We start from the raw sequence: 57,611 nt of genomic DNA, 5'->3' as shown, positions 1-57,611 counted from the left end.
GTTTTTTGGTTTGGTTTGGTTTTTTTCAGCATAAATTGTCTTGTATCCATAGATAAGTTTTTATTTTATTTTAATCCAGCATTTTATCCTGCTCTAATTAATCCACTTTGGAAGCAACAGTTCTATTAGAGAACGAGTGATATTCATATGAGGTTTATATGTACATTTCTCTTTTTCAGATTAGCCATACAGCTTCAAGTAGTCTTCCCAATACTATCCAATTCTGCATTGCTGCCCCTGGACCAGCCTGTCTGCTTACCTGTGTGCCCTCTACTGCTCCATGGTCACATTGAGCAGATGTCATCTCCCTGTTTAAATCCTGGAACCCAGTCAGGTGCACTACTTTGTGTTTCCAGCTCGTGGCAAGTTCACCCTCACAGAGTCCATTGTAGCAGCCAGGCCCCATGATTCCATGTGGTAGCATCCAGATGTCCTGGACTTCCTTATCCTCTGGGGAGAGGAACCTGACCAGTTCTATTGTGAAGCTCTATGATCAGCTAGCAGAGAAAATGCAGGTAAATGGCTACTCTCAGCAGCCCAGTACCACACCAAAGCAAAAGGGCTCTGGCAACATTACAAGAAAACAGCCCAAAAACAAGGCCTCCTGTAATGTTCCTAGTATCTGCCCTTACTATGAGGAGCTGGACTGGAGTTTTGCCAAGGAGGCCACCACCAAACCCCAGTATAGAGGGGATAGTTTCACCACAGGACTGTCAGGCACCCAAGTGACCACGGACCCCGGCCAGGAAGAGATTCTCCCAAACAACCAAGATCTCCTCACCAAGCACAGTCCTGAGCCAGAAACCCAAGCAAAGATGGCATCCGAGATTGACCACTGAAACCCAGGCCAACAGCTAACCTGATAGTTCTGCAGAGGGGACTTTACTAGTAAGTATTAAAATACAACTGTATAAGAACAGTTCAACAACTTTGTCCTGGATATTGTTTGGATGCCATGTTGGGTGGATATGTGCAGTGAGCCTCTCTCCACCTGCTTAGTTTTTATTGCCTCCTTCACACCACCCAAACACCCACACTTCAGCATGCTCAAGACAGCATCCACACAAACGTTAAACTCAAAATGGTTAATTCCCCGAAATATCAAATCCCATAATCAGGACCAAATATTGCTCCCTAGCCATTCCCATGCCGCTTGATGCTCCCTCCTAGTGGACTATGCCTCTCCCTCACACCCCTCCTGCTTTGCCGCATTCCTTCCTGTGCTGCTTGATGCTCCCTATCCATCCTGGTGGACTGCTCAAGATGGTGGCACTGTGGGTTTACAAAAACTGTGCACCTTGCATGGCAGATATTGCCCTGATTATTTTAGCTCCCTTTACGCTTTCAAACACGTACTGGAATAGGAGGTAAGCTGTCCAAAGGAGGCTACACAGACATTTCAGTGCATGGAAAGAAGGCATTCAGGGCTACACAGATTAGAAGACCACACCTATTTTCAATCAAACCCTAAACACTATTAAACCCCCTACAGATAGAGTTCAGACCAATTACTCTGTCTATTTTGAAGTGCACTTTGTGCTGATCATCAAGTATTATAACAGAATTTAAGGCAAAGATAGTCCTTTATTTTGGCATACACATAAGGCACTGCAGCCCTCTGGGGACTAAAGAGGTAGAACAAAATATAAAGATGAGAGGGACAAAAATTCCACAAATTGAAAATTGAATTATTTTTGGTTTTCAAAAACCAAAACAAACCATTGTTTCATTTCAACATTCCAAACCTACATTAAAATTTTCATTTCAAAGTATTGTGTTGAAATTCACATTGTTTAGTTTCTATACAAATTTCTATGGACTAACTAAACAGACACTGGATTTATGGTTTATTACCACCATCCCCTAACCTGTTAACCTCCTCTTTGTCCTATGACTGCAAAGGTGTTAATGGACCACTTTACTTTGAATGGTCCCTTACAATATGTATTTACTGCTCATGCTAAACAACTTGTTCCAGCTTACATTTTGCTGTATGCTGCTGGGAGTACCTTTCCCAGACCTGAAGAACAGTTCTGCGTGGATCGAAAGCTTCTCTCTCTCACCCACACAAGTTGGTTCAATAATGATATTACCTCACTCACCTTGTATCTCTGATATCCTGGGACTGACACTGTTACAACTACATGGCATGCATGGAAAACCTGACATTTTTTGGTTTAAAGATTTTTTTCCCCAGAAAACTGTGTTTTCCAACCACTGTCCTCAGAACACAGGGATGTAGGCTTTAAACCTGAAAGCTCAGTTTTCAGCTGTTCTATTGTTTTTTTAGCCTGTCCTGATATCGCCCTCAGTAAAAGTAAACTTTCATTTTTGCCCTTGGGAACTATATCTCTGCCTTCTGACTTGGTTCTCTCTCTCTTCTTGCAGCATGCTAGTTTGTGACATTTTTCAGTTTCACATGAGAATGGATGTCTCTCAAGAGTGCATTGTTTTCTGAGCCTCTCAGCCCCATTTTGCTAAAAGCCAGTAGCACACTGCACCTCTCCCAGTCAGGATCAGCTCTAGGTTTTTTGCTGCCTCAAGCAAAAAATTTTTTGGCTACCCCCACCCCGTCCCAGCCCTGGGCTCCTCACCGCAACCCTCTGCTGCTCCAGCCCTGGGCTCTTCCCTCCTCCCCCGGTCCCTGCCACCCCAGCTCTGGGCTCCTTCCTTTCCCCTCACTATTGCCCCCACACACACCTCCTGCTGCCTCAGCCCTGGGCTCTCCCCCCCACACCTGCACCCTCCTTCCGCCACAGCCCTGGGACACTGGTAACTAGCTCCCAGGGTAGGTCATTCAGCAGGAATTTTAGATGTGCATAGAACACAGATAGGATTGGTTCCTATATAGTTACAGACAGGGCCGTCCTTAGGCATAGGAAACATAGGCAGCTGCGTAGGGCACCTGAAAATTTGGGGCACCACTGGGTCTTAGTGTCCACCCTCTTGTTTTCCTATCCCTGTTCTGACCCTTCCTGCAGGCTCCCACAGATGGCTGCTCTAGCCTGGTGAGTCTTCCTTGGGAGGGAATCTAGTAGTTAAAAGTGAAAAAACCTCCAGCCTGCCAGACCTATTAGCACAACATTGAAACTGTTAAAGAGACATTCAAGGGATAATAAAGCCATTTAACAGGCATTTGCCAACCCCAAGGTATATACTGACAGGTTTCAGAGTGGTAGTCCTGTTAGTCTGTATCAGCAAAAACAAGGACGAATCCTTGTGTCACCTCAAAGGTCATGTCTACATCTAAAATTTTGCAGCGCTGGTTGTTACAGCTGTATTAGTACAGCTGTATAGGGCCAGCACTGCAGAGTGGCCACACTTACAGCAACCAGCGCTGCAAGTGGTGTTAGATGTGGCCACACTGCAGCGCTGTTGGGCGGCTTGAAGGGGTTTCGGGGAACGCGAGAGCAAACCGGGAAAGGAGAGCAGCTTCGCCGCGGTTTGCTCTCGCGTTCCCCGAAGCACCCTGCAAACCGCAGGGAAGGAGACCTGCTTGTTCGGGGAACGCGAGAGCAAACCGCGGCGAAGCTGGTCTCCTTCCCCGGTTTGCTCTCGCGTTCCCGGAACCACCCAGCAAACCTCAGGGAAGGAGACCTGCTTGCTCGGGGTTCGGGGAACGCGAGAGCAAACCGGTAAAGGAGACCAGCTTCGCCGCGGTTTGCTCTCGCGTTCCCCGAACCACCCTGCAAACCGTAGGGAAGGAGACCTGCTTGTTCGGGGAACGCGAGAGCAAACCGCGGCGAAGCTGGTCTCCTTTCCCGGTTTGCTCTTGCGTTCCCGGAACCACCCTGCAAACCGCAGGGAAGGAGACCTGCTTGCTCGGGGTTCGGGGAATGCGAGAGCAAACCGGGAAAGGAGAGCAGCTTCGCCGCGGTTTGCTCTCGCGTTCCCGGAACCACCCTGCAAACCGCAGGGAAGGAGACCTGCTTGCTCGGGGTTCGGGGAACGCGAGAGCAAACCGGGAAAGGAGAGCAGCTTCGCCGTGGTTTGCTCTCGCGTTCCCCGAACCACCCTGCAAACCGCAGGGAAGGAGACCTGCTTGCTCGGGGTTCGGGGAACGAGAGAGCAAACCGGGAAATGAGACCAGCTTCGCCGCGGTTTGCTCTCGCGTTCTCCGAACCACCCTGCAAACCGTAGGGAAGGAGACCTGCTTGTTCGGGGAACGCGAGAGCAAACCGCGGCGAAGCTGGTCTCCTTCCCCGGTTTGCTCTCGCGTTCCCGGAACCACCCAGCAAACCTCAGGGAAGGAGACCTGCTTGCTCGGGGTTCGGGGAACGCGAGAGCAAGCCGGGGAAGGAGACCAGCTTGATTACCAGAGGCTTCCTCAGGTATGCTGGGATACCTGCTTATTCCACGGAGGTCAAGAAAAGCGCTGGTGAGTGTCTATACTTGATTACCAGCGCTGGATCACCAGCGCTGGATCCTCTACACCCGAGACAAAACGGGAGTACGGCCAGCGCTGCAAACAGGGAGTTGCAGCGCTGGTGGTGCCCTGCAGATGTGTACACCTCCTAAGTTGCAGCGCTGTAACTCCCTCACCAGCGCTGCAACTTTCTGATGTAGACAAGCCCAAAGACTAACAAATTATTTGGGCATAAGCTTTTGTGGACTAGAACCCATTTCATCAGATGTCCACGAAAGCTTATGTCCAAATAAATTTTTATACTGTCAGTTTCTGACTTTACTGACAAAAATAGTTGTGCATTAATGTAATATTTACACAGAACATGTCAGTCTACAGGACCTTAGTTTAAAATTTGCTTTAAAAATATTTCATTAGTGAGCTGGTGAAGATTATAAAATCACATTTCTAAAAAATGCTTGCGTAGAGTTTTAGATGCACAATCATCTTTAGCCTTAAATGTGTGGATCTTCAGACATACAGTTTTTTAAATAAATCCTTCAAAAGACCTCCCTTATCTAAAATACACATTTTAATTACTATAGTTAAAAAAAAAAGTGCTTCCAAGTCTTCCTGTGTCCTTTCTGTCCATCCCTTCACCACCTCTCCCCTCTGAAGAGAGCCCTTAAAGGGACAACAGTCCTTCCCTTCCAGATAGCTGGACAAAGAGTTTCCCTTTCTTTACTTCTGACTATCCGACGAACTAGTTTTAAAAGAACCCTCCAGCAAAATCAATACCTTAGTAAGACAAAATCCTTGTTATACCTAAAATCTTTGGAAACATATTTTTTTAAAGTTGGTGAAATTTCATAACCATGTCTCTTGTTACGGAGATCACACAATGTAAATTACTGTTCCCTTTTTCTAAAAGCAATGAACATTGTTATGAACACACTAAACCTCTCGGATTAATTTAAAAGAATGTCTTTGTTTCAGTGAGTTAAATATGTAGTAATCTGGAACGCTGGCTTAAGATTTGAGTACATTTAAAATATAAATTCAGTTTCGAAATACTGATTAAGAAAATGTAAAACAGAGAAGAGCTGCATCATGTATTCCATTATATGTAATGTTGTATTCAGCAGGACAGCTGACTCACCCTTACTATGAAGTTTTTGCAAATAAATCTCTGACAAACTTCAGGGCATATCAAAAAACCTGTGATTGACATTTTTTATTCCCAAATTTTAGTGCTTTTAATTAGGTACTTTCTTCATGTCCATTCTGCATGAGGGAGAGGGCATGGAAGTCTCTGCGGGGAACTGTGACTCTCCGCCACCATGAGGCAGGCCAGGCATCTCATTATCCTTTGCTGTCAAGTCCCTCCTCCCCTTCCCCACCAGGCTGTGAGCTTGGGCTGCCATCCGGCATAGGGGCACCAGTTTAATAATACTGCGTAGGGCCCCATAAATCCTAAGGACGGCCCTGGTTACAGAGCTGCAGTAAAGTGGAACAATTTTCAGCTTGTGTGATTGGAGGATATCTGGATGCATATTATAAGACTGTCCTACATAAATGAGGAAAAGTAGAGGTGCCTTTATTATTCTTTTGTTCCACTCTTTGTTTCTATGGGGAATTTGCCAATGCAATATCACTGTCTTCCTTTTAAATAAACAAACAAACAAAAGGCAATGGCTGTTGAAAATAGCAATTCGAGTCCTAATAACCACTGGGAAGCATTTCTTGCTCAATTTTATCCTACTTTTTCTACGATAAGTTACAGTGGATAAGTATCTTTGATTTGGGAGAAATGAGGTAACAGCTGCCCAAATTGAGCTTGAGCACAACTGAATTTTGAGGTGTTCAAATCTGGAAAGCAGGTGCTGGGGAGCGGGGCTGTGGCTCCATGGGCAAGCACGGCAGCATGTATGCAGCAGCATGTCTGGCGCTACACGGAGCCAGACACGCTGGTCTGAGTGGCACGGTAAAGGGTCTGGGGGGTTGGAGATGGGGTAGGGGGTTCCAGGGGGGCAGTCAAGAGACTGGGAGCAGGGGGGGTTGGATGGGGCGGAGGTTTGAGGGGGCAGTCAGGGGCAGAGAGAAGGGGTGGTTAAATGGGTCTGGGTTTGGGGGGGCAGTCAGGGGACAGGCAGCAGTTGGATAGGCATGGGAGTCCTGGGGGTTTGTCAGGGGACAGGCAGGGGGTGAGGTCCTGGGGGGAAGTTGGGGGGGGTTCAGGAGGGGGCAATTGAGGACAAGGAGAAGGGAGGCTTAGATAGGGGGTGGGGTCCCAAGGGGCAGTTAGGGGCAGGGGTCCCGGGAGGAGGTAATCGGGACAGGGAGCGGGGGGGGGGGGGTGGATGGGTTGGGGTTTCTCTGGAGGGTAGTCGGAGGGAGTGGATGGTGGTAGGGTGGGGCTACCCTCCCTCCCCGTGGAGTGCCCTATTTTTTGAATGTTAAAATATGGTATCCCTACCCTTCACAGTGCAGCCTTCCATTCACAGCAGGCTGCATCATGAGGTCTCAACTACCTCACTCACGCCCCCTCTTTCCTGTTGGTAGTGGCCAAGGGAATTCTGGGAAATGTAGTTCTTTCCCTGCTTCAGAGCTGGCTCTATAGGCAGGGAGCTAACCAAGGAACTACAGCTCCCAGGGCCCCCTGTTGTTTCTCAGCTCCCATTCTGGATCCCTGCCACCCCTGCAAATGGGCTGCCCCAAGCATGTGCTTGCTTTGATGGTGCCTAGAGCCACCCTGGCTGATAATGAACTTGTAAGTAGGTTCAGGCCTGGGATATAAAATGTGAAGTAATAAGCTGATAAATTTACTCCCTAAAGCTTCCTGGGCCAAGAAAGAAGTGACCATAATGATTAAAGAACAAACCCAGAGAGAAGATGTCCCTCAGGATCCATAAAACTGTGAATGCGATGATTCTTTCTAGAAGAATAATTTTAGATAAAAACCCAAACCATCTTTGTTCAATAAAGTATTACTAGGTGTTTTTCCTGTGCCTAGCATTTTTTTTTCTGTAAAATATTTATTTTCTTCTTTTTAGCCTATACTTTATAGGTGCTGGAAATTAGAAAAACTTGTCTTAATTTTCCATACCCATAATTTCTATTTATAAGGGATTATTAATGAGAGAGGGATTAGATACCCTCAAATAACTCTGCCATCAAAACCCCCACATCACAAGGTAGTCCTCTTGAGGGTCCTTTCAGGCCTTAATCTGTCTCTCTCACACTCTCTCTCTCTCTCTCTCTCTCTCTCTCGGCTTCTTTCACCCCGGCTGTGCTTTTATTATATTCTGTCAGTGGTTCACAGCTTGTAGTATTATTTAAATTCTACATGCTACTTCCCCACTTACTGCTGGGGAATGGGACTGTACTAGTAGCAACCAGTCCTGCCTATTCTACATTCCTGTCGGCTCCCTGCTTTCTCCCAGAATGTCCTTCTTGTCTGTTTATATAATCCCAACTGCTGGGGGTTGCCTCACCCTCCATTAGCCTCTCCACTGTAGCTCTAATCAGATAATTGATACCCTTTCATCCCCTGTCTTCCAGATAGGTCCAAATGAGTGTACATGCGTGAATATTAGAGTGACAGTGTGCTGAGTTAACTCCTGATTCAGCATGCCTTGTTTACACCCACTTTATCTCTACGAAATGCTCAAGCTTGTCTTTCCAACCCCTTCCTATAAATTACTGTTACACAAATATATACAGGGATTGAGGAGACAAATTTGAGCATTTAATAGAGATAAAATGGTAGCAGTGTCAACAATTCAGTGTTAGCCTTTAGAAGAGATCACCAATTGCCTTGATTATTATTGTTAGGTCCTGCAGGAGCCAGCCCTGAAATTCTAACTCTCTTTGAAGATATTTGCCTGGGATTTGGGGTAAAAGATAGTGATAAATTTAAGAAGCTCAATCTATTTGGTTTAACAAAGAGATGGTTACAGAATGACTTGATCACAGTTTATAAGTACATGCACAGGGATCAAAAATTTGAAAAGGGGCTAATCTAGTAGGCAATGGTAAAACAAGATCCAATGGCTGAAAGTTGAAGACACGCTGGAAATAAAGTGCAAATTTTTAGCAGTAACGATAAGCACTGGATCAACTTTCCAAAGGTTGTAGTGGATTCTCCATTGCTGGTCATTTTAAAATCAAGTTTGGATGTTTTTCTAGAAGAGTTGCTCTAGTTCAAACAGGAATTAATTCAGGGAAGTTCTATGATTTATGTCTGTACAATAGATCAGACTAGATTTTTGCAGCAATCCTTTCTGGCCTTGTAATCTATGAATCTACTACCAGTCAGCTCCCAAACAAGGAGACAAGAGCAGGCTTAGGTTTGAATATATCCATACTTTCATGTTCTCTTATCCTAAACAACTATGAGAATTCAATGAATAATCTGTTTCAGAGGCCAATATAGGAAGAAAAGCATCCCCTTTTGACTGACATTAGAGGATCTTCTTACTGTGACTCCTTGTGGTAATGTGTTAGATGGCAGGAATTTACTCAACCTCCAGTTTAAGATGGCATGGGATTATGTTTGGATTTGTATGTCCTTAGTGCAGAACATTCTCCTTGCTCACAACTATTTTCTAGCAGTGTTGGTATTTAAAATTGAGCTTTGAGCATGCTTGTGGACATACCATGTGTTCTGTGTGATAGACCCAAGAGGCTTTTCCCACCTTTAGTCTCTGGACCTTTAAGAAGATTGTGTGAAATATCAAACTGCATGTACAGTTTAAGTGCTAAATCTGAAATGAGTGCACTGTTAAATAGAATAATACAAATCTGTAAAGATCAAACAAAATAAGTGTTTCCAATCTTTTGGGGAATTCTCATTAGTCACAGAAAAGTTGCTATAAGAGCTGGTGTCTGGGTCTGAGAGCGTTTGTTCATTTACCACTATATATTGTAGGAGCACATGTCATAAACAGATAGTTAAGAGTTAATAGAACAGGAGTACTTCATGTCTCTTTTGCCTGTAAAGGGTTAACAAGTTCAGTGAGCCTGGCTGTCACCTGACCAGAGGACCAATCAGGGGACAGGATACTTTCAAATCTTGAGGGAGGGAAGTCTGTGTGTGTGCTGTTAGTTTTTAGTTGTTGTTCTCTCTGGGTTCTGAGAGTGACCAGACGTGCAACCAGGTTTCTCTCCAATCTCTCTGATACAGTCTCTTATATGTCCAGAATAGTAAGTACTAGGTAGATAAGGCGAGTTAGGCTTATGTTTGTTTTCTTTATTTACAAATGTGTATTTGGCTGGAAGGAGTTCAAATTTATATTTTGCTGAAAGGATTTTAATTTGTACTTGTATACTTAGGCTGGGAGGGTATTCCCAGTGTCTATAGCTGAAAGACCTTGTAACATATTCCATCTTAAATTTACAAAGATAATTTTTACTGTTTTTTCTTTCTTTAATTAAAAGCTTTTCTTGTTTAAGAACCTAATTGTTTTTTTATTCTGGTGTGAGATCCCAGGGGACGGGGTCTGGATTCACCAGGGAATTGGTGGGGAGAAAGGAGGGAAGGAGGAGAGAATACTTTCTCTCTCAGGGAGAGTCTGGGAGGGGGAGAGAGAAGGAGCGGGGAAGGTGAATTTTCCTTTCTGTTTTAAGATTCAAGGTGTTTGAATCACAATGATCTTCCAGGGTAACCCAGGGAGGGGAAGTCTGGGAGAGGCAACGGTGAGGGAAAGGGTTTACTTTCCTTGTGTTAAGATCCAGAAGGTCTGGGTCTTGGGGGTCCCTGGGCAAGGTTTTGGGGGGACTAGAGTGTACCAGGCACTGGAATTCCTGGTTGGTGGCAGCGCTACAAGTATTAAGCTGGTAATTGAGCTTAGAGGAATTCATGCTGGTACCCCATCTTTTGAACGCTAAGGTTCAGAGTGGGGAATTATACCATGACAGCACTGCATTTGCACCACTGGTTGTAAACCAGAATGAATTCTTAGGGACAGTTTTTTAAGTGGCTTGTAACTAGATGTCTCAGTTTTTTGGTACCCAACTTTACACAGAGATATTGAGGCACCCATTGATTTCAACTGAAGATGTGAGTGTGTAGCACCTCTGAAAACCAGGTGCTAGAAGTCTAAAGTCGGAGACCAAAAATTATAGGCCACTTTTAAGTAATGTCTGTGTGTGTCACTTTTTTTTCTCTTTTAAACTGTGTATATTGTAATAATTTCATCAAGCTTCTGAATTAGACAAATTCTCCAGTCTAGAAAAGCATGGTACAACACCACTACTTCTAATAAAGCAAGTAGACGCATGATTTCTAACACTTCTGATTTACATTTGGCAGCAGCATGATCAAATGCTAGAGTTAATGTAATCCTTAGACAGCTTGTGGGGTCCCTTGTAGGGAGACCATAGATGTGGATGTTCCTTGGCATAAAAGGCCAATTGCAGCAAAGTGGAAATAAAACATTTAGTGCTTTGGTTGTAGGGAATGGAATTACGATGAAATGAAATAAAAAATGGAATTTGTGTAGTGGGGGAAGGACAGAATAACAGATAAGTTGTCTGTAAGCAGATTAACATGAGATTTGGCATCAGTTAAACCTAAAACAAATGAGGGAACTGACAGAATTTGGGCAAAGAAAATTAGAAAATAGAGTCAAAAACATCTCTGGTGATTTAGGATTTGTGACTGTGTTTGAAGATTTGGTTTATAGGTCTTATCAATTTCATCCTGTACAGAAAGATGAATGTCATACAATTCCTCTCCCCAATCACTTAGATGTACTGATTTCTACACTGTAATATACAGAACAGTAGTACATAAAACCACATGGTATAAAAATCAGGCACCATTCAGGGTCCAAGATTCACAGGCTTTCTGCAGGATGGAAGCAGCTGGATTATTGAGTTATTCACCAGAAAATGTGATGGTTTTCAGGGACACAACTGGGAGAGCAGCACAGAGTGGAAAGCAGGTGTCTGTGGGTCTTTCCTCTTGCTTTAGCATTTTCCACCCCAAACAAAAAGCTAGATGGACGCCCCTTGGAGTCAGCACTCACTGAATGTCTAGGTCCTGTATGATGAAAATCTTTAGCTCATTTTCCCCTAATCCTCTGTTTTCCTTTCATGTCACCCCACCACCTGTACCCACACTTGTTTTCTCCCTATGAGAGTCTCTTTTCACTCAACAAAGGACAAAATGTGCTAGAGATATATGTTGTAATTCCCTTGGGAGACTTGGTGACTCCCAGCCTAGGAGAGCTCTCCTTCAGGTTGGGATGCTGTGACGTTCCCCTCTGGTGTTCTCTGGACCGGTGATCTGCTAAGTCACTCCATTTCTTGGCTCTGGGAGCCAGCCTTAAACCCTGCTCTGCTGTGAGAAGCCCCACTCCTGGGTTGTTCATGCACAGCCTCTGGCATGTAAGCTGCTCCCAGCTACTTGCAACCATATGACACTAGCCAACATCTCTGATCCCAGACACAACCCTAGGAAAGTCTGTCTTGTGGATGCTGCAAGCTTATATGAGTTCATCAGTTTAACAAAGAAATTGATATGTATCAGGCTTGTTATCCCAAGGGGAGACTGTCACGCTTTAAACCAAACGCACTGCTTCAGGTAGAATAAACAGATTTGTTAACTATAAAGATAGATTTAAAGTGATTATAAGTCAAAACATAAGCCAGATTTGGTCAAATGAAATAAAAGTAAAACATATTCTAAGCTGATCTTAACATTTCCAATGACCTTACAAACTTAGATGCTTCTCACCATAGGCTGGCTGGTTGCTCTTCAGTCAGGCTCTCCCCTTTGATCAGTGCTTCAGTCACTTGGTGTGGTATCTGTAGATGTAGGTGGAAGAGAGAGAGAGAGAGAGCATGGCAAATGTCTCTCCCTTTTATCATGTCCTTTCTTCCCTCTTGGCTTTGTCCCCCTCTCCCGCTCAGAATCAGGTGAGCATTACCTCATTGCAGTTCCAAACTGACCAAAGGAAGGTGAGTGACTCCCTTGAGGATCTAACAGATTCTTTTATTGCTACCTAGGCCAGCGTCTTTTGTTCCTGTGAGGCTGGGCTGGGTTTGTCCCAAACCTGCCCTGATGAGGTGTGAACTGCCTCTCTGCTCTTGGAGTGTTTTTGCCTGGGCTTAAGCTATGAGGATACGTTTTCAGCTCATAACTACATATGTGAAATTATAACCTATAACATTACTGTAATAGTTACTATAATATCACTATAACAACCATGCTCAGTGCATCATGAGCTTTCCAGAGACACTCAACATGACAAACTTTACATTGGATACCACAGAATCATTTTATAAAAATGAACATGGGAGTGTAGAGTATTCCCCCGGTGTACAGAGTGTTGCAGATGCTGAATAGCATCTTCCTTATGTAAGCAGAGTCACGATGAGCTCTACCCTGATATCTGGTGGTGAATTGTAGCAAGTTGTGCAAAAGAACTTAGGGACTGATCTTGTTTGCATAGGCACACCCACCCTGCCTAGCATGAGCCCACAGTAGCTCAAATGGTCACTTTAGCTGCTGTGGGACCCTCAGTTTCTCTGTTATTGGGACAGGAAGAATAAAGTGTTGTTAGCCTGATTATGTGAATCAAGACCAGTGGATCTGTTTGATGACCGAGGGACTCACCATCAACTAAGTAGCACTCGCTAGACAGGGGACATGGGTTCTGAAGTCCAGTGAATTGATAGAGGCTAGGGAAAGGTATTTGTACTGGGGTGCACTTTTAGGGCCTGAAACACCAATTGCACTATCTCCATTGTTGAATATCAGAGCTAATTTTGATTCCATTAGGGGTCTACTTACAGGCTGCTGAGCTAAATTTACTTTGGGCTATTAGTGCACTAACTCTGGTATAAGCTGAAATCACTGAATGCTGTGTTAACTAGTGGGGCGGGGCTAAAGATATATTGCTAAGCAGTTGGCAGAGTGGAGCAGTTTTTAGGACGGTTGGAGGGGCTCATGGGATGGCTGGTAGAGTGGAGTGAAGTGGAGCTGAGCAGTTTGTGAGATGGCTGGAGTGGCTCAAGGGACAGTTGGTGGGGTGGAGCGGAGCGGAGCGGCTGGCAGAGAGGAGCAGTTCACAGGATGGCTAGAGCAGCTCACGGGACGGCTGATGGAGTGGAGTGGCTTGCAGTGAAGCCTGCAGCAGAACCCCACAGAGAGGCAGGGCAGTTGGCCTTGGACCACGTAAGGTGCTCCTTAACACTCTGTGCTCCCCCCATTTCCACCAAGGCTGGGAGGGTAAAACTCAGCAGATAAACTTTTGAACTCTGGGGTTGCACTGACCAGGGACAGAGATTTTTGGGTTGTCGGACTTTGGGTGATTCTTGGGTTGCTGGACTCAAGAGACTTTTGGGGTGTTGGACCTTTGGGACTTTGGGTGATTTTGGGGTTGCTGGACTCAAGAACCAAGGGGAAAGGACAAGGCCCAATTTGCTGGGGTGAGTCTTTGCTTATGGTTTGGTCTATGAACCCTAGTTGTAGTGTTTTCCCAATTTAATGCTTATGTCGTTTACCTCAAGTTATTAACAATTTTCTGCTACACCAAGACTCTGTGCTTGTGAGAGAGAAAGTATTGCCTCTTCGAGGTGCCCAGGGGTGTGTGTAAGATTTTCCCAGGTCGCTGGGTGGGGGCTTGAGCTGGTTTTGCATTACGTTGTTGGGAGGGGACCCCTATGTACTGAACCTAGCCCTTACTGCTATCAACTCGGCCTGGCAGAAGGGTTACACTTACATGGCCATCAGAAAAAGGTGAATGTACAGGACTGGTGATGTGAGTGTGTGCATTGGAATAGAGAAGTGGGTTGCATGGAGTAACAGTGCAGAGAGAGCAGTTGCTGAAACATGCACCTTTGTGCCCTGATTCAGATTAGGTACAGTTGGTAGTAACTCAAGAAAAGCTAGGTGAGAACTGGAATCTCAGAGTGGGCCCTTGGGAATGCAATATTCAATGTTGCCTTAAAAATATCTTCTCATGAAGGCTTTCAGAAACATCCCATGCCATTGATTTTCATTACTAATTGCACTGAAGCTAACAGCTCCCATTAGGGTCACTCAGCAGCACTGAGTGGCTGAAAGGCCTAAGGACTATGACACTGATATTTGGCTGGCCAGTATGTACTAAGACAAAGCTCCACTAAATGGGCCTAATTCTCATTTACACTAAGGCCCCTCTCCATCATTCTGGTAGTGTAAAAGGGGCCCTAAAGTAGGAATACAGTCCAATTACACACTTTTGACACTGCCATAGTGCTGTAAGGGGGCCCTCGTATAAATGAGAATTACGCCTCGCATGTTCTTCCTGCCCAAAACGCCACAGGATAACACACAGTTTCTGAAATGTGTGGTTATTTGTCACTTTCTCCATAACCAATTTTAAAACTGAGAAGTAGAAAAGGAAGTAGAGCTCAAGGTGACTTTAATTAGTTTTAGCATGTATTTTTCCTGTTTGTTTTTAAACGCAGACTGACGGCTAATCGTAACCTATAGCTATACACAAACAGTTTTGCATTTGAGTTAATTTGATTCCTTACATTTCTGGCATAACTATATGTTTGCGTGTTCTTTAATTGCAGAGGATGAAAATTAATTCACCAACACAGTGAAGAAATTTACAACTACTATTATTCAAATCAGCTAGTAAAATCAACCTTTCCCCTACCTTCTCTTTTTCTATTCATATTAGGATAATGTGTTGCTATTATAATGCAGATTTAAATCTGTCAGAAGCAAGACGATAACATTGTTTTTAAGCGGACACCAATTTTATAATGTAATGAAATAGAGGCCTTAATTTGAATGGGGGCAAGGGCCTAACTGGGCATGTCCAGACCCTGCAGGCTTTTATATTTAAATGGAAGCTGCTGGTGCTGCTTTTTGCTGAGCTGGAGAGGGAAAAGAAGCAATCTGAGGCTCTACTGAGAAACCCTGCATTTCACATAGTTCCAGAGTAGAAAAACTGACAACCTGCTCAGTACTTAAAACCAGGGAAACTGGGGTTAGTGTTTAAAATTCAGAGCAGAGCTTTTTTGTGACATCTGTTGCTTTTGGAAATTGCTTTTATTTCATCTGATGACTATTCAATTCATTCGAAGGGGCATCTCTTGCCCCCCTCAGCACCCCAACTGCACCAGTACTGTGGAGTCCCTCAAGGGTGTCTGGAATGACACAGAAGCTAATGCCTACAAACTGGTGGACCTGCCTCCTGTAGCCCCAACAGTAAGTGTGGCACTAAATTGTTTTTCTGTAGCTAAAAGCTGTAGCAAATAGTTTTGCTGGCAAAAGTTGCCATTAAGGGACCTGCACATCTAAGGTGTGTATTGTCTGCTCACATTTAAAGGTAGCAATGCCCTAACAAACAACATAAAAAGAAACTTAGGAAATGCAATTTTTTTTTAAAAGATTCTTGTAACAATTTTAGAAGCCACTATTGTCAGCAGGGTTACATGAGCAGAAGATGAAGTAGAGTATTTAATGTAAAGTATATTGTAAAACTATCAAACATAGTCCACTCCTGAATGTGAAATGATTGGCTTACCAGTTTAAACACAATCACCTCTTCTGTAATAACTGTGGGAGGGAAACCCAGGACAGTTCTATAGTAGGCTGTTGGTACCTGAATTACAAGAGCTGCTATTTTGGTCACCTATAATGAAATCTAGTTGGAGTCTTTCCATGTACTTCATGATAAGTTCTATCAAAGCTTTTTTTTTTTTAAAACATTTGTTAAATTCTAAATAGAAGGAAACTGCTTTTTTAAAAAGTTGGAGGGTGAGGAGGCTCTGAGATTTCATTGAGGTTTATTCATTTGAAGAAATTAATAAAATGAGAATTTCCTCTGGTGTTTTAAAAATTCTAACCAACCAAAAACAAAATAAAAAGCAAGTAAAAAGCCCTTCATTAGTGCAGCACTCTGGTAAGTCACATTTTGAAAATGTGTCTGCAAACACTAGTAGGAATGGAAGTTCTGTTTGTTGTTTAAAGCAGCAGAGTATGACATTCTCTTCAGTAGCAATGAGTACGCAAATTATCTGGACCATTTAAAAAACATTAATAGACATGGGTTCATGCAAAATTCAGTTACAGATTTTGTGAGTGCTCGTTCCTGGTTCGACCCAGTATAAAAGAGGAGCTGTTTGCATAATTTGTATTCTGAATTAGGTGTTTATTTTAGTCCAATCTGTAATGGAGCAGAAAATATCTTCTTATTGATGTACTTGTGTAGGAAGAACAAAGTTTGATTATTACTTTTTTTTGTAACAAAACTGATATGCACAATGTTTTAGAGGCCAGTAAGTAGGTAACTTCCCTGTGCCAAGGAGCTTACAAGCTAAATTAGATGGATAATGTGAAAGAGGATAGCAGACCACAGCAGGGAAGGTGAAGAGAAATGAGAGAATACAAGGGGAAAAGGAAAACATACTCAAGCAAGGTCATGATTTCCCAAAAAATTTCAGACTTCCTCTGCTGAAGGACCTTTAGAAATCAAACCACTTTGCTTAGGTTAAGTTCCTTTATCGTTAAACTTTCGAACAGTTTTTAACTTATACACAGTTCTGCTTAACAGAATGCTGGAGGGACTGCATATGGTTGTCAGGGTTTAGACGGGAATCTGAGATGCAACACTAGTTGCTCAACAGGACAAAAATCATATAGCAGAGAGCCCCACGGTCCACTAGATATTGGGGCTTAGAAGTTGACATCACCCTACTGAAACCATAATTGCAGTAGGATTACTTCCTTTGCTTCTGCTCCTAACCACAAAGAAAATGCCTATGAAAGCAAGCTCTGAAAACAGATCAAGGAGATGTGAGGAGTAACAAACATATGGGGCCTATTGTGATGGCAGAACCTATAGCTGACTTTCAGAATTTCTGCTTTATATTTCTGGGATGTATAATTTGCTCCAGTATAAAATCATCACACATAATAAATCTGGATGACTAAACCACACAGGAAATTCCCCTATCTCCATTAGTATCAGCACCCAAATTTGGAGCAAGAAGTGCCGGCTATGTGATTAAAACTTATTTCCAAAATTTGAGGTGTTCTTGGAGCCAGGCTATCCTCTGTTAAAAATGGGCACTTCTCTGAACTCGTGAATTCAGTTTGAAGCTAAATTATATCAGGAGGGCAGTGAGATCTTAGTTCTTGTTTCCTTTTTTCTTTTCTTGTTTTATCTTATTATACATACTAAATTGAATGCCAAATTTCTCTATTACCTCTGAGAGGAGTACTTGCAGAATGCCCTGATTCTGCTCTGTTTACTTCACAAAGCCTTTCCAAATGCTCTGTATAATTCTAACCACTGTGGACCAAAACAGGTCACTTCCATAGAAAATCATGCTGTCATTTAAAAAATATGTATATATACTTCTCAAATAAAGCCATGTGCACATAACAAGGCTTAACACGTGTTATTGCAGAGAGGGATACTGAAATACATTCAAGTCCCAGGACAATGTCCTGAAGATTCAGTTTCCCTCTAAGTGAAAATTAGATCTTGCAACATGTCACTACTATTAGGAAAGTGTGAAATGTAGAATATCATTTCTTTACACATAGAAAATAAATTTATGAACAAACACTTGCATGTGTATGTCTGTTGCTGCAGACTTCATTCCCAACTTTATTGGGACTTTTTAATAACAAAAGTCTCCAGCATAAGACTTGTTAAATGTACGAGGGTTTGTTGTTGGTTTTTTTTTTTTTTTTGGTTTGTTGAGCTGGAAAAGTAGAACTCTCTCTTCTGAAAATAGTTTGTAATTTATTCACTACACTTTTCCTTCTGTGTCACACAGAAGAAAATGCCAGAGGAAAGAGTCAGATTTTAGAAGGGTATGTCCTTTCATTCATGCAATGAAATTAATTTATTCAAAAGTGAACTGAATTTTTAAAAGCTAACTTTAAAATAACAGCTTCAGAGTCCATCTTGTTAGAAAAATACATGTAAATGCAGCGCAGACAAGTGGTTAGAGAAGGGAACAGGCATCTAGGACTAATACTGTTTCTGCCAAAGACACTCACTGTGACGTGGGGGAACTCACTTAGGGCACAGTTGTGCCTGGTCTTCTGAAGATAAGGCTCCTTCCATCCTCTTCTCGCACACCTCGTGCCTATGTACAGGACTGGACAGGATCCTAGTATCCTCCACAGCGGCGGCTCCAGGCACCAGCGCTCCAAGCGCATGCCTGGGGCGGCAAACTGCGGGGGGGCCCTGCTGGTCCCTGCAAGGGCGGCAGTCAGGCTGCGTTTGGCGGCACGCCTGCGGGAGGTCCGCCAGTTCCGCGGATTTGGCGGCAATTTGGCGGTGGTTATACTGCAGCCGTGGGACCAATGGACCTCCCGCAGGCAAGCCGCCGAACCCATGGGACTGGGGACCTCCCACAGGTATGACGCTGAAGGCTGCCTGACTGCCGAGCTTGGGGTAGCAAAAAACTAGAGCCGTCACTGGTCCTCCATGGGTGGTAGCTACCCTGGCTGGCTGAGGTTTGCCCCTCCTCTTCCCCTGCATGGGTCAGCTGAGGTGGCCAGGTACGGAGGGATGTGCACATTGCCCCGTTTTCAGGGTAGCTGACCAGCTATTGCATTCACTCCTCAAGGGTTCCTAGAGGAATTCTGCCTTAGTTATAACCATTTAGGGCCACTGATATTTAATACAGAACAATAAAGTTCTATATCTTGGTGACTTCCAGCGTCAGGTCTAGAGGAGTGAGGATTTGGACAAACTTGTCTGGCTATCAAGCATTTCCTTTTCTCCCAACCCCCAAAAGTATCCCAAGCCTCAGAAAAGCTTACTGCATATTAACTAAAAATATATTTATTTCTGTTTTAGATGTTGTGTTAGAGGAAACTGGCAGGTATCTATTAAGTTCACCCCTCAGAAAAAAAATGCTGTTCTCCCTGGTTTTGTTCATATATATATATTTTCACTCTATGTTTTAGGTAGTATGGATTTGATCCTGTATTCTTTTCACGCTCCAAACTTCCATGGAATTCACTAGGAGTTAAGTGTCCAAGGAATATGTGATATGCATTGACATCAGGAAACTCAGACTTATTCCTTTTGTCTGGTGCTTCCACAATGACACACTTAAAACTACTGGAAAGAAAAGTCTGCTAACATGATGAAACTGTGGAATTCCCTGCTACAAGAGTCTACTGAGGCACAGAGCATAATGGAATTTAGAAAAGGATTACACATTTATACGGATAATAAAAATATTTTCCCTTAGGATTATCATGTACAAGAGATAAAACAGCCTTCCAGCTTCAGGATATAAACCAAATGTTAACTGCCTAGAGGGAGAAGAAAACTTCTTCCATAACTTACACCTTTCTCTGAAACTTCTGGTAGTGGCCACTGCTAGAGGTAGGCCAGTAGTCTTTGGCTTGATCCAGTATAGCATTCTCTATATTCCATAGCAAGCAAAAGGTACCTAACAATGCCTGCAAACCAAAGCTGAAAACCTTGAACAAATTGCTGTGTTGTTATCCAGGTTTTCATATAGTCTTGGGTATTACTGTAAAACTAACCTTCACATTCACACACATCCCTGAAATGCAGTCTACACCTAGATGATTTTATTCCAGAGCCCTTGCATTGGTATAGCCCCTGTAATGGAGTGGGCTCCCTGCAATCTATTTCATCAATGATTTTCACTATGTCAATATTTGTGTTACTGAGAGATGTATAACATTTAATTGTCTAATACAATAGGAAGGAAGCCTGCTTTTTTCCAGTGAATTGTTTCTGCAGATTTAGTACCATGCTAACCCATCCTCAGCACAAGGAGCCTGTGCATATACTGGCACCCAGTGGTACAAAGCCTCAGATGCAAGTGTCTTTATTCCCTTCACTCTTTGTCAGCTAAAGGAAAGCTGAGGGACATTTTTCACTTGGAGGAAGCTGTTAACCTTTCAGCTCACAGTTTTAGTTTCTCCACAAAACACTTGATATTCTGAGCCATGTTATATGAAACAAACAGCATTGTCTGTTTTAAAAGGTATAATATGTGGCATGCTTTGTTGTTTTTCTTGCCTCCACTATAACCAGGATAGTGAAGGAATGCTCCATAGAAGAATACATAAGGGAACAGTGCTATATAGAAACTCAATCTAAATGCCCTCACAGAGTTATGTAGAGTGCACTTCCTACTGCAGTCAAAGGGTAAGGTAGCTGTAACCTTGCTTTGATAAGGACCACAACAATAGTAACTGCATTTTTTTCTAAGTACTAATACCTTCAGATGACAATGGGGAACAGAGACTAAACAAGGCCCATGTGCTGTGGAAATAGAGAAAATCAATATGAATTGTCTTATTTCTTGATTGTCCCGCTGACCTGATTTCCTTAAGCAGTTTCTTTCCTCCTTCTCCTCCCCCGGCCACCCCACGGCTTCTTTTGACCTATAATTCTGTTTAGAAAGTCTAGAGCCAGACTCTACTCAGTGTTGCAAACATTTAGTTCCCCTACTAATGTCAATGAGATCTATATGTTAACCTAGTGCAGAATTTTGAGTGCTTAGGACCTGATCCAATGCCTTTTAAGTCAATTAGTCTTTCCACTCTCTTTTGATAAGGCCCTTACTTTTCAGGAAAAATTACGAAAGGAAAAATGTTTTAAAAGTAGGCATTATCCTCCTAAAGCATGGCAAAAATTAGATTACGGGATCTGAGCCCCAAACATTGGGAAAATTCAGACTGTAATGTAGATTCAAATTTTGTGACTTTGGCCCATCGTAAATTCGTCTCTACCAAAAAAAATTTCTTTTGCCATTTGCTACAAGGATTATAATACATATACTTGTTATTAAGCCTTGACATTTACTTTTGGTCCTTTTTCTTTTGCCTTTGCTACAAGGATTGTAATACATATACTTGTTATTAAACCTTGACATTTACTTTTGGTCCTGAGTGATTTCCTTCCTAGATGATTTGTTTCAAAACTTGTATTTTCCTTTAAATATCCTTTCTCTCTAATTGGACTTTACTTATTCATTTTATATGATTGCTTTTGTATTTAATCCTGGCTCGTAGTTATTCATTATTTTAATTCAGATTAAAGGCATTATTGCAATTTTTTCTTTTTAACTATGACAAGTTCCTTCAGTTGTTGCACTTCTATTATTGTGACCAAGGTCTATGTAAAAAGACAAGTACAGGCACACACCACAGAAAAACAGAACTGTGTTTTCATACAGAAAACCTTAATCAGGTCTGTGTATTATAACAATTAAAAATGTTCCAATCTCAGCTTTACTGTGTTAGAAAAGCAGAGCTGTTTTCTCCTGTAAAATAATTTGAATGCAGACTCCTATTATTGATACAGTATTTTGTGTTACTGTAGTGTCTGAGGGCCAAATTATGCAATCCCTACTCCGGCAAAATGCCCCTTTATATTTCAGTGTTATGTGGCTGAGTCATACTTGTAGAAACCTAAACTGAATTTCTCAACTCTTATTCAATTAAACTGTGAACCTTAATGTAATATTAATATTTTTCCCTAATGTAATCTGCCACAACCATGCCCTTCCCATCTTCCTCCTCAGACAACTTGCCATATGTTTAAATCCCATTAATGTAGAAACACCAAGGAATGTGGCTTACTGACTAGTCTAGGTGCAGGCAGGTCCTCTGTAAATGAACAGTGATAATCACATTTGAAATTCCACAGGCTGTCACTTACACCAGTTTAAATTCAAAGTATCCCCATTAACGCTAGCTGACCCAGCCAACCTCACAGGGCTAATTGAGAATAGAAGGTAGCCCCATTATCTGAGAATGTGCATGACTTTCAAAAAATTGGGATGCCACTGACACTAAAGGGTACCACTGTAGCAATGACTGCCAGGTTGTAGAAGCAAACTAGAGGGAGAGACTGTGTGATAAAGTCAGGGGTCAGGAAGGAATTTTCCTCCAGGGCAGATTGGCAGAAGCCCTGAGGGAATTTCACCTTCCTCTGCAGCGTGAAGTACGGGTCACTTGCTGGAAGATTCTCTGCACCTTGAAGTCTGTAAACCATGATTTGAAGACTTCAATGGCTCAGACACAGGTTTGATACAGGAGTGGGTGGGTGAGATTCTGTGGCCTGCATTGTGCAGGAGGTCAGACTAGATGATCATGATGGTCCCTTCTTACCTTAAAGTCTATGAGTCTATCAGGGGCTGGCCTCAGCCCAACTCCAATTAAGGTTGCCAGCTGGCCTCTTTTTAACCAGCCTGGCCAGTTTTTCTCCTGAGTTGCTGTACTAGGGTTTTTTCAAATTACTTGTAAGTTTCAAGTGAACCCCTTCTCCCAGCACATTGCAACTGGCAATCATAGCTGCATACACATGGAGGGATGCCAGCAGCTGCTTCCACTACAGCCCACAGGTCACATAGCATATGTCTACACTGAAATGTAAGACCAGGGTTAAGGGGACCCAGGCTGGAGCATCTACACTGATTGTAAACCCTAGGTTAAGAATTGTCTAGCCCAGGCTTGAACCCAGGGCTCTGGCATTCACACTACAGCACATATACCTGAGTCAAATCAACCATATCCCAGACACCCTAGTGTCCTCCCGAAATGTGGCCACTCTAGCCCTTTGACTGGGGTGCACCGTAGGAAAACTTCACAGTCCTCCCTGCACATTACAGGAGGTCTGACCAGCCCGCCAGCACACCCTGCTGAGGAGTCATTGTGGTCTGCATGCTTTCAGTTAATGGAGCCAACAACCTAGAGTAGGCATCTTTTGAAGAACTTCTGTTGTTTGTGCATTCATCTTGTGCCAAGAAACAACATTAAATCATTGACTGGCAGGCGAGCTGCCGTTACCACAGAAAAATACCAGTAACAAGGGAACCTTAAAGAAAAAAGTGCATGGACAAGTGCAAATAATGAAGCCATGTACAATACAGAACCCCCCCTACTGTTGACTGTCCTTTGCATTCTTCTTTCCCCATTTGCCATGCACTTGGCACTGGGCAGTAGAGGTGGGGACTCAACTGCAAGGGCCACCCAAGCTGTTTTCCAAACTGTTTCTGGACTGCATCATAGTACACTGAGGGGCACAGGCCATGATGTGGGTAATGCAGCAGGAGTTGATGCTCCTGTGGCCAGTAGTGATATGAGCCACTCAAGCAATGCTTTCTGCTGAGCTCTGTCCTCCTCCCTTAGCCACTGTTCCTGTTCTAGGAACTGTGAAGCAAGTGCCCACTCCTGTGCTGAATCCCTGTCCTCAAACTGTGCAGCCAGCGTGCCTTTCCTCTGGCTGTAACTCCCTTTGTCTTTGGTACTGGACCTTTGGTATGTTGGCCCTGTCCAGAACTTCAACCATAAGTTCATCATTGAAACGCTTCTTGGAACAGTCTATGAAAGTACCTCGGGACAAGCCTTCACTGAACTGTGAGTGAGCGGTGGACATGCTACATCCAGGAGGGGCCTGGAACAGGACAAGACACAGAGGATTATAGCCTTAAAATAGCCCAGAGAAGGAGCACAGACCATGTCCTTGTGAAACTTCAAGGACCTAAAATGTTACTTTTCAAGACTGAACTTTAATAGATTCTGAGAGGGATGCTTCAGACCACAGAAGCTCCCTGGACATGGCCTGATTAGTCACAGCAAAATAAGTGCAGAGACAATGGTAAATTTAAAAATTCAAAGCTGTTTTCTTTTCCTCTAAAAATTGCAGAACTACTTGGAGTTGGGTCGGGGGAAGGAGTAGGTGGCCATGTCACAAAAGCTTTTTCTATCCTTTTAGGCCTTTCACATTTTGGAGGACTTCACAGTTTTTGTGGTGCCCAGTTGTCAAAGGGAGATGTTATTCCAAGCTGCTGGTGGGAAATCTGCAATATATACAACCAAAGTATTCCAACGTAAAGTGACTGAACAGCACATCTATGGGTGGAGTGGGTCAGTCAGCTACTAAGGAGGCCTTGGAAAATAAGTCTTTCCCTGAAATGTGACTAACTATCTGGAGTTCCTGCTTCAGGACACAATTGCAGATATCCACACACAGGGTTGGGTCAGAGGGAATCAACAAGATGCTGCGTTAGCATCCACATAGCCTAGCCTGTTATGACTGCATGAAAACATGCAAAACTCCATAGCCATCCTCTTTACACCCCCTCCTCCCCGGCACATTTCTGGACAAAATTTCAACCCCGTGAAATTTGGGACAAATGATTTTGTCACCTCTAGACTACAGTTAACTATCATGAACTAGATTTGTAAATGGAACAGACTGCTCCCTCCCCCAGTTCATTGTTTCCATGTGATTCATTACACTGCTGAGTAGTTACAGAGTGGCGTACATACAGGCATGGCAATGAAAAGTTACTGTTTTTAAGAAACAGGAATGCCCTAGCAAAAGTCTGTGCCTTCCCAGTAAAAATTCACTTTCAAGGTGTGTTTACTGTTTGCACTTCCTGGTCACCGTTTTACACTCCTCAGAGTGGCGCGGAGGAAGCCAAGGCCCTGATCTACAATCCACCACTAGAGAGATATGCTGCTAGCTGGGGCTTCTAACAACTTTGGCCTTGGGTCCTTTGGGGGGCATCAAACAGCCCTCTGAGTACAGCCCCATGATGTGCTGCTACTGCTTCTGTATCAAAGCCTCCTCTGGATCCAGTTTCAACAACAGAGTCATTTTGCTGGCCTCACTCTGCACCTGCCGCTGGCTCTCATTGGTCCCCATGCTGGATTCTGGGGCCAGCAGAGTGCCGTCCCATATGGGTAGGTTAGCATGCATCAGCATTGGCTCTATGCAGTACCCAGTCAAACTCCTAAAATGGGCATGCTGTCCGCAAGTTGCCTGAGGTGCAGGTCTTGTCCCTGGTTTTCCTGTACGCAGTCTTCAGCTGCTTAATCTGCTCCTTGCACTGGTCACCATTCCGGAAAATTTCCAATGCTGCCAGCTTCTTTGCTATTTGCTGGTATGCATGATCATTCTTGGTATTCTTACTAAAGTCCACTGTTTTGCTGGCCTCGTACCAGAGATTTACCGAATTTTGGCTGTACTCTCACAAACAGGAAGCAGTGTGCTTTCCAAAAGACTTCTGTTCTGTCTCCACTGCAAACACAGATGGCTCTGAGGTGTTTGCAGCTTGGCAGTCAGAAGGGTTAAATGCTGACTCACCAAACTGCTACACCAATGGGCTGTTTCCATTTCCCTAGAGTCGACGTCCTCTCTATCCCAAGAATCGCCTAAAGAAATTGGTCCATGGGACTGTGGATATTTTTGGGGGGCACCCAGAGCATGAGTTCAGTGGGACTGCATCTACACTGAAGAGCAATAGGGCTGAAATGCTGGGTCCCAATTTGATGCAGGCTCGGACCTGCAGCCCCCACAGGATCCTGTGACCCTAGATTCAAGTGCAAGAGATTTGCATGTAGACAGAAGGAGTTTTAGGTCAAGTGTGAGTCTGGGCTTACAGTGCAATGTAGTGTATGTCTGCACTGCAGTGTACGCCCAGGGTTCGAAATGAGGCTCAAGTCTAACTCCCCCTTCTAACTATCCCAAATTGCCCTAACCCAGGGCTCAAACCCAGGGTCCCAGGACTTCGCAAGGGTGGAAAGTCGAGTCTGCATCAAGCTGGGACCCAGGATTCTAGCCCTATTGCTCGGCAATGTAGACACGGCCCAATGGGATTCATGCTCTGAATACTCCAAAAGTATCCCACAATCCCATGGGCCTATGTTTTTGTCCTCTGGACAGTCATGTTTGGTGGACGGTTAAGTTTTCCCCCACTTCACCAGGCACAAACTGAGACTTGCCTGGTTGTGGGTGGGCACTAGGAAATCTGGGATATGGGTGGTTGGACACAGGTACGCATAATGCAGTGTAGCTGGGGGTGGGAGGGGACAGGCAAGTATGGGAGTGGGTCCCATGGAGGGGAAGAAGAGAGGGTCACTTGGGTGCCTGGGAGGGATGGGAGGGGGAGTTGCCTCACAAGTGGCAACCCCATGTCCTAGCTGCCTCATCAACTGGCTGGCCTCCTTTATTAGGATGTCTGCTATCAGTTAGTTCTGGCACAGATAAGGGATGTTAGGATTAGCTGGCAATAGTAGGCCTCTTCCTACTACTCCCTACCCCACATCTCACTTGCCACGAGATGCATGTTGTGTGTTCTGCATTTCTGGGAAGCCTGCTATCCCTGCCCCCACCACACCACACAAAGCTCTAGACAACCCCACTTTCCATCTCTTCTCCCGCATTCTTGGTAGGAGATGCTCCAACTGAGCTGAAACCCTCTTCCATATCCCTCTTAGCAACATTAAACATGACAATTTAGAGACGTTTTCCAGCTGCTTCTACTAGTCTGGGCTGCTCCCGTACTGCACAGGAAATGAACACCCCTCCCTGCTCAATTTGTTGGCAATCCTGCAGATGACTGCTGACGGGGGGAACTCATACCTTCCTTCCTTTCTCCTCAAGGATTTGCTTGGATCATCTGTATTTACAGCAGGGTCAGCCTACACAGCACCCCCTTCTGTCTCACAGCACGTTCTGGTCCCTTGTCTGTACTCAGATGGAGCATTGATAAGTAAACAATGGTCCCACAATATAGAAGGATCTCTTCCACCCTTCCTGGGCTTAGTTCTTTTATGCTTTCTTACAGAGCACTGATTCTCAAGGTTCCCCACTTCCAGCAGTCTGGGTCTTCACAAGGTAGATCCTTATTTCCAGACTATTTCCTGGCCACCTGCTTGGGGTTTAACCTTGCCACATGCCTCTCTCATGCTGTCCTAGCCCTACAGGACTAGTCACAGGAGAGAATTCCCCTCCTGCAACACTCTCCCCCAGTGGGGTTCTCCTAGCCTTTTATGACTCCTTCCCACTTGGATCTGATAATTGACGCAAGTCATCTGATCCCCAGCTGATCAAGATCAGCATGAAAAGGCTTAGTAAAATCATGAAGTGGTCACTGATTGGTCACAAGAGAGGCTGTGATCTGGATAGTAGACATCCTGCGCTGGGCCTAGAAGTGGGTGGCTACATGTCAGCAAGGATCTCAACTGGGCTTTATTCAGGACCAGTGTGATTCTTGCAGTTCAGTAATCATGGCATGTGATGGCATCAGCTAACTCCATTGAGTTATGAGCTTTGATGACAGCACCCTCACCATCCCAAAGTTATTGTTCTGCATCTCAGAGTGGGAAAAGCTTGGTTATAGACAAGAGAACTGAGCTGTTAATCCAGGTGAAACAGGACTGCTCTTTGCTTTTTCCAGAGATCATATTAGTGAGGTCTGAGCTTCTACCAAGGCACATGCAGATCAGTGGCAGTAGAATAGGTGCAGAAAGATATTAACTGATTGAGTTTTAGCTCCTTCATCTGCGGGGTGGGGGTCTGATTCTGAATCACGAGGGCATTACCTATAATTATTATGGGCTCTTTTGACCAGGTGATGTGCGCCTCTTGGACTCGGAAGCCAATATTTTCAATCTGGATATACCATAATGGACTGAGAACTGGTGGCAAGGCTAGAGGCATCTTTGGTGGTTTGTCCTGGCATCAAGAGTTAAATTCCTTTTGGGGAGGATTAGAATTATTGCAGAGGAATGGATCTCTTGACCTCACATATGCTGAGATGCAAAATACCATTTCCTATTATTTAGACATTGACTTGTTTATGTCTGAAAGAGGTTAGGTCCCCATGTAGCACAATTTGGGATTTTCCTGCACATTAGCTAGCCTGGGACTGTGTCTTGCCTATGCCCCTGAATTATGCTGATCCATTAGGACCATAGAAAGTTACATGCTCAGGGTATGCATGTCAAAAGTGGGCAGGGTGGTGACAGTTTGGGCATCTGTCCCTTCCATCTTCCATTGCTATCAGGTCACCATGCCTCTTAGCTGTTATCTTATTGTCTAAGTCACAAAGTTGGGGCCATGATAAAAATGGAACTTGTATCTAACACAAATGTTTAAAAAAATGTTTTTTTTCAATCCTCCATTTAACCTGTAAGGAACAGTGTTGTTCAACACTACAAGGTCATTAGGTATTGAGGGTATTAGTAATTCAGCACTGGCTATTCAATGGGCAAAACCAGATTTCTACTGTATTAAAGGCTTGAATAAACAAGTGTTTATCAACTGGACTTACCATTTTCACTAAAGCAGTGTAATATTTATTTATTTATTAGAAAACTATCCAATGATTTAAGGAAATAATAGAAATCAAACTTTACCACATTGAAATTCTCACAGGGTGAAAATTACAAAGAACACATTGCTGTTATTTACAGCATTCCTTGAGGTCAAATGCAGTAGAGTCCCAGTGTACTTCTGTCAACTATTATGTATTTTGTTTTGGTTTTGTTTGTTCTTTTAGATTTTCCAATCTCTGAAACACTAAACTGGTAGTAAAAACAAAAAACGGCCTTTGACTCAAGCATTGCTGATACAACCATGCCTGGCATGTTTATTTGCAAAAGAGGAATAAAAATAAATGTAATTTGAAAGGGATTAGTTTACTCCAAAGTGTTCGTTTTCATCCAGCTTTTAACCTCCTTTATCCATCTCATCTCCCAGAGGAATAGCAGATGCTAGCTCATTCAGTGAAGTACCACCATGCATTTATGAATTCCTACTTGCTCTGTAGGAAATGACAGTGCAAGATGTTCCTCATGCCTTCCCTACACTGGATGTTCCAGACCATGCCCACTACACAATTGGAACTGTCATTCTGGTGGTGGGGATCACTGGAACGCTGGGTAACTTCATGGTCATCTATGCTTTCTGCAGGTACGTATACATCGTGTTTGTTCTGTGTGTCTTAAATATTTCTGTGGATAGACTTTAATACCGGTGGGATTGTGTTAAGGAAATGTGGTACAGGAACACTATCATTATGATTGTACTAATGAGCTGTGCATCAAAGTAAACCCAGATCCATGACCTTGTATTTGTTATCTTGCATATGAAATAGGCCTTAATGAAAGGTGAGATATAATTGGCTGCTGGTCGTTTTGATAGTGCAATTATCCCAAAACAATCTCTCAGAATTTTGTTACAACTCCTTGTGATAGTTAATTCTATAAGGCATAATCTGGGATATTGCATAAATTAAACCTTATTGAATTAAGCTGAATACATTTTTAAAATGCAATTGTTTGTGTTATTGTGAGATTGTATGTAACTTCTCTAGGTGGAGGGTTCATGCTAATGTAATTCCTCTGGATATCAGCCCTTTGAAGGCCTGTTACCTATTCACAGTCTCTTCAAAGGTTCAAACTGGATTCTAGAGACCAGTGGACAAAGAAAGGATGTTGGGATAAATAATCTGGTGATAAACTGACTCAGGGTTTTTTGTTCAGATCCAGCAAATGGACAGGACTTCTGGTCCACAGAGGGCCCCAATCCTTAGGGAAGGGTTGGAAGGACTTTGGCCTATTTAAGCCCCATAAGACTGCAAGTGATGAAGTAGAAACCACATGTAAACCTTTGGGTGGGACTTTCAAGGACTACTCCTGCCAGAGGCCCTGTTGAAGGGGTGCTCTCTGGTATACTTTTAGCATGCATGTAGGTTCTTTTATTGTTTTTAATGTTTTCTCTGTAATGCCTTTATCTGAAGAACAAACTGTGCTTGCTCAGAAAGAGCTATGTGATAACTTACAACAGTGGACAATTACATTGTTATTAGTCTATGAGGACAAAGCAAGTAGGTTTGCTTAGACAGCCTCTCTTCTACGGGAATAATACTTCAGCCTGGAAATACCCTGGTCAGATGGGACAGAGATGCTGATCTCTACCCAAGTGAGATGATGGCTGGGGAGCCTTAAGCCTAAGGGTGCCCTTGATGGACCATAGAAAGGGAATACAGGTGCAGTTGCCCTGAACTAAGACACCCACCCCCCGGCAACATTTTCGGTTACATTTCATAGACTGTAAGGTCAGAAGGGGCCATTTTGTGATCCTCTAGTATGTGTCCTCTGAGGACAAAACTCGGGACCTTCAGATTATGAGACTGATACGCTGCTGACTGAGTTAGGCTGAACAAGAGCGTTTATAGCAGATATTCACCCTTCTGTGGTATTTGGGACTTGGCTTGCCCACCCAGGAAGATGCTACTATACAGCCTAAACAGGGTGGGGGAAGAGTACAGCAGCAGCTGGGAGAAGACTAGAACAGTACTGTGGTGTGTCCCGCTCTGGAAGCGGCAGCTCAGCAGGAAATCTGGCAGCAACAGCTGTGTCTGTGATAGGGAACAGGTGAGGGGGCTGGCTGTTGTGTCTCTCCCTGGAGCTATCTAAAAATGTTGAGGCAGGTGGAAAGACTAGAGTAGAATTGCAGAGCTGGGGGTGCACTGATACTACACATGCCCACCATTGGTGCAGTATCAGTAGTTGCATAGCAATAACAAACCACCAACTGCCTAAAGGAGTTAGTTTGTAAACAGTTAATGAGTATTTTGCTGCCCCTAAAACGGCAATTGCAACAGTGCTTTAAAATTGGTGATTGTGGACTGGTGCAGGGAACATCTGCCAGTTTCTCTAGGAAAACAGAACCTCTTGAGACAGCCTTGTCAGGGGCTGGAGGGGAATGACTGAAATGATGTGTGCCCCTGGGACAGCTCTGAGTTATTTGCCCTACACACTCATCCTCCTGGAATGCATCTTCTATGCTACAGCTCTCAGGAGGTGCAACATATTATCTGGCCAATTGTGTCTGAGACTGAAAACTCAGGAAAGCACTGCAGCGACATTAGATAAAGTGTCACAATTTCAGGAAGAATAAAAAAATCAGAATCGGAAAGTACTGATATTAAGAACTCTCAGTAGCAAATATTTTGTACAAAAACACTACAGGACACTCTATTATGTTGGCGCGAATAATTTATGGAGGTGGGGGATGTAATAAGTCTGGCAATAGGTCCCTTCAAATTCTGTGTCTGGTGCAGTGAACTGCCTGTCATGGAGAAGAGTTCAAATAAAATAAAATGCAGCATGTAAGTCAGCCTCCTTAATCCCCATATTTGTAAATTGCTGTTAATCTCATCAGCAGTGGAAAACGTCCCCTCCGCTCTGCATGACCCAGATCCAGAAAATCCATAGAGTACATCAACTTTAATTTCCTGTTAATCATGGACACAGGGTGCAGTGGGACAGAGTATTCAGAGAACAATGTCTTCTATTTCTGTTTCTGAGCTGGTTATCAAAACCAAGCCATATCCTCTACTAAGGCACAGAGAAGTGTAAGGAGTGCGCTATTAAAATTATGGTGGCTCATTTAGCTTCTCTCTTCAGGAAAGTCAGAAGCCAATTTGATGTAGCTTGACATATTCAACACGCTGATATTTGTGAAGTTGCCAGTGCTCACAACAAAGAGTAACAGACAGCCAAGATGGTGAGATAATATATTTTATTGGACCAACTTCTGTTGGTGAGAGAGACAAGCTTTCAGGCTACACACAGTTCTTCTTTGGGTCATGATGAAGAACTGTGTAAGCTCAACAGGTTGTCCCTCTAGCCAGCAGAAGCTGGTTCAATAAAAGGTACTGTCTGACCCACCCTGTCTCTCTAATATCCTGGGACCATCATGGCTAGAATGACACTGCATACAGCAAAGAGTAATAGCATAATTACCCACAGATTAGCGCTCAGCAATGTTCCTTCTGATCTCTTATCTGTAGGAGTAGGAGCCTTCGAACTCCAGCCAACATGTTCATCATCAATCTAGCTATTAGCGACTTCCTAATGTCCATCACACAGGCTCCAATTTTCTTCACTACCAGTCTCCACAAGCACTGGATTTTTGGCAAGAAAGGTTTGTACATATATCTCCTGAAAGATCATGTAGTTTGTTGCCATGGTAATGACTTCAAGTTAATAATTGACAGTATAAGTAGCAAAGCTATGCAATACTATAGTTACTAAAGCCAAAAGCACATATAACCTGCCTGATTTCAAGTTTTGTTTAGCATTCAGGATTCAGTACAAGTTTGTCAAAAAGTTTAGAAGAAGCTTGGAGTTATTTATATTTTAGTGGTATAAATATGATACAGGCTGAAATTTGACAGTTTTCAATTAGTTTGATTTCAAATTTTGGACAGGTGTATGATGAGTTGATAACAGATGCATAAATCAGAATTTGTTTTTATCTTTGTCCTTTAAAAACCCAGAGGAAATTAGACTAAAAACTACATTAAAAGAAGGGCATTTAGGTTGTAAAGTCAAGCTTTAAAAAGTTAAGAAATGCCAAATTTATGATTGCCTGTGTGACCTTAAGTCAGCCCCTTTCTGCATGTGCATTATGATATAGTTTTTATAATATGATCACATACTTTTTTTTCTCTAGAACATTTGTCTCATTCAGTGCAAATTCGGATGCACAAGAGGGGAAATCAGGTTTGCATGGGCAATCTTAAATTTTCTAACTTCTGAATGCTTGACTTTGCAACCTAAATAACTTTCTTCTAATGTAGTTTCTGATTGTTATAAATATATTTACATCACTAAGTCTATACTATTACTGCCAGAATTGTGAGATAGAAAAAGATCTTCTCTAATGTTTGATAAACAAACATACTCTCTCGCTGCTCGCATTCACTCACAGTCATCTCGCACCTGAATTTAAAAAAGAGAGGAATCAGGCCCAGGAGCATCTGCTCCCAGCATACCACTCTGCCACTGGCACTAATTAACTTGAATGTGGAATTTTTATCTTGATATTTCTGCTGCTAGAAAGCCTGACAATAAACATAAGTTTTGACAATATACATATAAACCAAATATTCTCAGTGAACATGCTTCCTATTTCACTCATTGGGTCTAAACTACCAAACATCTCTTGTCAAACATGAGTTACTGTTGTTTGTGACAGAAGTGCCCAAAATGCGCTAGGTGAGAGAGAGGCATACAGGAGAACACAGTCGCTGCCCCCAAAGAGCTTACAATCTATAAAGACAAAGCCAGACAAAAGGTGGGTGAAGGGGATACAACATCAAGGAAAGTGATCTGGATAGGCAATGGGACATGGTTTGGTTTATTTAAATATACATATGAATTATTCACCCCTGGTCCTTCCTCCCCATTGCTTGGTTTTTAATGTGTGTCAATTACCTTTTTATTTTAAACTGTCTACTTTCAGTGTCTAATCTTTGCCTATTAAACCTTGTCAAACTATCCGTTCCAATGACCCATCTGTGATTCACCACAGGCTCAAAGCTATGTACTGCTTCACTGAGCTCTCCCTTCACCCTGCCTACCCACACCAGAGATTCAGATTTAAGGTGAAATCCTGGCTCCTTATAAGTCAATGGCTAAGCTCCCAATGAGTTCGGTGGAGCCAGGATTTCACTGTCTGGGTATGAGATAAACATACAGATCATACGGCCAGTCTGATGGGCCCACCTGTTGTAAGGCCTAAGCAAATCGGTGGAATAAAGACACTTCGTGTGGGATTCACAAAAGTATTTAAGTGCCTAACTCCCATTGAAATCAATGAGAGTTAGATGCCTAAATACCTTTTGTGGATCCCACCATTTGACTCTTAACGTGCAGGGGCTACTCTCTCTCATGCTGCAATTACATCTTGCACATATATGGTGGCGGTGGTGAACAAGAGGTATGGTTTTGAAATGTTGGTTATTTCTGACTTGTTTATTAAGTAGATAATAACAAATGCTTGTTTCTGCAGTTCTTCATGTTACAAAACTGAAAAGACTATACACAGATGTATAAACAAATTGTCTAATCTCTAGTGCTGGCTGAATAATTAAAAGCAGACTTTTGAATATATTAACGAATATGTGCTCTATGGGCATTGTGCTATTTGTATAATTGCAGATATTAATGAAAAAGTTGGTGCATCTCAAACACTTCATGAATTTGCATGTTTTAATTCCCATTCATCATTAATTATTCTCCTATTTTAAAGATTTGTCTTTCTGTCCAACAGCAGAAGACAAACTGTGACCAGTCATGTTCCACAAATAGCAAATAATTAAAGTAAACAACTGACAACCAATCCATTGTCTGAATTATTTATTGAAACTATGCTGACCTCATCTTGGGATACGAGTTGCTCCATGGTATCTGAGTGACTATAACAGTACTTTTAACTAAAATAGGTCTTTCCATGGGAGTTAGAATAAAATGAAATCTAAATGAGCTGCCATGGGATCTCTGAAATGCTCCCACTAGAAACTTCCGAAGTTGAAAAGTGAATGTTATATTAAGTCACTGTCTTGAGTAATAAAGGCAAGGAAATCTTTGACGTTTACAGCCATGGATAATATAATTAGCAAAGCCAGTCCACAGCTTGGAAAGTATATTGCTGCTCAAAAAGTAAACTTCCTGTTGCCTTAAGAGTTCTGAAAGTAATTAGGTAATGTGTTACTAGCCTAGGCCACAGGATAAATGTTCTCCCAGGAATACTGGTATAACCAGCATGGATGGTTAAATCTGTTGGTTAACCCTGTTGTACTCTCCATTGAAAGGTTGTGAGCTATATGCCTTCTGCGGAGCCCTTTTTGGCATTACATCCATGATCACATTGATGGCAATCGCCCTGGACAGATATTTTGTGATCACACGACCACTGGCCTCCATTGTGGTGATGTCCAAGAAGAAGGCTTTGATAATCCTGCTAGGAATCTGGCTGTACTCTTTGGCTTGGAGCCTCCCACCCTTCTTTGGATGGAGTAAGTGAGACAGAATACAAGTCTATTGTCTGATACCAGGAGAAAATGGGGGGGTTAAAGAATGGTCTGTTAGACACAAGGATGAATAAACAGAATTTCTATATTCGGATGAAGTTTGAAGAAATCAGTGTGAAGGAGATTGCTTATAGCTAATGAGTCTTAAAGAGTTTAATCAGCAGAAAAGATTGCACATTTAATTACATTGACACTTTTGCAGGGGATCTCATTAGCGCGCTGTATAAAAACATATAAAATAAAGGGCAAAAATAATGCAAAACAGGCTTCCGAAACAGTGCATAACCTTCTGCAATCAAGCAGAGTTGAACAATAAAAAGTAAAGGGGACAGATGAGCAGTTTTTAAGTTTTCAAAATGATTTTCATTGCTCACAAAAAGTGCCATATTGACAGCCTGAGGAACCTGCATTCCTCTATTTATACCTTAAAGCAGTACAGTATGGGCAGTAAGAGTGCAATATTCCACATCCCTATGATGTGTCTCAACCCCATTGGGAGGGACCAATTCTAGAGGTAAGAGGGTTGTTTACTCTCTATGCCCATTTAGCCCTTGACATCTTAATGACGGATGACAGTTAGTAGTAATTAGGTAGCTGATTTGCTTGCACACGTTAATTTTGTGTGTGTAAATTGGTATGTGTTCATATTTCACATCTTGACAAATTGAAAATTTGTCCCTTACTGTTGGCTGAGATAGCAGTAGTTGTTCTGTTTCTCTGTTAGAAACTAGACTAATACCATTAACTTGTTTCACTCAGGTCACCAACTTACAATCAGCATTAACCTCCAGTAGGATGCACTTGAACCTACCAGTTAATAGCCTAACCTCCAATATTACCCACCCCTGGAGCAGGCCTGGTCCCCATTGCAGGGGGAGGGGAGTGAGGTACAGTTAAATTGAGTAGCACTTTATCACTTGCCTACTAAGCTGTTGGAACAGGGTCAGATATTATTATGTTATTTTTGTTGTTAAATTCTTTCTTCCCCCAAAAGTGTAGCACGCATAGCTGGTAAATTCCAGCTGTTTAACATTATGGTTTTTAGCTTAACGAGAGAATTTCAAGCGAGCAATATGACAAATACTCTTAGATAAGAGAACCTTAATGGGATGAGGCAGAATAATTTCTTGAAGGGTATTATAACTGCTGTCTCATAATTAGATTCTAATAGTATCCATCATACTGAGTCTCATACAACAATTAGACATATCTGAGCGTAGAACCTGGTGCAATATTTTCTGGACCTGGTTCCACAGAAGCTAGCATTGAAAATGCTGGTAATTTAATTAATTATTAAAAATAGTTTGGTGTTGAGTTTGCTTTATTCTTTAACTGTCTGACACAGTTTCTCTAAGGAGAATATTTCTTATTTCAGGTAGGAATGTGTGTGTGTGTTTTACATTTATTTCATGACATTTATTTTCCAAAATTAATTGGAATTGCACAGTAAACTCCTATTGTCTGCAGAATTTAAAAGAGCAGAGGTTAGCGTAGTCAGTTTCGTTTTACTTCTGAGCAAAAGAGATGATAATTTGAGAGAAAAATTGAGACATTTGAAAGATCTTAGAAACATGGGCCTGATCCAAAGCCGAGTGAAGTTAATGGAAAAAGGCCCATTGACTAAAGTGGGCTTTGGATCAGGTCTGAAGGCTGGAATGAAAAATAATCATTATTTTATTAGTCTAAAAAGAGAATTTAATAGATCTAATGAATCAAAGCGCCTACAAGGCAGTGGACTCAGTAATGGCAAGAAATGCTTTAAAACAAGAAACAGGTACCCTTATTAACCATCTTCTCTCTACCAACAGAGCCAGGTTTGATCCTTTTCAAATCCCAGGGATATGCTGAATTCTTTCTCCATTTGCTCCTCCACCAGAATGTCCAATAAAAAACTTTTCATGGCTTATGTCTTTTTTTTTTTTTTCTTTCTCTCTTCCTAGGTGCTTACGTTCCTGAGGGTTTGTTGACTTCCTGTTCCTGGGACTACGTGACCTTTACCCCATCAGTCCGTGCCTATACAATGCTGCTCTTCTGCTTTGTCTTCTTCATTCCTCTGATTGCCATCATATACAGTTATGTCTTTATCTTCAAGGCTATCAAGAATACCAATGAGTGAGTTTGTCAATAATCTAGGTTTTTATTCCTTGCTTAGGGGAGAGCCTTTGTTTTTATGGGGTATATAATACAAAAACATGCAACTCTATTTTAACAAGTTTTTTTCTTTAATGGAAATTGGTAAGAGACAAAAAAGAATAGGAACAGACCCTGAATTTTCAACATGGCAAAAATTTTAAATGTGTATGGAGAGGAGTGGTCTCCAAGGTTAGCTACTTAGCCCGCATTGTTTAATACATTTACTAATGATTCAGGAAAGGATGTGAATAGAAAAGTGGGAAATCTAGCAGATGATACAAAACTATTTAGGTTAATCAAGTCTAGATAAAGTGTGAGGAACTTCAGAGAGGCCTAATAAAGTTAAATGACTGTTCAGCACACAGGCAAATGATATTCAGTGCCAGTTTCTTTGGTGTGCTTCAGCCACTTATGCCATGCATACATGGCACAAAGTGGCTTTGAAACAGACAGAGCTATCCAGGTGGGAATTTCCCTTGCATGTGGGAAGCAAAGCTATTTTAGTCACTGATCTGCATCGATTTGGCCAATCCTGTGTCAACAGAAGGACTGTGAAAGGATTCCCCTCCAAAATGTCGACTGTCTACAAGTGGTCAGGTGGAAGTTGGCTATGAACTCTGTGTTAAAGAAGGTGCAGTGATGCAAGGTGCAATGTGTTAAACCAGTGATTCTCAACTGGAGGTCCACAGGGGAATTTCAGGGGATTTGCCAAACAGGTCTGCTCAGAGCCCTGAGCCCTGGTGCCCAGTTCTTGGAGTCCTGAGCCCCAGTACTCTGCGAGGCAGAAGCCATGAGCCCAGATACCCCATAGGGCTGAATCCCTGAGCTCAGGCCACCTTAGCCTTGGCAGAAGCTGTCCAAAGCCCTGAGCACCAGCAGAAGCTGCTCCTTGGGGCTGAAGCACCAATCCCAGATGTACCCCTGGACTGAAGCAGTGGGGCTGAAGCCCTGAGACCCAGTGCCCTGTGAGGCAGAAGCCCAGCACAAGCCACCCCACAGGGCTGAAGCCCCAAGCCACCACCCACCCCAATGGGCAGAAGCCCCAAGCCCCCTGCCCTTTGAGCCCAAACCCTTGAGCCCTCCATCTCATGGAGTTCCCAAGCCTCTCCCCAGCAGCCTTGAGCCCCCAATCCCCATCTGAAGCCAGAGGATTCCCCTCCCCCCCAAGCTGTGGAGTTTTTATAGCATGTTGGGGAAAAAATTGAGAACCCTTGTGTTAAACAAAGTACAACAATTTGCATCAGGAATATTTGAAATAAGAACTACTGGAGTAGCAAACCAGCGCCTGATTCTGCCATATTAACTCATGGTGAGCTGTATCTTACTACAGGTTCAAACTCATTGATTTCAATGTATCTACTCATGTAACAGTGTGAGTAAAGGTGCCAAAATCTGGCCTTAAGAAGTAAAGAAATAATTTTTGCCTTCCACAGTTAGAGTTATCATGCAGATTAATCTGGGTACATGAATAATCCAAAACCTTATTTTGGAAACATATTCCTCACATAGGCCTCCATCCTGCTCCTGCTGAAGTCAATGGGTGTTTTGCCCCTGATTATTGTGAGTGGGAGACGGCCTCTACTGTGGAAAAGCAATTACACATAATCTACTTGGGTGGAGGTGGGGAGAAGAGCTGGAGAGGGTTGGCATCTGGTTAAAGAGCAGTCCTTTGTTCTATTTTATTAAGTTGTTTGCTCAATTTCTCCCATATATTTTGTATTGTAATTGTGGTTTATTTCCCTTAGGGCTGTTCAGAACATTGGTTCTGATGCTAATAAAGTATCCCAGAGACAGTATCAGAAGATGAAGAATGAATGGAAAATGGCCAAAATTGCCTTGATTGTCATCTTACTTTACGTCATTTCCTGGTCACCATATTCTGTTGTAGCTCTGGTGGCTTTTGCTGGGTAATTATGAATATATTAGCAAGAAAAAAAATCAGTGAGCCCAGAAGGTGTGAAATTCTAAAAGAAGCAAATTATGAAAGGCCAAGTAGTTGTCAACTCTAATGTTCAACAATGGGAATGGGAAACCTTCACATATTCAGGAGTAATCCTTTGTTACACATTTGGTAAATGGCGCACATGCTGGTTGTAATTTTTCTCAGTTTGGTTTTTCAGCACAGAAAAGCTAATTATTGGCAATACGTGAAATCATGCTAATTAATTCTAAAATGAAAGTTTCACAATGCTAAAATATTTGAACATGACCATATGGCTATTCCAGGTTGCAGATACATAGTTCGTTTTGGTTTATTTTCTCTGGGCCTGATTATCCACTCACTTACACTAGTCTGATGCTGGCATAAATCCACTGGCTGCAGTAGAATTACCCCTCACTTGCAACAGTGTAAGTGAGCTCAAAATCAGACCCTATATCTGGCATTACTGGCTTTAGTTCTTTTAGTGTTGCACTGAAAAGTAACAATGGATGACCTAATCTTAAATATATTTTAAAAAATCCTGGAGTATGTTGCATTTCTTCCACCTATTTAACTGTCAGCATTTTATACTATCTTTTTCAATAAAGACATAATGTCCATTTAAAAAAAATATCCATTAATATGGACTGGTTAAGAGCAAGGGATTAGAACTCAAGACTCCTGGGTTCTATTAAGGCTCTGCCCCTATTTAATGTGTGACACGGAACAAGTCACTTAATGATCCTGTCCTCCATCTGCCTACATCTAAATAGATTGAATAACTTAAAGCACTTTGACGTCCTCAGTTCAAAGACCCTATACAAGTGCAAAATAAAATTAATACTTGCACTAACCCACCACTGCCTTATTTATAATTTTCCAGTCATCTGATGAGAAATGTGCACCTGAAACTTAACAATCAGGATAAAACTGACTGTGATAGAGTTTGAGAAGCGAGGCAGGAGTTATTGGAGACATTAAGAAGCAGAAAACTGCCTTTGTCTGCTCCTTCAACCTTTTCAGTTTGGGACTGTGCTTTTTTGTTCCCCTTGGGGGCCACTTTGGCTTCTCATGGATTAATAGACCAAGTCCCAAGGCCTTATGTTGACTTTACCTTGATAGCATTGTCACATACAGCATAGATTAGGAGACAGACCTAGAAACTGTGGGTACAGTCTTGAAGTCACTGAGGATGGCTGGTCTGATAGATCAACAAAACGTGCAATGCAATAGCAAAGAATGAAACCTAATATCTACAGTACATACTGTGAGAGAGGAAGATTTAGCTGACATGATACATGCTCAGTAGGACTGTTGCACTCCAGCCACCATAACAGAGGTGCTGTTTTTCTGGCCAGCAATGACAGAAAATTTGTGTCACTGTTTACCTCATTGACTGCACTATTGACTAATCTTACCAAAGCATCCATCCCCTGAAAGGTTTCTATGACCGTGAAATGGGAGACAGCATTCCAGGACATCCTGTCTCGCCAGCAAGTACTGTGTTCTCCAAGGAATTCATCCTCCAGATCAATGCTCTAAGGGTAGGGCAGGACAAAAAACACACTGTGCTCTGGAAACTATCACCAGAAGTGAGTCTTAGGTTAGTGCTGGTAGGAATGCCTGCAGTCATCTGCCCTATGAAGACACTCCAATTCGCATTTCCATTTGGTCACAGAACACACACTTCTCTGTTGGCTGAATGTGATGGAAAACTCCATTCCAAGGATGACAATCTGCCACCTTACTCTGCAGCCCTGTTCCTTCTTGGTGCAGCAAAGCATTGAGGCACAACATAAAGCCACAGGCAACTTTCCCTGGGAGAGAGGGAAATGATTCTATATAGTGTGTTGCTATTCCCACGGCTGAAGGAAAGACTCACTGAGGGCCTGGTTGATGCAAGCTGACCCTGCAATATTACTGCTATTTAAGTGTAGATTCCACTACTTTATTTTTATCAAGACAACCTGAACAGGGTATGACCTAGGCTGTTAAAGGAATGGTACCAGCTAGCAGCACCACAGTCAGAACTTCCACCATCTCCTCTAAACATACAAGTCACATGATGAAGACCCTGCAAATGCTCAATAAAACATAAACCCACCCTCCACTATATGAGGATTCTTTGCCTTTGGTTCCTAGCTTTGGGTAGGTAAAGTTGAAGTGTGAGTGGGAAGCTGATTTATCAGGCACTCTCGTGTTAGCTGCTTTTCATGCAACAGCCTCTTCCCTTATTCAGCACACCTGTTAGAAGCCTTACAGCTCTTTTCTGACCAATTTACACCACTATCTGGGTCATTTAATGCAAAGCAGCACTTGTAAAGAGGAGCACCAAAGAAACTGTGACCCCCTGAAGCACAGTCTGGCACTGATTCTTGAATAAAATGGGTATGAAATCCCATATGCTAGGCAGAAAAAGAATGTTCCTTGATGGTATGTCGGTTCTGGTCCTTGCCCCTCTTATTTCATCTTGCTCTCCTGGGGGAGGAGGAAGGGAGGGAGAGCAGCAGCAGTAAAAAGCAGTCCCTGCACTCTAACTAATTTTTGTTTTTTTTACTGTGTGCTGACTGTGCAGTAAAAAACAACAACTTTGCATTTCTTTAGGTATTCCCATCTCCTGACACCCTTTATGAACACCGTACCAGCTGTGATTGCCAAAGCTTCTGCCATCCACAACCCCATCATTTATGCCATAACTCATCCCAAATACAGGTAAGGTTGCTCTCTTCAAACACAAATAACATAGCGAAGAAAACCAAATCTATCTCTGATAAAACTTTCACTAATTCATTGAAATATGCTAGTGCCTGAGCTCTGCCTCATCTGCTTGTTTTACCTTTATGCTGTTTTTTTACCTCTGCAAGGTGCATGAAGCCAAAAAAGAAAACAGAAAAAGCAGTTTTGAATGCCCTATAAATGTCAGTGAAGTTTGTACTCAGAACAAATTACCGTGCAGATGGGAGCTAGAGACATTTATGGAAGGGTGATAGCTGTACTCATTGATCTGATAAAGGGTAGGGACCTTCCCTGGCTAAAAAACCAAGTTTTATGGTATGTTTCTCGCAATATTTCCTTGGGAGATATACCTATTTGTCAATGTTGCAAATAGCAGTTTGTCAAGTTACCCAAACCAATGAGAGATGGAGTTTGGTAAATGGCTCCATTTCTTGCATGTGTTGTGGGCTTCCTGTTCCTCCTTCATGCTTCCATTGTTCAGGCATCGAATAATTGGTTATTAGTTGTAACATCCAAGTCAACCCCAGGTCAAGTTCAGATGAGGGATATGTGATGTGAACAAGCATGGCTAAGCCATGCAATATTACTTCTCCCCTTTCAAAAGCATTCTGGGAACTATGGGGTGGGGAAAAGAGCAGTGTGGTAAAAATGATCCCTCCCACCCCAATCCAGAAAGAACAGTTTGCTTTAGAGTTTATACCACCACACCGATAATACGTGAGCAGATACCCAGGAGGAAGTTAGAATAGCTGCTTAAGGAGAGATTAAAATAATTCTCTATGCGGTAATTCTACTTTCAGTTTAAAGGGCCAGGAGCTTTATTATCCCAGTTAGACTTTAATCAGATAAAACATTTCAGTAGCTGGTTTCAGTGAAAAAATTACATTTTAATATTCTTATCCCTGCCCAGCAATGTTGGTAGTAAATTTTGACTCAACAGAATACTGTAAAGCACTTATGTCTCATTTATTTAAAACTATCTTGTAGAGCAGTTGCACACAAAGCAGTATTTGAAATCTGGGAAACTTTAACTACTGTACCCAGTAACTTTTCAGTCTGTGCATCATGTGTCCGTCTGAATAAATTTAATGTTTATGGTGAGCGGCTTTTTGTGCTGGCAGCTTTATTTAGGCAGAGGGAATTGATTGGTTCTATTTTTTATCCACTAGAATGGCCATTGCAAAGTATGTGCCGTGCCTTCGACCCCTGCTAAGAGTTTCTCGTAAAGACTCCAGGTCTTGCAGCAGGTATCTCTCAACCAGACGATCCACTATTACCAGCCAGTCTGAGATAAGTGGACTGCAGAAAGGAAAGAGACGGCAATCCTCTCTCTCAGACAGTGAATCAGTAAGGAAAACCCTTCAGATATGTTTATTTTTTAAAAGCAAGTAAATAATTTTCACATAGCATCCTTCAAAGTGGTAGGTAGATTAGATGAAAAGATGCATTATGGTGCTAGGTACAAAGGCTCTCTTAGAGGGGGATAATTGTTTGGGGATAAAGCAATTAAAAAGGAAGATAAAGTTTAAAAGCAGGATGCAAATAACATAGATATTCTTACAGATTTGTGACACTCATGGGAGAATGGAAAGATGCACTACTAGAAAGACAAAAAGTGAATGGGACTTAGCCTGTGCTGGTTCAGTGACCACAGATCTGGAACTTGGACACTTAAAAGTGAGACTGCAGTCCCCAAGTAGTGCTTGGAAGGAGGCAAGGTTGTAAAGAAAGAGCCAATGTGCTTTCTGAACATGAAATGAGCTGCATTTAGAAACAGATTATTTGGCAGATATAGACAGATCAACAAAATCCATCACAGAATAATTTTTCCAGAAGACCTCAAAAGCTCACTGCTGCCAAACTAAGTATTGCCAAAGGTTGTTTCTGCATGGTAGCCAGAAGCAGGTCAGATTTCTGGAGTCCACATCTCTTTCTAGGTTATTAATGGCACATTAGTGTTCTATTTTCAACCATTTTTATACGATTCCTAAAATGGAAAAATGTCATTATGTTCTATGTGAGTGTTCATGTTTTCAAGCTAATATCCTTTCAGTTGATATAGTTAAGTTTTGAATTCTGACAGTTACTTTTAACTGTGATTTTTTTTTTTCAATTTTTTTTTAATGTTGTACTTCTGACTTATCAAGCCAATCAAAATTAAACCCATCAGGCTAAAAGACATTGTTCAACTTGAATATTTTGAAATCCACTAACAGTTTCTGGCAAAACACACTTTAAATGATGTATCTTGAATTTTTTAAAAAGAAATACTCTTTCAAAACTATTAGTATGCTTTCCTGCTCCCCTTCTCTACTACCTTGCTGATATAAGGGGTTTTCAGCAAGGGAGAAATGTAAGGCCCACATTCTGCAACCAGATTTGCCCAGTCAGACACTTGCAGTCATGTAGATTGAAGCCTGGTTAGGCAGGGAAAACAGTGAAACTGACAAACTGCTGTCAGATTCTCAAAGTATATAAATTTCAAAGCATCAATAACCTTAGGTCTGCTTTGGAACTATAGTAGATACAAAATTTTCAAACAGAAATGTTATCTCCCTCCAGGCTGGGTCCTTTAAATTGTTAAGTTGAACACATCATACCCCGATTTCATTAGGAATTCTGACTCATCACTAATTTAGTAGGAAGTTGAAGCTTGTCACACATACCTTTCTCTAAATACTGACATTCAAGGGGAAAGTAGGATATGACTTTAAGACAGAATTTGGCCAAATATTGTCTTTGACAACTTTTTCCTTAATTAATATGTTTGATCATCACATGCAAAACCAGGAAACCAGGAGTTTCCTTTCCCCAGACATGTACAATGCAAAAAGACAGAGCAAAAACATATTTTGTGCCCAGGTTGGTCAATCAAGTTATAACTGGCTCTAATTTAGCACCCCCACAAACAGTTAAATTCTCTATCTACAACTTACTTGCACTCAAAAGGGTGCAATTTTTTTTCATGCCTTTTAAAAATCTCAAGGAAAATAATTTCCAAACAGATCTTTACAGTAGAAAGTGGCAAACTACAGCAGTACAAGTAAAGACTGGCTTTACAAAACAAAACTAACTCATTTTATAGCCAACTGATCCGATGCAGGTGGTGATCATTACATCCATTGTATATGTAAAATGTGAAGTATAGAATGTGTGATGTTTCACTATTCGGGTAAAAACAGAACAAAACTGGTGACAGAACCAAAAAGACATTGAAGCAAATTCAGCTCCATCGGAAGCAGATACAAATTCTGTTGAAGTCAACAGAATCATTTCAGGGCTGACCTTCCTCTAGATGAGTCTGTATCCTTTTGATAAAAACATATATCAAGGTTTTTAGGCAATTTTGAACAATGGTGCTATGAAAAGGTCTCTTATGTGTCTACTCGTTTTCACTCTAATATGTACCCATTTAAAAGGACATTGTCAAGGTATTTTTAAAACCTATTTTCTCACAATTGCTTATAACAACTTCCTAGAGCTTGAGAGTGAAATCTGTGTTCTAACTAGTGTTACCCTGTATTAATATTTGCTTTGTTGTTGTAGGCTACTCACTGCTTCTGAGTGCTTTGCTATATACACTTTTCTTTCTTTGTTTTCTTAAAATACACTCTCTCTTGCTCTCTCTCGCTCTCCCAATATAAGGAACAATTAGAGCGGATAGAAAACAAGAATTTCTGTTTTGTAAGAAAATTCTGACATTTTCTTCAAAAAATCAAATCTTTTCACGGAATGAAAAACTCCAAAACATTTTCCAGTTGTGAAATGTCAAAACATTTTGATTGACATTAATCTGTGCTTCTACCTGAGCTGCTGTGATGCCTCATGGGAGTTGTAATTCTGGGTCCCTCATGCCCCCATTCTTCCCAGAAAGTGCTGCTTCCTGCCTGGACTATATTTCTCCACACCCACACCATGGAATTTTCAAAAAAACTGACAGGAAAACTTGATCAGAATTTTTCAATCAGCCCCAGAAAAATATGTAGACCAAGTTTTAGGCTTTCCAACCTTTACAGTGTTGCTTGCACTATTCTAAAACCTTTTGGGTGTATGATGTTGTGTACAAGCAGCTGTCTTCTTTGAAATATCTCTCTTATGGTCTTTCCCCTTTACGAATCATGTCCATGTAAAATGTAACTTCATGTTATTGGCCAGAGTAACTGGACCCAAAGGCAACCTAAAGTGCTTGTTTCCGTTGTATTCATTGCAGGGCTGGACTGATACAGAAGTTGATGTTGTTAGTGTGATCTCCAGACCAGTCAGTAAACAGCTTTCCTGTGAAATAGGCAAATACGCTGTTGAAACCAGTGACACAAAAGCCAAATCCAAACTGAAAAGCCATGATTCTGGGATTTTTGAAAAGGTAATATATGCTGTGCACCGTCCAAGTTCTCAAACAGCCAATGAGTTAACAAATCTGCATATTTTTTCATAATTAGAATAGAGACATAGAAAGGTAGGGCTGGAAGGAACCTCAAGAAATGATTAAGTCCAGCCCCCTGTACTGAGGCAGGACCAGGTAAAACTAGACCATCCTTCACAAGTATTTGTCTAACCTGTTCTTAATGACGGAGATGCCACAACTTCCCTTGGAAGCTTAAGTACCAACTCCGGGGGCGCTCCCAGCGCCTTCCATCTGCTCTGATCGGCTGTTCAGAGGTGTATAGGAGGTACTGGGGGAGAGGAGAAGGGGCAGGAAGAGGGGGGAAGGGGCAGAATGGAGCAAGAAGAGGCAGTGCAGAACAGGCGCAGTAAGAGGTGGGGTGCGGGTGGGAGCTTGGGGGAAGGTGTAGAGTAGGGGCGGGGCAGGGGCCGAGTGGGGGTCCAGCACCTCTGGGGAAATCACAAAGTCAACATCTCTGCTTGGAAGCCTACTCCAGATCTTAATTACTCTTATAGTTAGTTTTTTCTTAATATCTAACCTAAATCTCTCTTGCTGCAGATTAAGCCCATTACTTCCTGTCCTACCTTTAGTAGACATGAAAAACAATTGATCCCCATCCTCTTTATAACAGACCTTAACATATTTGAAGATTGTTATTAGGTCTCCCCTCACTATTTTCTCAAGATTAAACTTGCCCAGATTTTTTAACCTTTCTTCATAGGGGAAGGTTTCTAGACTTTTTATCATTTTTGTTGCTCTCCTCTGGACTCTCCAGTTTGGCCAGATTGTTCCTGCAGTGTGACACCCAGAACTGGATACAATACTCCAGCTGAGGCCTCACCAGTGCCGAGCAGAGCAGGACAATTACTTCCTGTGTCTTGCACCCGACACTCCTGTGATATATCCCAGAATGATGATAGCCTTTTTTGAAACTGCATCACACTCTGGACTCATTCAATTTGTGATTCACTTTAACCCCAGTCCTTTTCAGCACTACTATCACCTAGAACAGTGGTTTTCAAAGCCGGTCCACCGCTTGTTCAGGGAAAGCCCCTGGTGGGCAGGCCCGATTTGTTTACCTGCCACATCTGCAGATTCGGCCGATTGTGGCTTCCCCTAGCCGCAGTTCACCACTCCAGGCCAATGGGGGCTGTGGGAAGCAGCGCAGGCCGAGGGATGTGCTGGCCGCCCTTCCCACAACCACCATTGGCCTGGAGCGGCAAACCACGGCCAGTGGGAGCCGCAATCAGCCGAACCTGCGGACGCAGCAGGTAAACAAACCGGTCCAGCCCACCAGGGGCTTTCCCTGAACAAGCAGTGGACCAGCTTTGAGAACCACTGACCTAGAAAGTTATTCCTCAGTTTGTAGTTGTGCATTTGATTTTTTCATTCCTAAGTATAGTACTTTGCACTTATCTTTATTTAATATCATCTTGATTTCAGTAATGAGAGTTCCTACATAGTGGAGGGAAATAACCCTAAGGGTTAACTTTATGTGGTTAAGACACTTTATAGCTTGAAGTGATATGAATGTGATGAGTAATGACCTTGAGGCTGTAAAAGGTCCTCGGCTTTCTATTTTCAGCACTGGTTCATTTTCCAGTTGTCTTTGTCACATTTGCAAGAGGCAGAGGAGGCAGGATGTTTTGTTCTTTGCTTCTGATCGTCTTGTATTTCTGTTTTTAAACTGTCATTTGTTGCTTATTCATCATGTGTTCTGCAGTGTCTAAATTACTTATAATGAACACACTTTTTTATGCTCCATAGTCATATATTGTAACTAATTAACTGAGATGGAGGCTAGAAATACAAAATAACACTGTCCTTTGTAGTTCACTATTTTTCAATCCTTCAGTTTCCTCCTCCCCTTGGCCCCTGTGCTTCTTGTATTTCACATGCCACTTGGTGTCAAATATTGTGACATGCCTATGTGTCATGTATGAGCTTTTTGTTCTTGTTTATCTTTTAGACTTCTGAAGATGCCGATGACATTTCCATGGTGGAGCTGAATGTCAGAGAGTGCATTTCCTCTCCTGTTGTAAGTATTATTTTAGTACAGTATTTGTCAGGAGTTGAATTAAGGAAAGAAAGCAGTGATTCTTTTCTAATCTCTGAACACAGACTAAGCTCTGCCACCCCTCCCCCCGTTAACTGTGCAAGATATGATCATAAGTAAGGCTGTGAGTTTGTCACAGAGGTGACAGATTCTGTGACTTCTGCAGTGGCCAGTACACCTGGCCTGGGGGCAGCTCAGGTAGCCCTTGCACCAGTCGCAACGACTGCTGCTGGAGCAGTCTCAGGCCACTGCTCCCCCTTCCGCCAGCAGGAGTTTGGGTGTGGGAGGGGACAGGGGGTTGGGGCATAGGACGGCGTGAGGCAGGATCTGGGTGGTGCTTACCTCAGGGGGCTCCCTGGAAGCAGCGACATCCCCTTCGCTCAGCTCCTAGACGGAGGCATGGCCAGGCAGCTCCGCACACTGCCTCCACCTGCAGGCACTTCCTCCGCAGCTGCCATTGGCCGCAGTTTCCGGCCAGTGGGAGCTGTGAAGCTGGCGCTCTGGGTGGAGGCAGCGCACAGAGCTACCTAGGAGCTGAGTGAGGGGGATGTCCCCGCAGAGCTAGGTAGGGAGCCTTCCAGCCCTGCCTCCCCCCAGCACCAGCAGGATCCTGGGCCGCACGCTGCTTCCCCCCCACCCCAGCACCAGTGGGGTTCCCATCTGGGCGGTGTGGTGCTGCCCCCCGGCTCCCCTGAGGTGCCCCTCCCTCCCCGATTTAATCAGGGGTAAATAGTAGAAGTTACAGACCTCACTGGGCTCCTCACTAGTGCTTAGAAGCCCTGATCAGGATTGGATCCCCTTTGTGTTAGGTTCTGTATGAACACATATTGTAGCAAGATGAGGTTCCTGCTCCAAAGAACTTAGTCTAAAATACTAAACAACTAAGCTAATTGTAAAATAGTTTGTTAATTAAATGTTAAACAGGCTTGCTGTTGGACTATCAATTGAAGATAAAGTATACTGTATAAGCCTTAATTATATGGGGGGAGGGGTAGCTCAGTGGTTTGAGCATTGGCCTGCTAAACCCAGGGTTGTGAGTTCAATCCTTGAGGGGGCCACTTGGGGAACTGGGGTAAAAATCTGGGGATTGGTCCTGCTTTGAGCAGGGGGTTGGACTAGATGACCTTCTGAGGTTCCTTCCAATCCTAATATTCTATATCTTGAAACAAGTAAGATGAATGAGGAAGAAAAGAGTTCTCCTAATGAACTTAAGTGGAAACCATGACTCTAAAACTTGACTGTGCCCTTACTAGTGTCCAAACCATAAAGTGTCAGCAAGAGTGCAAAGAAAAATGGAAGGAGGATCCTGAACTCACAAAAATCCTAGAAAATGTTATAGAAAATATAGCTTTGTTTGTCTTTCAGATTATTAAAGCAAAAACTGAAAAAAAAATCATATCCTACAACAGTTAATGCTGTATTTGGGGTCATAACTGTAGCATACTATGACAGGTTTTGCAAGGGTAGTTTTGAAACATCAGGTGCTTATCTTTTTTCCTATCCAATATGGATCATGCTGGAGAAAGGAAATGATATGCAAGAGATTTATTTACTTTTGTGCATTTAAGATAAGGGATAGTAGTCCTGTTGTGTCTTTTGTTTTAATAACAGACACTTCTTTTCTAACCCCGTTGAGAAAGAAAAAATATTTCCTGACTCTTGTTTTGTAGAGGATTTGCTTTGGAGTAAAGTGTTTCTTCCTACAAAAAGGAAAATATTCCACAGTCACTGAATATTGCTGTAGAAAAGAGAGCTGTTAACCTTTTGTTACTCTTTGTTTGTGTAGGCCCTGCCATCTAGAATGTATTGCCTTGAGGAAATGCAAGTAAGTGGTTTTGGGATGGGGTTGTGTGTGTGATTTTTTTTTTTTAATATATTTTTATAACTTGGGAGAGCACCAGCCTTTTGAGCAGTCCCATACTAATATATTCTCGTCTGATGACAATGCTGTGGCACAGCAATAATTTTTTAACATATCCCATGAGTGGATTAACTCTAATCCATCTGCCCTAAATCCAGCTAGGTGGGGGAAAAAAAGAGGGAAGAATTATTGGCAGAAATCAGCATTTGGGTGTAAATCTCTGTTATCTTTAGACTGCACTGTGAATGCTAACACACGTGCCTGAAGTAGGTCTTTTCATAGTTAGTAGTAAGTTTTACCATTCTCTCTACAGCTTGATGAAGATGATATTCTAACACCCTCCTTTTCTTGGTCCTTCACTGGTCTCATCCAGTATTTTCCATTGCTGAATTAATTCTATTCACCTTTCCACTGTTTCCTCTCTTACATCATTGTTTACTTCACTATTTGGTGTCTCATTTTAAGGCTTCCATGCTGTGGTTCACTTTGATCTAGTTTTTATCATCTCTTACCCTGATAATGCCTCAATTGCCATCTGATTTGATTAGATTTTTGTAAGGAAGTAACCATCTATTTTCTGGAATTCATGTGTACTTCTAGCTTTACCGGACCCTTATGCTGGCTTCTTTGCACTATTGTTCACGGAGGCATGTGCTATGAATAACCTGACCCTTCATCAGAGTACTGGAGAATGTGCCTGAAGTATCATAGTGTTAAGGAATGTAAGCTCTGTGCTTTGATATATTAGATTTTTTAGTAAGATATTTCTCAGAAGTGACTCCCGGGATACATCAAAAAAGTCTCCAGGTCAAATTCTTTCCCATTCATATAAGATTTGTTTTGATTTAGCTGTGGCGATTGTCAGAGTGCTTGTCCAAATGTTTGTCACTTTCCCTTTTAGTGGACTGCTGCAATCTGATCATCTTGCAGACATCTGTGTTTTACATTTCTCTTAAATCCTTGCATGCTTAAGACAGGTGAGGGCCTGAATGGCACTGGACTACGAAAAGGAGACTCTCACTCTAGACTGTCTGCAGCCCAGATACCCAGCATTATAATAACATGCAGCAACGTCCAGGGAATAGAACAGCCTTCTGAATACACCTCTGGCCTCGGGTTCCCTGGGAACAGTAGCCACAACCAAGATAAGGACTACAGTAGCCAACCAGACAGACTGTACCAGGTTGTTGCCTTAGCCAGTATCGCAGGAGGAACCACAGATCAACAGAGTGCAGAAGACCTTCCAAAACTGCTCTGATCCATGGAAAGTTACCATTCCTATAGTGACACAATACAAGATAACCCAAGGGTAAAAAGAAGAAGCTGAACCAGCATCTGAGCTCTCTCCGGTGGTTGGTTTCTTGTTCTAGCTCTTGTGTTAGAACAAGTATATTATTTCTTCACAATCTAGATTATGACATTACTCTTCACTTGGATTTCTGTTCAGGAATTAGCAACTATTGCATGAACACTACCTTCAGTTACAGTATATGCAGGCTTCATGATAAGACTTAATTATTTGGGGTTAAGATTCAGATAATGATCTTTGTTCAGTGCCTGATCTCAGCCGCAGTCACTGTACCAGAAAGGAACACTTTTAGAAGGTAAATTATAGAGTTGAGAGTATTTGGAGAAACTTACGGTACCTAGTGGAGAAGGTTTCTTATTTTTGTTAAAGTTCTCTAAGTAGACCATATTTAAGTGCAACATCAGTGCTCCACTCCCTTCTTAGTTCCATGCTTTTTTCTCAAACTCTTGTACTGTTTTGTTAAAAAGCAATGCATTTAAACAGCAGTTTGAGGTCTCAGATCATTCTCCTTATCTCAAGGAAAGGAAATCATTTTCAAGTGTGGCTCACACTCCCCTTCCTTCCTGTCTTCCTTCTGTGTCAGTTATTAAGGAACCAGTCTAATACTGGCTGAGCTCACTTGCCTCAGAACACTATGAAACAGTAATGAGCTTCAGTCACCATGTTTCAAGGGTGAGGCATCTGTAATTAAATGTCTTATTGGTAAAGAGCTGCTGCTGGCTCAGAACGGTACTCTATTACAAAACTCTTTCAAAATTAACTTAGAGCTCAGTGCACTCTGGTTCTGATTTTTCTATTATGAGGGGAAAGGAGGGTTTGGTACCCAACCCCAGGCACCCACAAAACATGGGATCCCCATTACCTCAGCATTTAATCATGCTTCTTACCTTTTCTGGACAGCAACAGTCAGGGCCTCCTCCAAACTGTAGCTATCTCTGCTACTCAACACGTGTGTGTGTGTGTGTGTGTCTGTCTGTCTGTCTTTCAGCACACAGAAGGGAAATAACTGTCTGTAGTAATAATTTATGCTGGCCTTCCCTTGTGGATCTTTCTAGGGTGTCAGGTAAAGGGGCAGAATCCAGATGAAATCTATGGAGTCAACATTCTGAGAAGACTTAGGACTGGTCTACACTACAGAGTTACGTTGACAAAAGGCAGCTTACGTAGACCTAACTCTGTAAGCATCAACACTAAAATGTAGCTCCCACTGATGTAAATCACCTGCTACATCAAATTAATAATTCCACCTCCATGAAAGGCATAGCACTTAAGTCGATACAGGTAAGGCGACACAGGGTCAATGTAGACACTGCATTACTTACATTCCCTGTTGGCTGTCAGCCCCACGGCGGGGTGGTGGCTCCAGCTGTGAGCCCTGTGTAGGGCTCACAGTTTGGGCTATCAACCCCCAGCAGCAGGGCTTCAGCTGTGAATGCCCCACAAAGCCAAGTCAGTGAAAATGCTCCTGGTGAGGATGCACACCACCACCAGGGGGAGGGGAGTGGAAATAGTGTGGACATGAAAAACCTCAGTAATTACTGCAGTGGCTATACGTTGACCTAACTAAAGTCAACTTCATTTTGTAGTGTAGACTTGCCCTTAGGTAGGGGGAAGCATTCTGCAGAGATGGTACTTATATTTTGAGCACCACTAAGTCTGAATCTGTGAGGGCTGATTCCCCTCTGATCACGCTGGTGGCAAAAACAAAGTGGGTCTTATTTACTTTAATGCCTCTTTTCACCAATCTGGTATCATAAAGGGCCTTAAAGTGAGTGTAAATGTAATTCCAGAGTAGTGTAAACAGGCCTTAAGGTAAATGATGTGAATGTAACGTAAATCAGTTCCTAGGAATACTGATTTGAAACAAACCTTTTGAGATTTGCCCATCTCTAATTGTAACCTGTGTTTGTAACATGACCATAACTTCTGCAAAAGCCAAGTGTGACATCACAGATAGGACTGTGAATTCAGGCAGGGAACAAACTGCTGGAGGAAATAAACTATTCAGAAACCAAGATGTTTTCATGTAAATGAAATCAAGGAAATTAGAGATGGAAAAGATCTATCATAACTCCTTCATCATTAACCTGCCCGGGCAGGATATTGTCCCCAGATAGAGCACATAACAGATATTAAATTGATAGAACAGATACTGTTAGCTTTAAAGAACAGGGAAAGAGGGTGAAAAAAGGATATTGTATCCTAACAAAAGGTGTATTGGAAAATTCCCATCAACTCTAAACAGTTCTTTAAGATCTATTGTTCATGCTATAAAAATTATTTTAAACACAGAAGGTTTGATTTACCCCTTCCTTCCCACTTGTGTAACCATTTACTTTTGTACAAAACAGGCGTCAAATGCTACCAAATGATTATGCTCCACTCACGCTGGTGGGAGTTTTGCACCCACTTCTTATAGGTGTAAATGAGGTGCAAAGCAATGGTGAAATCATGCACAGAGTCTATTAAGAAAACATTCAAAGCTCATATATGTTCTTTTGTGTATTAATAAGAGGCATGAGAATGCCCTATGTGCCACTAAATCTATCCTCATCACTTCTTATGGTTTTATTCCTCTGTATCATACTTGGAGATAATACTTGGCACTGTATTGCATTGCCTGATGCTCTGGTCAAACTTTGCTTATAGAATATATAAAAGAATACCTCCATGACTGGGAAAGCCTTCTGAATCTGCAGCATGTTGTTCTCCGTTTCCTTCTGCTCAGCATGTACCAGAGATTATTCTGCACCTATAAAAGAAACTCCAGCTGTTAGCACTTGTCTGCTTACAAAGGCATTGAAATGTGTGTATTAATTAGTGAAGAGTGAAGCATTAGTGAAGCATTTCAAGTCTCTCCTGTAAAGTCCTGTGTCCATGAAATCCAGTCCAGCTCCCCTATTGCTCCCAAAACTATGGAAATCATTCATGGCAAAGACTAGTAAATTCACTTCATCTATTTTCCCCGGTCAAGAGTTCTGTAACCCCCACCAACATTTGGAATAAATAAATAATTAGTTCACATTTCATCTAATTTGGGTGGTTTTATTTGTGTCCCTTATCCCTGGCCTAGCAGCCATTATTTTTGCTTTACTGTCTCTTTATACTTCCTTAAAGTGGACAACCGAGTGGATTAAAATGACTGAGGGTTGAGATGATTTGTGTTTCAGTGAAAGTTGGCTGCCCAGTGTGATTTGCACTGGAAAGTGGACCTGTTGTTTTACATGTGTGTGTTTCAGAGACTGGGATGTAAAACAGAACTATAATGAAGCAGAGGCACTTCCCTTTGGACTTTTGTGCTGTAACAGGTATTCTGAGGCTAGTCTATTGTCAAGGGAATCTGTCGGTTGTGCTATGAGTTCGAGTTAATTCTTGCATGAGCTTTGCACATCCAAAGAGTTGAATTCAAATTCTGGCTTAGGTCACAAGTGAAAATGTGTTTGGTCTCTTCTATTCATGCACATAACAAAATCACTATGCAATCTGTTACAATTCATCATGATTGGCAGTTCCCACTAAGGAGAACCTGAGGACTGGAAAAGCAGGAGGCTGTTGCAGGTCAAGACTGAAGTACATTTGCACAGCTGCAAAAGATGCTTACAGGCAGACAACCAGCACTGTACTCAGTTGTAGCCCAGATTCTTAGTCTCTTGCTCTCATAGGCTACAAACTCACTTTCCTTAAGAAAAATACCTAGCTTTTATTATTATGATGGAAACTGTTTTGCAACCACTACTGTAATGAGAGCTGCAGCAACTGCTATAATTAACAAATTATTACATTATTATTTTGGTGGCTGGCCACAAATATCTCAGTGGTGGTCTTTTAACCGCAAGCGCAAGGGTTCAATGTAATAGGGATCCTAGTACTAGCAGCATTCCGTTAGAAATAGGCTTATATAAAAGAAACTTTAAAATAAATGTATGAATTCTCTTAATTTTTCTATTATTTCTCTATGAAGCTCTTAGTTGAGGGCTTTATGTCAGCATATCTATATTCTTGTAAATAGTGTGGATTAAATATATCCCTGGTAATTCCATTCAAGTTAATGAAGTTTCTCCAGAAGTGAATTTGTCCCTGCGATTCCACTGTGCTGTGCTAGAAGTACACTCGGGCCTTGTTTACGCTAGGAAAATCTTTCTTCAGTGGTTCAGCTCCAGTAGTTCTGCCAATGGGAAGGGTTCTAGTACAGACACAGTGCAGAATTTCTTAGCGCTATGTCCTTTAAGAAGGAGGTGGCTAACACTCATAACTGCACCTGCACAGAAAGGCTTTTATGTCTTCCAAGTGTAGATGCTCCCTGACTGTGTAGATACAGGTGAGGCTCCCATGATACTTGCTATCTGTGCTGGCATTATTGTTGGGTGGAAGATCCTCACTCACTTATTGGCTATAATTTTGACACAGTATTGTGGGGGGGTTTCTGCCCTTGTACAGCCAGTGCATCAGTGGTTGAGACTGAGAGGAGGGAGATTCAGCCCCCAGATGTGGCAAACTTCGTTTCAGTTTTTAAAAGCATACAGCACATAGATATTAAATGTTGAACATTTCTGTGCTCACTCTTGGGAGAAGCACAAAGGTGGCAGCTGTGAATGGTCCCTAATTAAGAAGGTTGGGATGCAGGGAATGCCTTCTTATGCCCTCCCCTTGCTTGGACACCTGGGCTGTGGCTGGCCACAAGTATCTAATCTTTGATCAGACAAACACAGAAACTTACCACAGAAAGGGAAGGGATAAGGTCCCTGAATAAAAAGATGCAAAATGAATGCCGTATATGAAGCATATCTGGGCCTGATCCAAAATCTGTTTGAGTTGATGGAAAGACTCCAGTTGACTTTGCTTGATTATGGATTAGGCCCTAAATGTGTTTGTAAAACCTAAGCAAACAGAGCAGCAAAGAATCCTGTGGCACCTTATAGACTAACAGATGTTTTGGAGCATGAGCTTTTGTTGGTGAATACCCACTTTGTCAGATGCATGCATTCACCCACGAAAGCTCATGCTCCAAAACATCTGTTAGTCTATAAGGTGCCACAGGATTCGTTGCTGCTTTTACAGATCCAGACTAACACGGCTACCCCTCTGATACTTAAGCAAACAAATTGGTCTTAGGCTCAGCTTTAATTTTGACAATCTCCTTGCTTTGGTCTGGATTTCACACAAAATTAACATTGTAAGTAAAAGCTGATATTGTGCCTTATTACCATTGTTTGTTATGGATTGGGATATAATCTTTTGTTTGTTACAGTTTATCATAAGGAAAAAACTGACTTGCAATAGCATAACAAATTGTAGAAACTTCTGAAGAACAGAGGAGTTCATGTTGTGAAACAAACCCACACAGCAGAAGACAGGAACTTCACAATTACAAATGAAATTCCTGTTAACTTTACAAAACCAGCTTCCACTGGGTAAAGTTAAGCCAGGCTCTTCCTTGTACCTACATTCTGGATTTGTCCATTAGTTGTGGGGATTGTTTCATAATGATGAGGTTCTTTTCATGCAAATTTTATTAGGTGAATCTGCCTTTTCTTACATGTAATTTGTGGGCTAATGATCAATATTGTCATGATTTCAGTAAATAACTATATGTGTGTATATATAATTGCTTAATAAAATGTGTAAACTTGGTACATAAATATGTAAAAAATCATTAGGAACCCGTGCTGAAAAATTATATGCATTTAGTATATAGTTCTGCTGTGGATTCTGTGCGTTCAAAATGAAAGCTGCCTAGTTCTTAGAGAGAGAACAGAATATGTGTAAAATGTGAATTTTTGTTTGGTAACTGAGGCTGCATCATTGTGTAGCACAAAATCCATCATGCATAACTTCAAAAGGGACATTTCATTACAGCAATGATTAGTCATGTGGCAGTTTCAAACATTTTGTTCCAATCACTGTATATTTTCAGTGTTTAGAGTGAAGAACTGACAATCCAAACCATACATGCAGGAACATGCCTTAAAAGGTGAAACATGAATTGCCCATGCATCTAATGTGGCAGCAATTGCTGTGAAACAAAGTAAAGACCAGTACTGCGAATGCTTGCAGAAGCACCTAACTATAACCCTGTGAGCAGAACAATGGATTTCAATGTGGCTTTTTATGTGCACAAAGCTAACTACACGCATGAATATTTGCATGATGCATCCCTACGACTAAACTAAGTAGAAGGGTTATACAGGACTAGGGTTCCTGTTCTCTTAGCTCAAGAACAG

General features: G+C 42.3%; 1 protein-coding gene across 1 annotated transcript; it reads left to right on the top strand.

The window, feature by feature from the left end:
* Positions 1 to 13,301: 13,301 nt before the first annotated feature.
* Positions 13,302 to 56,287, top strand: OPN4 (opsin 4). Its single transcript, XM_050958597.1, is given in 13 exon segments — positions 13,302 to 13,534; positions 15,437 to 15,560; positions 28,934 to 29,076; positions 31,964 to 32,097; positions 34,772 to 34,975; positions 36,931 to 37,102; positions 38,869 to 39,030; positions 41,649 to 41,756; positions 42,950 to 43,127; positions 45,991 to 46,143; positions 48,134 to 48,202; positions 50,007 to 50,045; positions 51,055 to 56,287. Coding segments are annotated over 13 exon segments (2,004 nt in total). The 3' UTR covers positions 51,340 to 56,287.
* The last annotated feature ends 1,324 nt before the right edge of the window (positions 56,288 to 57,611 follow it).

This window comes from Gopherus flavomarginatus, chromosome 6 (genome assembly GCF_025201925.1).
Source record: "Gopherus flavomarginatus isolate rGopFla2 chromosome 6, rGopFla2.mat.asm, whole genome shotgun sequence".
NCBI lineage: Eukaryota > Metazoa > Chordata > Testudines > Testudinidae > Gopherus > Gopherus flavomarginatus.
This window is presented reverse-complemented; position numbering and strand designations above follow the sequence as displayed.